General features: G+C 34.1%; 5 protein-coding genes and 1 non-coding gene across 10 annotated transcripts; 5 read left to right on the plus strand and 1 right to left on the minus strand.

Moving 5' to 3' along the window:
* Window positions 1-26,541: 26,541 nt before the first annotated feature.
* Window positions 26,542-29,844, plus strand: LOC139893327 (uncharacterized). Of its 3 annotated transcripts, none has more exons than XR_011774475.1 (5): window positions 26,542-26,781; window positions 27,673-27,749; window positions 28,008-28,104; window positions 28,653-29,084; window positions 29,700-29,844. XR_011774475.1 is itself a non-coding variant. In XM_071876483.1 (4 exons), exons 1-4 carry the CDS (start codon window positions 26,668-26,670, stop codon window positions 28,992-28,994), a joined length of 630 nt encoding a protein of 209 aa, XP_071732584.1. In that variant the 5' UTR covers window positions 26,542-26,667; the 3' UTR covers window positions 28,995-29,189. The 3 variants fall into 3 exon arrangements, 1 of the variants encoding a protein (XP_071732584.1); XR_011774474.1 differs by having other exon boundaries at window positions 29,697-29,720; XM_071876483.1 differs by lacking the exon at window positions 29,700-29,844 and having other exon boundaries at window positions 28,653-29,189.
* Window positions 29,845-32,796: 2,952 nt separating this feature from the next.
* LOC139893326 (CDPK-related kinase 4-like) lies at window positions 32,797-37,559 on the plus strand. Its single transcript, XM_071876482.1, has 11 exons — window positions 32,797-33,527; window positions 33,674-33,804; window positions 33,983-34,024; window positions 34,123-34,231; window positions 34,317-34,395; window positions 35,139-35,435; window positions 35,548-35,657; window positions 35,915-36,019; window positions 36,096-36,158; window positions 36,261-36,428; window positions 37,157-37,559. The coding sequence occupies exons 1-11, from the start codon at window positions 32,970-32,972 to the stop codon at window positions 37,292-37,294; spliced, it is 1,800 nt and encodes a 599-aa protein (XP_071732583.1). The 5' UTR covers window positions 32,797-32,969; the 3' UTR covers window positions 37,295-37,559.
* Window positions 37,560-40,155: 2,596 nt separating this feature from the next.
* LOC139893328 (6-phosphogluconolactonase 3, chloroplastic-like) lies at window positions 40,156-43,222 on the plus strand. The gene is made up of 3 exons (XM_071876485.1): window positions 40,156-40,529; window positions 41,492-41,627; window positions 42,511-43,222. Exons 1-3 carry the CDS (start codon window positions 40,186-40,188, stop codon window positions 42,973-42,975), a joined length of 945 nt encoding a protein of 314 aa, XP_071732586.1. The 5' UTR covers window positions 40,156-40,185; the 3' UTR covers window positions 42,976-43,222.
* LOC139889905 (probable 6-phosphogluconolactonase 2) lies at window positions 43,211-45,142 on the plus strand. Its single transcript, XM_071872816.1, has 4 exons — window positions 43,211-43,350; window positions 43,658-43,846; window positions 44,330-44,465; window positions 44,551-45,142. The coding sequence occupies exons 1-4, from the start codon at window positions 43,211-43,213 to the stop codon at window positions 45,019-45,021; spliced, it is 936 nt and encodes a 311-aa protein (XP_071728917.1). The 3' UTR covers window positions 45,022-45,142.
* A 615-nt stretch (window positions 45,143-45,757) lies between these two features.
* On the minus strand, window positions 45,758-47,730 carry LOC139893329 (cytochrome b5-like). Of its 3 annotated transcripts, none has more exons than XM_071876486.1 (4): window positions 47,628-47,730; window positions 47,370-47,468; window positions 46,218-46,284; window positions 45,758-46,146 (listed from the first exon to the last, which is right to left on the minus strand). In XM_071876486.1, exons 2-4 carry the CDS (start codon window positions 47,454-47,456, stop codon window positions 45,890-45,892), a joined length of 411 nt encoding a protein of 136 aa, XP_071732587.1. In that variant the 5' UTR covers window positions 47,457-47,468; window positions 47,628-47,730; the 3' UTR covers window positions 45,758-45,889. The 3 variants fall into 3 exon arrangements, with proteins under 3 accessions (XP_071732587.1, XP_071732588.1, XP_071732589.1); XM_071876487.1 differs by having other exon boundaries at window positions 47,370-47,462; window positions 47,628-47,700; XM_071876488.1 differs by having other exon boundaries at window positions 47,370-47,465; window positions 47,628-47,680.
* A 9,922-nt stretch (window positions 47,731-57,652) lies between these two features.
* Window positions 57,653-57,759, plus strand: LOC139895353 (small nucleolar RNA R71). Its single transcript, XR_011775809.1, has one exon. It is a non-coding gene; the product is annotated as a small nucleolar RNA R71 (small nucleolar RNA).
* Window positions 57,760-72,089: the final 14,330 nt, after the last annotated feature.

The raw sequence follows: 72,089 nt of genomic DNA on the forward strand, positions 1-72,089 counted from the left end.
CGTTGGTGAACTTATATTTCGTTGTTGTATCTTAGCTCGTGCTTAGTGTTTGTACGGTACGCCTAGACTAGCTTGCCTTTATGCTTGGTTGTTCGGTATGCGGTATTTGATATTTGTGTGGCGATCTCATTTTATACATATATATGTATGTAGTATATTATCATTCACTAAGCGTTAGCTTACCCTCTCGTTGTTGACTTTTTTTATAGATTGCATGGATGCGGAGGTTCGGGTAAGCGGGGACTAGTGGACTCGCGTAGTTGCTTTAGAAGGCTTGCTTTTGGATTGATTAGGATGGGGTAGCGTATCCCCAATCGCCATGCTCGGCTTTATTTTGTGTTAATAGTCATGTGGTTGAAAACTTGTATTTTCGTACGAAAGTCGTAAAACGGCCAATGTGGGCCCGGTCTTCGTAAAACTAATTTTATTAATGGAACGTGTTAGTTCTACATATATTAATGTATGGTTAAAAGCGTTTTGTCTAAATACGTCGGGAAGTGGTCAAACATTTTCGCATTTCATGACTTTTTGGACAGGCCACTTTGGCGCGCCGCGCGGCCATATGGCGCGCCGCGCCATGTGCCGTACCAGCAAAAAAAAAATTTCTTTTTCTGCGTTATTGGTTGGTTAACGGGTTGGGTTGTTACAAATAAGTTCATATTACGCTACGAAATACTATTGACTACTCTTGATATTCTATATGATTAACTCGTTTCATTTGACTATTTTGAAGGAAATGGCACCGACTACTCGACACACCTTGAATATGAGCGAAGAGGAATTTCGTGTCTTTCTTGCTTCAAACATAGCCGCAGTACAGGTCGCGCTACATACCAACAATAACTCTGAATCTAGCAATACAGCTAACGGCGCAAGAAATCGTGTAGGATGCTCCTACAAGGAATTCACTACCTACAAACCTTCAGAATTTGATGGGACCGAAGGACCAATCGGATTGAAACGGTGGACCGAGAAAGTTGAATCGGTCTTTGCCATAAGTAAGTGTGCTGAAGGAGACAAAGTGAAGTACGCTACGCATACCTTCACAGGTATTGCGTTAACATGGTGGAATACCTATCTAGAGCAAGTGGGACAAGATGCTGCTTACGCGCTACCGTGGTCAGCATTCAAGCACTTGATGAACGAGAAGTACCGTCCTAGAACCGAGGTCAATAAGCTCAAGTCAGAACTTAGAGGGTTACGAACACAGGGATTAGATATTACTTTGTACGAAAGACGATTCACAGAATTGTGCCTATTGTGTCCTAGAGCGTTTGAAGATGAGGAAGAGAAGATCGACGCGTTTGTGAAAGGGTTACCGGAGAGAATCCAAGAAGATATAAGTTCACACGAGCCTGCCTCCATACAAAAGGCATGTAGAATGGCTCACAAACTAGTGAACCAGATTGAGGGAAGAATTAAAGAACAGGCGGCCGAAGAGGCCAACGTGAAGCTAGTCAAAAGAAAGTGGGAGGAAACGGTGATAAGAGTCACCAAAACAACAACAACAATCCCAACAATCGTAACATCAATCGCAACTACAACAAACGGCAAAACAACAACAACAAAAACTACAACAATCATTCCAACAACAATAACAACCGCAACAGCAACAACAATCAGAAGCAGCTATGCCAAAGGTGTGAAAAGTATCACTCGGGGTTCTGCACCAAATTTTGCAACAAGTGTAAAAGAAATGGTCATAGCGCGGCGAAGTGTGAGGTCTACGGACCAGGGGTTAACAGAACGAAAGGAACAAATGGTGTCGGAACGAGTAATGGTGGAGCAAGTAGTGTCGGAGCAAGTTATGCCAATGTAGTTTGTTATAAATGTGGAAAACCGGGCCACATTATTAGAAATTGCCCGAACCAGGAGAACACGAATGGACAAGGCCGCGGAAGAGTTTTCAATATTAATGCGGCAGAGGCACAGGAAGACCCGGAGCTTGTTAAGGGTACGTTTCTTATTGACAATAAATCTGCTTACGTTTTATTTGATTCGGGTGCGGATAGAATCTATATTAGTAGAGATTTTTGTGCTAAATTAAGTTGTCCATTGACGCCTTTGGATAGTAAATTTTTACTCGAATTAGCAAATGGTAAATTAATTTCAGCATATAATATATGTCGGAATCGAGAAATTAAACTGGTTAGCGAAACATTTAAGATTGACTTGATACCAGTAGAGTTAGGGAGTTTTGATGTGATAATCGGTATGCACTGGTTGAAAGAAGTGAAAGCAGAGATCGTTTGTTAAAAAAATGCAATTCGCATTATACGAGAAAAAGGAAAACCCTTAATGGTGTACGGAGAAAAGGGCAACACGAAGCTACATCTTATTAGTAATTTGAAGGCACAAAAACTAATAAGAAAAGGTTGCTATGCTGTTCTAGTACACGTCAAGAAAGTACAAACTGAAGAAAAGAGCATCAATGATGTTCCCGTCGCAAAAGAATTTCCCGATGTATTTCCGAAAGAATTACCGGGATTACCCCCACATCGATCCGTTGAATTTCAAATAGATCTTGTACCAGGAGCTGCACCAATAGCTCGTGCTCCTTACAGACTCGCACCCAGCGAGATGAAATAACTGCAAAGCCAATTACAAGAACTTTAGAGCATGGTTTCATTCGACCAAGCACATCACCGTGAGGAGCTCCTGTTTTATTTGTCAAGAAGAAAGATGGTACATTCAGGTTGTGTATCGACTACCGAGAGTTGAACAAACTTACCATCAAGAACCGCTACCTACTACCGAGAATCGACGACTTATTTGATCAACTACAAGGCTCGTCTGTTTATTCAAAGATTGACTTACGTTCTGGGTATCATCAAATGCGGGTGAAAGAAGATGATATTCCAAAGACTGCTTTCAGAACACGTTACGGTCATTACGAGTTTATGGTCATGCCGTTTGGTTTAACTAATGCACCAGCTGTGTTCATGGATCTTATGAACCGAGTGTGTGGACCATACCTTGACAAGTTTGTCATTGTTTTCATTGATGACATACTTATTTACTCAAAGAATGACCAAGAACACAGTGAACATTTGAGAAAGGTGTTAGAAGTATTGAGGAAGGAAGAATTGTACGCTAAGTTTTCAAAGTGTGCATTTTGGTTGGAAGAAGTTCAATTCCTCGGTCACATAGTGAACAAAGAAGGTATTAAGGTGGATCTGGCAAAGATAGAAACTGTTGAAAAGTGGGAAACCCCGAAAACTCCGAAACACATACGCCAATTTTTAGGAATAGCTGGTTACTACAGAAGGTTCATCCAAGACTTTTCCAGAATAGCAAAACCCGTGACTGCATTAACGCATAAAGGGAAGAAATTTGAATGGAAGAATGAACAAGAGAAAGCGTTTCAGTTATTGAAGAAAAAGCTAACTACGGCACCTATATTGTCATTGCCTGAAGGGAATGATGATTTTGTGATTTATTGTGACGCATCAAAGCAAGGTCTTGGTTGTGTATTAATGCAACGAACGAAGGTGATTGCTTATGCGTCTAGACAATTGAAGATTCACGAACAAAATTATACGACGCATGATTTGGAATTAGGCACGGTTGTTTTTGCATTAAAGACTTGGAGGCACTACTTATATGGGGTCAAAAGTATTATATATACCGACCACAAAAGTCTTCAACACATATTTAATCAGAAACAACTGAATATGAGGCAGCGTAGGTGGATTGAATTGTTGAATGATTATGACTTTGAAATTCGTTACCACCCGGGGAAGGCAAATGTGGTAGCCGACGCCTTGAGCAGGAAGGACAGAGAATCCATTCGAGTAAAATCTATGAATATAATGATTCACAATAACCTTACTACTCAAATAAAGGAGGCGCAACAAGGAGTTTTAAAAGAGGGAAATTTAAAGGATGAAATACCCAAAGGATCGGAGAAGCATCTTAATATTCGGGAAGACGGAACCCGGTATAGGGCTGAAAGGATTTGGGTACCAAAATTTGGAGATATGAGAGAAATGGTACTTAGAGAAGCTCATAAAACCAGATACTCAATACATCCTGGAACGGGGAAGATGTACAAGGATCTCAAGAAACATTTTTGGTGGTCGGGTATGAAAGCCAATGTTGCTAAATACGTAGGAGAATGTTTGACGTGTTCTAAGGTCAAAGCTGAGCATCAGAAACCATCAGGTCTACTTCAACAACCCGTAATCCCGGAATGGAAATGGAAAAACATTACCATGGATTTCATCACTAAATTGCCAAGGACTGCAAGTGGTTTTGATACAATTTGGGTAATAGTTGATCGTCTCACCAAATCAGCACACTTCCTGCCAATAAGAGAAGATGACAAGATGGAGAAGTTAGCATGACTGTATTTGAAGGAAGTCGTCTCTAGACATGGAATACCAATCTCTATTATCTCTGATATGGATGACAGATTTATTTCAAGATTCTGGCAGACATTACAGCAAGCATTAGGAACTCGTCTAGACATGAGCACTGCTTATCATCCACAAACTGATGGGCAGAGCGAAAGGACGATACAAACGCTTGAGGACATGCTACGAGCATGTGTTATTGATTTCGGAAATAGTTGGGATCGACATCTACCGTTAGCAGAATTTTCCTACAACAACAGCTACCATTCAAGCATTGAGATGACGCCGTTTGAAGCACTTTATGGTAGAAATTCCAGGTCTCCGATTTGTTGGAGTGAAGTGGGGGATAGACAGATTACGAGTTCGGAGATAATACAAGAAACTACCGAGAAGATCATCCAAATTCAACAACGGTTGAAAATCGCCCAAAGTCGACAAAAGAGCTACGCTGACATTAAAAGAAAAGATACAGAATTTGAAATTGGAGAGATGGTCATGCTTAAAGTTGCACCTTGGAAAGGCGTTGTTCGATTTGGTAAACGAGGGAAATTAAATCCAAGGTATATCGGACCATTCAAGATTATTGATCGTGTCGGACCAGTAGCTTACCGACTTGAGTTACCTCAACAACTCGCGGCTGTACATAACACTTTCCACGTCTCGAATTTGAAGAAATGTTTTGCTAAAGAATATCTCACTATTCCGTTAGATGAAATCCAAATCAACGAAAAACTTCAATTCATCGAAGAACCCATCGAAATAATGGATCGTGAGGTTAAAAGACTTAAGCAAAACAAGATACCAATTGTTAAGGTTTGATGGAATGCTCGTAGAGGACCCGAGTTCACCTGGGAATGAGAAGATCAGATGAAGAAGAAATACCCGCATTTATTTCCAGAAGATACGTCAACACCTCCAACTGCTTAAAATTTCGGGACGAAATTTATTTAACGGGTAGGTACTGTAGTGACCCGAACTTTTCCATGTTTATATATATATTAAATGAAATTGTTATTTACATGATTAAGTGTTTCCAACATGTTAAGCAATCAAACTTGTTAAGACTTGATTAATTGAAATAGGTTTCATGTAGACAATTGACCACCCAAGTTGACCGGTGATTCACGAATGTTAAAACTTGTAAAAACTATATGATGACATATATATGATTATATATATAGTTAACATGATATTATGATAAGTAAACATATCATTAAGTATATTAACAATGAACTACATATGTAAAAACAAGACTACTAACTTAATGATTTTGAAACGAGACATATATGTAACGATTATCGTTGTAACGACATTTAATGTATATATATCATATTAAGAGATATTCGTACATCATAATATCATGATAATATAATAATTTAAAATCTCATTTGATATTATAAACATTGGGTTAACAACATTTAACAAGATCGTTAACCTAAAGGTTTCAAAACAACACTTACGTGTAACGACTAACGATGACTTAACGCCTCAGTTAAAATGTATATACATGTAGTGTTTTAATATGTATTCATACACTTTTGAAAGACTTCAAGACACTTATCAAAATACTTCTACTTAAAAAAAATGCTTACAATTACATCCTCGTTCAGTTTCATCAACAATTCTACTCGTATGCACCCGTATTCGTACTCGCACAATACACAGCTTTTAGATGTATGTATTATTGGTATATTGATAATGCTAAAAACAAACATATATTTCATAGCATTATTCCTCAAGAAAGACAAGCTTTTAGTTGCAATTGTTCTATTTACAAGTGATATTCGTTTAAATAATAAAAGGTGAAGACAAAAGACAGATTCGACGATTTGAAGACGCAAACGACCAAAAAGCTCAAAAGAACAAAAGACAATCAAAAAGGTTCCAATTATTGATAAGAAACGTCTCGAAATCACAAGAGTACAAGATTCAAAACGCAAAGTACAAGATATTAAATTGTACGCGAGGACGTTCGAAAATCCGGAACCGGGACTAGAGTCAACTCTTAACGCTCGACGCAACGGACTAAAAATTACAAGTTAACTATGTATATAAATATAATATAATATATAATTAATTATATTAATTATATATATATTATATATATATATTAAAAACTGTCGGCAGCCAGAAACTCCAAGGGTGTGAATTGAAAATACCTCTCCGCGACTCGCGGAGTTTGAAGGGCTTTTTGCCGCGAGTCGCGGAGCCCCAAATTTCACTTCTGGCTATAAAGCCAACCGAATTCTGATCGAATTTATCATCATTTTTTTCTTCTCATTCATACGAAGTAATATATATTTATATTTATAATTTATATTTTAATTTTAATTATAATTCTAATAATAAGGGTATGTTAGCGAATGTTGTAAGGGTGTAAGTCGAAATTCTGTCCGTGTAACGCTACGCTATTTTTAATCATTGTAAGTTATGTTCAACCTTTTTATATTAATGCCTCGTAGCTAAGTTATTATTATGCTTATTTAAAACGAAGTAATCATGATGTTGGGCTAATTACTAAAATTGGGTAATTGGGCTTTGTACCATAATTGGGGTTTGGATAAAAGAACGACACTTGTGGAAACTAGGCTATGGGCTATTAATGGGCTTTATATTTGTTTAACTAAATGAAAGTTTGTTAATGTTAATATAAAGATTTACAATTGGGCGTCCCTATAAATTACCATATACACTCGATCGGACACGATGGGCGGGGTATTTATATGTACGAATAATCGTTCATTTAACCGGACACGGGAATGGATTAATAGCCACTAGAATAATTAAAACAGGGGTGAAATTACATTCAAGGGTAATTGGTGTAATTGTTAACAAAGTAGTAAAACCTTGGTTTACACGCAGTCGATAACCTGGTGTATTCATTAAACAAAGTATTAAAACCTTGTTACAATTCGAATCCCCAATTAGTTGGAATATTTATCTTCGGGTATAATAATAATTTGACAAGGACACTTGCAATTTATATTTATGACTGATGGACTGTTATGGACAAAAACCAGACGGACATATTGAATAATCCAGGACAAAGGACAATTAACCCATGGGCATAAAACTAAAATCAACACGTCAAACATCATGATTACGGAAGTTTAAATAAGCATAATTCTTTTATATCATATTTTATTTCCTTTATTTTATATTTAATTGCACTTCTAATTATCGCACTTTTATTTATTGTTATTTTATTTTATCGCACTTTTAATTATCGTACTTTTTAATTTTATCGCATTTTTATTATTCACAATTTCATTATCGTTATTTACTTTACGCTTTAATTTAAGTCTTGTATTTATTTTATATTTTACATTAGGTTTTAACTGCGACTAAAGTCTTAAAATCGACAAACCGGTCATTAAACGGTAAAACCCCCCTTTATAATAATAATATTACTTATATATATATTTGTATTTTTATAAAAGTAAACTAATATAGCGTTGAGCTTTGTTTAAAGATTTCCCTGTGGAACGAACCGGACTTATTAAAAACTACACTACTGTACGATTAGGTACACTGCCTATAAGTGTTGTAGCAAGGTTTAAGTATATCCATTCTATAAATAAATAAATATCTTGTGTAAAATTGTATCGTATTTAATAGTATTTTCTGCTAAAATTTAATAGTATTTTATACCCCTCTGCTTTAACATCAAGTATTTTTGGCGCCGCTGCCGGGGAAATAACTCTTAAAAGCCGGAAGCGCAACGCTAATAAAAAAAAAAAAAGATTTTTATTTACTTTTATTAAAAGTCGTTTTTGTAAAAATTACGTTTTAATCATTCAAAAATATAAAAAGAAAAACAAAAATATAAGTATTTTTAGGATTTTGTTAAATATTTAAGTTTTATAAGTTTCTTTATCTTTATTTTAATTTATAAAAATATAAATTTTATTAAAAATCGTTTATTTAAATTAAAAACAGAAAACAGAAAATAATAAAAAAAAAATAAATAAAGAAAACGCGTAAAAATTAGTACCTGTCAACTGAATTACTGAACCCCGCGACTCGCGGGGTTTTCCTCATTTATCACCGCAACTCGCGGAGGCCCTCTGACACACGGACAAAAAAAAACCCTAATCACGGGTTATTTTTAATTATTATTATTATTAAAACCTAATTACTATTATTATTATTATTAGTTTTAATTTTACTTATACTTTTTATTTATTTTAGTTAAATTAGTTTTAATAAAATTGTATTATTTGTAGTTTTATTAAATAATAATATAAAAATAATATTTTTATAAAAATTGTAATTTTTACAACTTTTTGTATATTTTTATATTTTGTACCTTTTTAATCGTTGTAGCGTAATATTTGTATTTTTTTTGCTCATATTTAATTTTAAACTTAGTTTTTGCTATAGTTATTTTTACTCCTATATTTTTAGGCTTTGCCGTAGAATTCCTTAAGTGCTTTTTCTTTAGACTAAGATTTAGGTGCTTTAGAATTTTGCGACGCCTTTTTAAGTTTTAGTTTCTTTTTAAGTTATTTCCATTTGGGATTTAGTTTTTCCTGTAAGCTTTAATATTTTTAGACACCTTTTACTATGTACCAATTATCATTCCAATTAGTAATTTCAATTTGCGATTATAATTTTAAGTTAGTTGTAGTAATAAGGTTAAATTAGTTAAGTATTTTTAAGTTTCTTTTATTTTTCCGTCACCTTTTATTTTTCAACCATTTTTTCTTTTTCGACCTTTTGCGACGAACTCTTTGTCTCTCTTATTTCTCGCCATTCTAGTTTTTAGGACTTAGAATTTTTTCTACTTCTTCTCTAAATTTCTTAAAATTACGGAAATTTATTTTAAGTGGTTAAATTAATAGACATCAAAATTTTCTGGTTCGTAGTAATAGTTGGATTTGTACGTGGACCGGGTTATTGGAGCCAAACAGTCCTCAATTATATTGAGACCAAACGAATCCTGCCCCTCTGCTGCATCTTTTGGCTATTCGAAACGTGGGCAAAATCAGAAAAGTCTATTAATTGGATAACTTATTATAATTTTTCTTTCCTTTTTAAAACTAATAGGATATTCAGTGAATGCACCGAGCAAGACGTTCATCACCTTTTGTACGTTCACCACCTTTAACTCGATCAAGACATCGTTTAACAAATATAACCGCCGTTGATTTTTCTTTAGAATCGTCATCCAGTCGACCAAGTACTTCAGTTCAAATTTCCGATAATCCAGTTTTTGAAACAAACCTCACAATTGAGAATCCAGAAAATATTCAGGAACGGTTCGTAGATCCTGAACCATTAAACTTTCCTCCGGAACCACCAATCATTCAAACAGAGATTGTTGAGGAACGAACTATTAAATCAGAACCATCTAGTGATACCGATTCAACAAATTCAATTATGGAGAATCTGGAACCTTTAAGTATGGAAGACCGAATGAGAGCTAAACGCACTGGCCAAGGTCACGCAATTACCCATCCAGACATTAATGCGCCAGACTATGAAATCAAAGGACAAATTCTACACATGGTGACTAATCAATGCCAATTTAGTGGTGCACCGAAGGAAGATCCAAATGAACATCTACGTACCTTTAATAGGATCTGCACACTATTTAAAATCCGAGAAGTGGAGGATGAACAGATATATCTCATGTTATTTCCCTGGACTTTAAAGGGAGAAGCCAAAGATTGGTTGGAATCGTTACCTGAAGGGGCGATTGATACATGGGACGTTTTAATTGATAAATTTCTTAAACAATTTTTTCCTGCATCTAAAGCCGTAAGACTTCAAGCAGAAATTGTTACGTTCACACAGAAGCCAAATGAAACTCTATATGAGGCGTGGACAAGATATGGAAAGTTGTTAAGAGGATGTCCGCAACATGGTTTAGACACTTGTCAAATAGTACAAATATTCTACCGAGGATGCGACATCACTACAAGGAAAGACATAGATATAGCAGCTGGTGGTTCTATTATGAAGAAAACCGAAACTGATGCTTACAAAATTATTGATAATACTGCTTCCCACTCACATGAGTGGCACCAAGAAAAAGATATCATTAGATCATCTAAAGCAGCTAGAGCCGATTCTAGCCATGACTTAGATTCCATTTCGGCAAAGATAGATGCTTTCGAAAGACGAATGGAAAAGATGACTAAAGATATTCATGCTATACGAATTAGTTGTGAGCAGTGTGGAGGACCACATTTGACAAAAGATTGTCTCAGTATTGAATTAACAATGGAACAAAGAGAGAATATTTCATACATAAACCAAAGGCCTGGAAATAATTATCAGAATAATTATCAACCGCCAAGACCGATTTACAATCAAAACCAGAATTATAACCGAAATATTCCATACAACAACCAACAAGGTCCTAGCAATCAACAAGTATCCAATAACACTTATAATCAGCAAAGACCGAATTTTCAAAACAAACCACCACAACAAACCGATGATAAAAAGCCGAATTTAGAAGATATGATGACAAAGCTAGTTAAAACTCAAACACAGTTTTTCACATCTCAAAAACAAACCAATGAACAAAATGCTCAAGCATTTAGAAATCAACAAGCTTCTATTCAAAATCTGGAACAAGAAGTAAGTAACCTAGCAAGGTTAATAGGTGAAAGAAAACCGGGAAGTTTACCTAGTGATACAAATGCTAACCCCCGGAATGAAACAGCTAAAGCTATTACCACAAGAAGTGGTACAACACTTAAATCACCTGAAATACCTGTAACTTCTGATGAAACTATTCCTACTACACAAGAACCACAACCTGATCAAGATAAGGAAAAAGAACCGGTAGTTGAAAAGGTTAATGAAGATAACACAGCTAAGGATAAACCTTATGTTAAACCATACCAACCACCACTTCCTTATCCGAGTAAAATGAAGAAGGAAAAACTTGAAGCCGAACAATCCAAATTCTTGGATATGTTTAAACAGATAAATGTAAATCTTCCTTTCATTGATGTAATTTCAGGAATGCCAAGATATGCTAAATTCTTGAAAGATCTAATCACGAATAGAAAGAAAATGGAAGAACTCTCGGCTGTTACTATGAATGCAAATTGTTCAGCAGTGCTGTTGAATAAGATACCAGAAAAACTATCTGATCCAGGAAGTTTCACAATTCCATGTTTTCTGGGTAGCCTTAGTTCAATAGAAGCATTGGCAGATTTAGGTGCTAGTATAAATCTAATGCCGTATTCACTATACGCTAAACTAGACCTTGGAGAATTGAAACCAACCAGAATAAGCATACAACTAGCCGATAGATCAATAAAATATCCTAGAGGGATAATGGAAAACATGCTAGTTAAAGTTGGTACTTTAGTATTTCCAGTAGATTTTGTTGTTTTGGACATGGAAGAAGATTCTCAAGTTCCTCTCATATTAGGAAGACCATTCTTAAACACGGCTAAAGCAATGATAGACGTGTTCGGTAAGAAACTGACCCTAAGTATAGAGGATGAGAGTGTTACCTTTTCAGTTGATAGAGCAATGCAACAACCACAATCTGCAGATGATACATGTTATTATATTAAAACTATAGATGCACATGCAGAATTATTAGAAGAATTTCCAGAATTACAAGGAACAGGAGAATGTTCTTTAGGAGAAGGAAATGAACCAATTGATGAATCTGAAATGTTAGCTACACTTATAGCTAATGGATATGAACCAACAACAGAAGAAATTCAAATGCTAAAAGAAGAAGACAGATATCGATATAAATCATCAAGAGAAGAACCTCCGAAATTAGAGTTAAAGCCACTTCCAAACCATTTGGAATACGCTTATTTACATGGTGAATCTGAATTACCTGTAATAATATCGTCTTCTCTTACTGAAAATGAGAAATCACAACTCATTTCTGTGTTGAAAGCTCATAAACCAGCCATTGCATGGAAGATTCATGATATTAAAGGAATAAGTCCTTCGTATTGCACACATAAAATCCTTATGGAAGAAGGTCATAAAACGTATGTGCAACGCCAACGAAGACTAAATCCTAATATGCAAGATGTAGTTAAGAAAGAGATTATTAAACTGCTAGATGCAGGTTTGATATATCCAATTTCTGATAGTCCATGGGTAAGCCCAGTTCAATGCGTGCCTAAGAAGGGTGGCATGACTGTCATTACAAATGAGAAAAATGAGCTTATTCCTACTAGGACTGTAACAGGATGGCGTGTATGTATTGATTATAGAAAATTAAATGACGCCACCAGAAAAGATCACTTTCCCTTACCTTTCATAGATCAAATGTTGGAAAGATTAGCCGGAAATAGTTACTATTGTTTTCTAGATGGATTTTCCGGATATTTTCAAATTCCAATAGCACCCGAAGACCAAGAGAAAACCACATTCACGTGCCCTTATGGTACTTTTGCTTACAAACGCATGCCATTTGGACTTTGTAACGCCCCTGCAACCTTTCAAAGGTGTATGATGGCGATTTTTCACGACATGATAGAAGAATGCATGGAAGTATTCATGGATGACTTTTCAGTCTTCGGTGATACATTTAAATCATGTCTAATTAATCTGGAACGAATGCTAATTAGATGCGAAAAATCAAATCTAGTACTTAATTGGGAGAAATGCCATTTCATGGTTAAAGAAGGCATCGTTCTTGGACATAAAATTTCAAAAGAAGGAATTGAAGTGGATAGAGCTAAAGTAGATGTAATTGCTAAACTTCCACATCCCACAAATGTTAGAGGAGTTAGGAGTTTTCTAGGGCATGCCGGTTTTTACCGACGTTTCATAAAAGATTTTTCTAAAATTGCCACTCCTATGAATAAACTCCTAGAAAAGGATGCGCCATTCATCTTTTCAGATGAATGTATCAAATCTTTTAATATTCTTAAAGAAAAACTCACTAATGCGCCGATCATGATAACACCAAATTGGAATCTACCATTTGAACTAATGTGCGATGCAAGTGATTTTGCAATGGGAGCCGTTTTAGGACAAAGGATTGAAAAACGATTTCAACCTATATATTATGCTAGTAAGACATTACAAGGAGCACAAACGAACTATACAACTACTGAAAAAGAACTCCTTGCTATTGTCTTTGCTTTTGACAAATTTCGATCATATCTCGTTCTAGCAAAAACGGTGGTCTATACCGACCATTCTGCTCTTAGATACCTATTTTCAAAACAAGATGCTAAACCAAGATTAATCCGTTGGATCTTACTCTTACAAGAGTTTGATATTGAAATCCGAGATAAAAAAGGAGCAGAAAATCTCGCCGCTGATCATCTTTCTCGTCTTGAAAATCCCGAATTAGAAGTTCTGAATGAATCGGCCATACAAGACAACTTTCCTGATGAATATCTATTGAAGATAGATTATAAAGAAATCCCATGGTTTGCAGACTATGCAAACTACTTAGTTTGTGGATTCCTTGAAAAAGGATTATCGTACCAAAGACGAAAGAAATTCTTCAGTGATATAAAACACTATTTCTGGGAAGATCCACATCTGTTTAAAAGTTGTCCCGATGGAATAATACGCCGATGTGTATTTGGAGATGAAGCTAGTAAAATTTTAAACCATTGTCACACAGGACCAACAGGAGGGCATTATGGGCCTCAACTAACAGCAAGAAAAGTTTATGAAGCTGGATTCTATTGGCCTACAATTTACAAAGACGCACACCTTCTTTGCAAATCCTGTGATGCATGTCAAAGGGCCGGAAAAATAAGTCAACGTGATGAAATGCCACAAAATGTCATCCAAGTATGTGAAATATTTGACATTTGGGGTATTGACTTTATGGGTCCATTTCCAAAATCTCATAATAATCTATATATACTCGTAGCCATTGATTATGTATCTAAATGGGCGGAAGCACAAGCTCTCCCAACTAACGATGCACGAGTTGTAGTAAACTTTTTAAAACATCTTTTTGCAAGGTTTGGAACACCGAAAGCTTTAATAAGTGATCGGGGTACTCATTTTTGTAATAATCAACTTGAAAAAGTTCTTAAAAGATATGGAGTAACTCATAAAATCTCCACCGCATATCATCCACAAACAAGTGGACAAGTTGAAAATACCAACCGAGCTTTAAAACGTATTCTAGAGAAAACCGTAGGATCAAATCCAAAGGAATGGTCCATTAAATTGGAGGATGCACTCTGGGCTTTTAGAACAGCCTACAAAACTCCAATTGGAACCACACCTTTTAGACTTGTTTATGGAAAAGCATGTCATCTTCCAGTAGAAATTGAACACAAAGCATTTTGGGCTTTGAAGACATGTAATCTTGATTTACATGAAGCCGGACGTCTACGATTAAGTCAACTAAACGAATTAGAAGAATTAAGACATGAAGCATACGAAAATTCGTTAATATATAAAGAAAGAACGAAGAAATGGCATGATAAAAGAATCAGAAGTTCAAAAGAATTTAAAGAAGGAGACAAAGTTCTTCTTTTCAATTCACGATTCAAGCTATTTCCTGGAAAATTGAAATCAAGATGGTCTGGACCATTCATAGTCAAAAGAGTTTTCCCATACGGAACGATAGAATTGATGAATTCAAATGGGATTGAATTTAAAGTTAATGGTCACAGAGTTAAACATTACATACATGGTCCGATGGAAGTCGACAACGAAGTTAATCACAATTTCGACACCAACAGCTAACTAAGTGTGGGGAGAATCAAGTCTTTAAAGGATAATATGTATTTCTGTTAGAGTTAGATTGTCTGTTTTCGTGTAGTTCTCGAAAATGGAACACGTATGGTCTTTCCCTAGCAGACCCTAAAGAACTAGTCTTCTCCCCCCATTCTGAATTTTTATTTTTTTTAGGTTTTTACAAAATGAAGACTGCCTGTGAACTAAACCATGGTCTAATGCTACACGCTTTGATCACTAAACGTAATAATGACATACTCCCGAGTGAAATAGTATCAGTAATCAGAGAAAGAATGGACGGAGTTAGAAAAGGATCCAGATGCGAAGATAATAAGTTACAATTTGGTAAAGGAAAATCAAAATCCGCAGCGAAAAGAAGAGCACGACACCTAGAAAAATGTCACAAATGCGGAAAATGGTCACATGGAGGTAAATGTTCAAATAATCAAACCTATTCAAATACCGAATTTGTTACTTTATGCAGAGACGGACCGTTCATATGTTTAGAAGAAAAGACAATGAATGCTCGAGGTTACGCCTATGCAGCCATGGAAAACCAATTAAACCGACTATCTTATGAATATAATAGATCATATAACTAAGAAATCTATTTCACAGGTATGTCTGTATAGTTTTTATTTTTATTTATTTTTTAACCTTTTGATAATAAACGCTAATTTGTTCGCTAAAAAGTATTAAATTGGTATTGAATAAAATTAGGTTTGGCGACCGAAATTATTGATATCATTCAAAAATTTATTACATCACTGCGAAATTTAACGTTTATTCTTAAGGTATAAATATCTTTAATCAATCAAACCAAAATATTTCAAAAATTCGTCATGAGTTAAATTAGGTCTTTGAACCGAAATTACTTTACCGAAAAGAGGGGCGCATATTTTTGATAATATTTGACTGATTAAAGTGGGATAAAAAGACAAAAAGATTTTTAATTTTATTTTTACCATGTTTTTAATCTTAATATTTAAATCTTAAATTAATATTGTAAACTTTGTAAAAACAATATATTTAAAATTTGAATTTTTAAAATAAGTTTGGTGTAAATTTATAATATGAATTTTTAAATTACGTTTGGTGTGAATTTTTAATTTTTAAAATATGAAATTTTAATTTTATGCATTTTAAATTTTGAGTTTGGTGTGAATTTTTAATTTTAATTTTGAATTTTATATTTAAGTTGTGTGAATTTAAAAACAAAAATTTACTTTATCTCATTAAGTTAAAAATATGATTTTTAAAATTCGTCGTAAGTTGAAGACTAGGTCTTTGAACCGAAATTGCTTTACCCGAGGGAGGGACGAGAACTTTTATTATCATTATTTTTAATCTTATTGATTTAAAGTATGCCAAAAACATTAAAAAACCCAAAAATCTTAGCTTTTAAAACAATCGCTACAAAAAGACAAATTTTAAAATTTTGTCGAGGGACGGACTAGGACATCAATCCGAAACGACCTCGTCCTAAATAACAAGGGAAACAAAATTTTAAAATTAATTTCTTAATTGTTTTTTAAGTTAAAGATTATAAAAAAAAAAAAAAAAAAAAAAAAAAAAAAAAAGGGTAAACTCCGCGACTCGCGGAGTTTGCAGTGCAAACCTCCGCGACTCGCGGAGGGACCAAATTACAGAAAAAAAATAAAACAGCTGCACACGATCAGTTCACTCCCACCAACACATAAACACCCAAAATACTGCGAAAAAGAACTCGAAAAAACCCGAAAATCACCCCCAAAAATCTCAATTTTTAACCGTTAATCACCAAATTTTTTGCTAAAATCATGTTGAGAAGGATGATATCTAGGAACTACTCAAGAAAAACGGTAAATTTCTACACCTAAACACCATTTAATTCGAATTTTAGTGTTCTTGAGCTAATTTTTACCCAATTTGATTTTGATGCTTTTTAGTGTAATTAGACTTAAATTGTTTATGTATTATGCTTGTATAACCTAGATTGATGCTGTTTAACATGATTAGAAGCCTTAAACTTCAAATTTTGAATAATCTAGGGTTTGTGTTCTTGAGCAATTTGGGGCTTTTTGATATAAACAGGTTATGGCCGATTTTTGTCATGAATTGTTGCTAAATTGAGTAGTGTAACATGTCTAGGTAGTTAAATGATCCAAACTTTGAGCCTAAACATGATTTTGAGAATTAAAGTGGACTTTTTCAAGTCCAAAATTCATGAACTTGATTTTTGAAAGATAATGCCATTTGAGACTTGTTTATTTGCTAGTAATGATTATTTTGACATGTTATTTGAGTTGAATGCTTATGAACTTGGCGAAAATTTTCGTATATGCTTATTTGAAAAAGTGTAGATTTGATAAAAATGTGAAAATGAGCTTAAGTTTGATATAAATTGATAATGTCATTGTAATTATTTTGATTGATGATTTTGCTGACACTAATGCATATTTGGATGCACAAAATTTGTGTTTGATGTGTTTTGCAGAATGAAAGGGGTGAATCTTCATCCCAAGCCCGCCATGCTCCTGCTGAGAACTTGGAACAACAGGAGGTAGATAACTACTACAAGCAGGATGTACCTCATCCAGTCATGACCTTTTCAGATATGCACTTGGAACAGTTGCACCCGAACCTGCGATTTGACAGACTTTGGATAGATTATCCAAAATATCAACGGGGTTTGCATACTCTTCATTCCAAGGTTGTTGAGGTACCAAGGGTCATAGAATGGGGACCGTTGGAAGCTGTAGAATTGGCCGGGCCAATTAGGGAATTACTGGTACAGAGGTATGGTAATTCTTATTTTAATGACTGGATATGTTTATTCACCATACGCAGACCTGTATATAAAGTATGGTGTGAAGAGTTGTTATGTAGTATAGAGTTGAATGATCGGGTAGCTAGTTTAACCGATCGTTCTTTTATTAGATTTTTGTTAGGCGGTTCGATGCGCCACATGTCTTTACTGGACATGGCTCAGGCTTTACGTATATATACGCCTGAGGAGTTAGCGTCTGCCGATTGTAGAGGATTGATACTAAACGGTAGGAAAATAGATGAGAATTTTGATACACACGGTGTGTGGAGTCAAATGACAAGCCACCACCGTTTCAAAGGGGGAAACTACTCTTATTTGGATATAGATAGAGCCGAATTAAGAGTAATACATAGGTTTTTAGCTAATTCGATTACACAAAGGGGTAAAAACAAAGAAAAGGTAAATGAACAAGATTTGTTTTACCATATGTGTATTCGAGACCCACACAGCGCTGTAAGTATACCATATTGTGTGGGTTATTATTTATCAGCTATGGTTCGAGGGATGCGTCCACATAGCATAATAGGAGGTGGTATTTTTATTACTTTGATTGGTGAATATCTCGGTGTGGATATAAGTCGGGGGGGATTATTAGTAGAAGAGCCGGAACCCCGCGACACTATAGGTTTAAATGTATACCATGGTGCGAAAGTGTTGAAGCGGCGAAATAACGCCGCAGTACGATACAATGGTAGACATCCACAGGTAGAGAGAAACCAGGAACAAGGTAATGTAGGAGGGGGGAATGAGATGCAAGAAATGCATAGGTTTATAGCTTCTCAGGAATACGAAAATGCTAGACAGAGAGCATTTGAAGATTGGCAAGTTCATCAGAACCAGATCATAGCGCATTGCCAACATATAGGTAGAAACTATATTCCTACTCCGAAACCCGTCTTCCCTCCTTGGTCGATAGAGATGCAGCCACCATATCCTACGTATGACCCTGCCGAAGCATTCTATAGCACTTATGGTTATGCGTGGAACCCCTATTGGTACCAATATCATCCTTAGTTTACTTATTTTGTTTTATTATTTTGTAATTTGTAATTATTGATATGTTTAATACTTTTGTTAATATTGTAATCATTTTTATAATTATCTAACTTTTATTCTTAGATTTTAATAATTTTTGAATGTGGGGTAATAAACCAAACTTCAAAAATATGTATATATGTTTGCAGTTTATCTTATGTACACAACAGGGTAAAACAACGCATTTTCAAAGACTGGCATTAAGTTCAGCAAAAGCAACAAATTTTGACGACAATGATGCTAAATATATGTGAAATAACAACAAGACGGAATGAACAAATGATGTGCACCATTTATCATTCAGCAAACAAACGCCAATATATTTGGAAACTTTGGTAAAAATTTACTCATTTTCACACAAATCACCCTCAATAATTTAAATTGTTACTGATTTCTTGCAAATGAGGGCATTGCAAGATCTTAAGTGTGGGAAGGGGTTAAATTCTTTCGGATTTTTTAAAAATTTTTATAAACACTTGGTTACCATTAAGAAAAAATACTAGTAAAGCAGTAGTTGTATTAGAATCTAGTGCTCTCTGATAAAAAAGAACAGCCCTAGTCTTATATACTGACTACCCAATTCTAGTAAAATTTTTCAAAATTTTCAATTAAATGAATTCAAATCATGTTTATACATATTTATGAACGATAAAACTAGGTTTTAACACCGAAATTATTGTTACCTAGGAAAGGACATAAATTGAGAAACAAACTAAAATGTTAAAATTCATTTAAAATGGAATAGAGGACGATAAAAAGAAAAATAAAAAGCCAAGTGTGGGAAAATTTACCAAGTTATTTTAAACATATGCCACATATATTTGTAACAAATAACTGAAAATACTTTTGCTTTGAACTAAACTAAACTGTTTTACCCAATGAAAGAAAAGAAGAGATGGATCTACACGATGAATCAATTCCATCATTAAAAGGAAGTAAAGTCTTCCGAAAAAGACACGCGCTTCTTGATTTAGGTCATGAAGTTGTCGTTCAGACCAGCTGTAGGTTGACGAAAAATCTAGAAAAATCATCACTAAAATCAGCAGGAAATCCACGGACCTCAGCATTAAACAGGGTCGCCAAGTGGTCAGATTTATCCTAACCATGAGAAGGATTTATCTCGTACAATGGGGGGCACTATGCAAATTAGCTGGATAAGACTAATGAATCAGATCCCCAGAAAGGATAATCTCCTTAAAGATTAAAAATCAGCTTTTAAGACTGATATTACTCAATCCTAGAGATTGACCTTAAAGATTGAGAATTCAAACTCATGGAATTCAATGATATCTAAACTCGAGCTTAAACGAAAAAATATTTTGATCAAAATTATAAACCGATTTGTTTTCTGAAAACCCTATTTTCAATGCGTTCATTACCATTGAACGTAAAATCCTAGGAATTCACCTGGAATTCATTAGGTCACCTGAATCAAATCGGGTGTCAACCGTAAGAACGGTGGTTGCATAGCATGGTCAAAGACAGGACCTTGTGCCAGACCGACAAATTATAAGGGTGAGCTTTACTATTGCTCCTACCAAGGATAGTAATTGCGTCCGACACGTTATAGACCATAATCAAAAGCATGTCACGGGACATTGCCTTAAACAGTTGCTTGTTCAACGCTTTCCTTTACAACCGGACGGTAGTTTGCCGAAAGGTAATATACGGAACAAGTAAACTGGACGTGTTGCTTTCCAAATACAAGGTTAGCAAGTGGGTGACACAAAACCGCAAGTTTTGAGCTAAAATTTTCAAATCTGAAACCCACCAAACCCACAAAAATATTTTGCAAACACCGGTAAAGGGTTATTCCGGAAAACTTATCTAGGGTAAAAACTAGATTTCAAAAGATCAAATGTTTTCATAAAGATCCAATTTCCTTAATGGATCTAAATTTTTATAGTCATGTGGGACCGTAAACCATATCGTTACTACCATTGTTTATACCGCCGTATAGAAATCACTGATGTACAAAGTGTGAAGAATAAAGAAGTGATTCTAGTATTTCAAGACAATATTGCTTGAGGACAAGCAACGCTCAAGTGTGGGAATATTTGATAATGCTAAAAACAAACATATATTTCATAGCATTATTCCTCAAGAAAGACAAGCTTTTAGTTGCAATTGTTCTATTTACAAGTGATATTCGTTTAAATAATAAAAGGTGAAGACAAAAGACAGATTCGACGATTTGAAGACGCAAACGACCAAAAAGCTCAAAAGAACAAAAGACAATCAAAAAGGTTCCAATTATTGATAAGAAACGTCTCGAAATCACAAGAGTACAAGATTCAAAACGCAAAGTACAAGATATTAAATTGTACGCGAGGACGTTCGAAAATCCGGAACCGGGACTAGAGTCAACTCTTAACGCTCGACGCAACGGACTAAAAATTACAAGTTAACTATGTATATAAATATAATATAATATATAATTAATTATATTAATTATATATATATTATATATATATATTAAAAACTGTCGGCAGCCAGAAACTCCAAGGGTGTGAATTGAAAATACCTCTCCGCGACTCGCGGAGTTTGAAGGGCTTTTTGCCGCGAGTCGCGGAGCCCCAAATTTCACTTCTGGCTATAAAGCCAACCGAATTCTGATCGAATTTATCATCATTTTTTTCTTCTCATTCATACGAAGTAATATATATTTATATTTATAATTTATATTTTAATTTTAATTATAATTCTAATAATAAGGGTATGTTAGCGAATGTTGTAAGGGTGTAAGTCGAAATTCTGTCCGTGTAACGCTACGCTATTTTTAATCATTGTAAGTTATGTTCAACCTTTTTATATTAATGCCTCGTAGCTAAGTTATTATTATGCTTATTTAAAACGAAGTAATCATGATGTTGGGCTAATTACTAAAATTGGGTAATTGGGCTTTGTACCATAATTGGGGTTTGGATAAAAGAACGACACTTGTGGAAACTAGGCTATGGGCTATTAATGGGCTTTATATTTGTTTAACTAAATGAAAGTTTGTTAATGTTAATATAAAGATTTACAATTGGGCGTCCCTATAAATTACCATATACACTCGATCGGACACGATGGGCGGGGTATTTATATGTACGAATAATCGTTCATTTAACCGGACACGGGAATGGATTAATAGCCACTAGAATAATTAAAACAGGGGTGAAATTACATTCAAGGGTAATTGGTGTAATTGTTAACAAAGTAGTAAAACCTTGGTTTACACGCAGTCGATAACCTGGTGTATTCATTAAACAAAGTATTAAAACCTTGTTACAATTCGAATCCCCAATTAGTTGGAATATTTATCTTCGGGTATAATAATAATTTGACAAGGACACTTGCAATTTATATTTATGACTGATGGACTGTTATGGACAAAAACCAGACGGACATATTGAATAATCCAGGACAAAGGACAATTAACCCATGGGCATAAAACTAAAATCAACACGTCAAACATCATGATTACGGAAGTTTAAATAAGCATAATTCTTTTATATCATATTTTATTTCCTTTATTTTATATTTAATTGCACTTCTAATTATCGCACTTTTATTTGTTGTTATTTTATTTTATCGCACTTTTAATTATCGTACTTTTTAATTTTATCGCATTTTTATTATTCGCAATTTCATTATCGTTATTTACTTTACGCTTTAATTTAAGTCTTGTATTTATTTTATATTTTACATTAGGTTTTAACTGCGACTAAAGTCTTAAAATCGACAAACCGGTCATTAAACGGTAAAACCCCCCTTTATAATAATAATATTACTTATATATATATTTGTATTTTTATAAAAGTAAACTAATATAGCGTTGAGCTTTGTTTAAAGATTTCCCTGTGGAACGAACCGGACTTACTAAAAACTACACTACTGTACGATTAGGTACACTGCCTATAAGTGTTGTAGCAAGGTTTAAGTATATCCATTCTATAAATAAATAAATATCTTGTGTAAAATTGTATCGTATTTAATAGTATTTTCTGCTAAAATTTAATAGTATTTTATACCCCTCTGCTTTAACATCATATATACACTCCAATGATCAGCTCTTAGCAGCCCATGTGAGTCACCTAACACATGTGGGAACCATAATTTGACAACTAGCATGAAATATCTCATAAAATTACAAAAATATGAGTAATCATTCATGACTTATTTACATGAAAACAAAATTACATATCCTTTATATCTAATCCATACATCAACGACCAAAAACACCTACAAATACTTTCATTCTTCAATTTTCTTCATCTAATTGATCTCTCTCAAGTTCTATCTTCAAGTTCTAAGTGTTCTTCATAAATTCTACAAGTTCTAGTTTCATAAAATCAAGAATACTTCCAAGTTTGCTAGCTTACTTCCAATCTTGTAGAGTGATCATCCAACCTCAAGAAATCTTTCTTATTTACAGTAATATATCTTTCTAATATAAGGTAATACTCATATTCAAACTTTGATTCAATTTCTATAACTATAACAATCTTATTTCGAGTGAAAATCTTACCTGAACTTGTTTTCGTGTCATGATTCTACTTCAAGAACTTTCAAGCCATCCAAGATCCTTTGAAGCTAGATCCATTTGTCTCTTTTCCAGTAGGTTTATCCACAAAAATTGAGGTAGTAATGATGTTCATAACATCATTCGATTCATACATATAAAGCTATCTTATTCGAAGGTTTAAACTTGAAATCACTAGAACATAGTTTAGTTAATTCTAAACTTGTTCGCAAACAAAAGTTAATCCTTCTAACTTGACTTTTAAAATCAACTAAACACATGTTATATATCTATATGATATGCTAACTTAATGATTTAAAACCTGGAAACACGAAAAACACCGTAAAACTGGACATACGCCGTCGTAGTAACACCGCGGGCTGTTTTGGGTTTGATAATTAAAAACTATGATAAACTTTGATTTAAAGTTGTTCTTCTGGGAAAATGATTTTTCTTATGAACATGAAACTATATCCAAAAATCATGGTTAAACTCAAAGTGGAAGTATGTTTTTCAAAATGGTCATCAAGACGTCGTTCTTTAGACTGAAATGACTACCTCTTACAAAAACGAATTGTAACTTATATTTCCGACTATAAACCTATACTTTTTCTGTTTAGATTCATAAAATAGAGTTCAATATGAAACCATAGCAATTTGATTCACTCAAAACGGATTTAAAAATGAAGAAGTTATGGGTAAAACAAGATTGGATATTTTGTATTTTTGTAGCTACGGGAAATATTAACAATTCTATACAAATCATATCCTAGCTAACTTATATTGTATTATACATGTATTCTAATATATTATGTAATCTTGGGATACCATAGACACGTATGCAAATGTTTTGACATATCATATCGACCCATGTATATATATTATTTGGAACAACCATAGACACTCTATATGCAGTAATGTTGGAGTTAGCTATACAGGGTTGAGGTTGATTCCAAAAATATATATACTTTGAGTTGTGATCTAGCTTGAGACGTGTATACACTGGGTCGTGGATTGATTCAAGATAATATATATCGATTTATTTCTATACATCTAACTGTGGACAACTAGTTGTAGGTTACTAACGAGGACAGCTGACTTAATAAACTTAAAATATCAAAATGTATTAAAAGTGTTGTAAATATATTTTGAACATACTTTGATATATATTTACATATTTGTTATAGCTTCGTGAATCGACCAGTGGCCAAGTCTTACTTCCCGACGAAGTAAAAATCTGTGAAAGTGAGTTATAGTCTCACTTTTAAAATCTAATATTTTTGGGATGAGAATACATGCAGGTTTTATAAATGATTTACAAAATAGACACAAGTACGTGAAACTACATTCTATGGTTGAATTATCGAAATCGAATATGCCCCTTTTTATTAAGTCTGGTAATCTAAGAATTAGGGAACAGACACCCTAATTTACGCGAATCCTAAAGATAGATCTATTGGGCCTAACAAACCCCATCCAAAGTACCGGATGCTTTAGTACTTCGAAATTTATATCATATCCGAAGGGTGTCCCGGAATGATGGGGATATTCTTATATATGCATCTTGTTAATGTCGGTTACCAGGTGTTCACCATATGAATGATTTTTATCTCTATGTATGGGATGTATATTGAAATATGAAATCTTGTGGTCTATTGTTACGATTTGATATATATAGGTTAAACCTATAACTCACCAACATTTTTTGTTGACGTTTTAAGCATGTTTATTCTCAGGTGATTATTAAGAGCTTCCGCTGTCGCATACTTAAATAAGGACAAGATTTGGAGTCCATGCTTGTATGATATTGTGTAAAAACTGCATTCAAGAAACTTATTTCGTTGTAACATATTTGTACTGTAAACCATTATGTAATAGTCGTGTGTAAACAGGATATTTTAGATTATCATTATTTGATAATCTACGTAAAGCTTTTTAAACCTTTATTGATGAAATAAAGGTTATGGTTTGTTTTAAAATGAATGCAGTCTTTGAAAAACGTCTCATATAGAGGTCAAAACCCCGCAACGAAATCAATTAATATGGAACGTTTTTAATCAATAAGAACGGGACATTTCAGACACCCCATTGCCCCTACATAAAACCGCCCCTGAACACAAGTATACAACAACAACAAAACCCAATACCACATGAGTGGTGTATGAGGGAGGTGAGATGTAGACAATCCTTCTCCTATCCGAGAATAAAAACAAGTCATTTCTCCACCCAGAGTGAAAACACTCACAAAAGTAGAGAAAGTCATCCCTCTTTATTCGACGGATAAAGAGATTGCTTCCGAGTGGATCTCCGGCCCATAAGTAAGAATTTGTTTTCTAAAAACAATAGTAAAATAAAATTGAGACGCCATGAAAATGGCACAATCAAATTTTCATGAGTTTTAAATCCTGTCTAGAATTCAATTTAGAGATTAATTCGATCATTTGATGGGTATTTGATCACTTTTTTTAGTTAGAAAAATATTGACTAAAATCGATTTGTTTAGGTCGATTCTTTGCGTGTTTTAGAAAAACTAAAAACATAGAGGTGTTAACGCATATTTCTGCATAGTTCCGTGTTAGATTTTGTGTTTTTGGTCACTTACGCCATTCCTCCGTGTGAACCACCATAAACCCCACCGGAATCTGGAAAAGCTGCTCACCACCACTCGTCGCCACTGTAAATCCGTTGGTGTCTGATTATAACCACCACCACCACAACTTGTTAGATTCGATCGTATCTTCATAATTGGATCCCAGATTCGCGATTGTTACTCGTCAGATTCAAACCCTTCGGCCACTCAAGCTTTGTTTTATAGCAATAGGGGAAGATGGGAATTTAGCAGTAGGGGTTAAAGTAATGGAGGTGGTTCAAGGTAAAACAGACAAGTTGAATACACTAAAAAGGTTAAACCGCCCAAATAAAGGTGCAAACAGACCTCCAAACAACACCAATAATCTAATCTACAAACGTTAGTGCAATTTTTTTCTAAAAAACCAAACTATAAACATAAACAACCACAACCTAATAACAAAAACTTGATTGGGTTTAATTAGCAACGTGGGCTTTAACTAACCTGGGTTTAACTAGAAACGTGGGTGTGTCGGATTTTGTGGTAACAACAATTTCAAACCAAATCGAATCTTATGTGACTTAACCAGTTTCAAACTCTTAATCCCCCTTCTATTTTTTCCCTTCATCTCAAACACAAATAATTTGATCTAGGGTTTAGTTTAGGGTTCTTCTGTTCTCATCTTTCAAACAAACACTTTTTTGTCTTCTGGAAATCAATTAAACCCCTCAACAAGATGCAGCAGCAGCAGCAACAACAGCAACCACTGCAATCACAACCCCAACCGCCGACATTAAATTCCGGTGCTCCTTTTCCTCCCAATGCAATCACCACCGAACAGATTCAAAAGGTTTCATTTTTTTTTTTAATTAACTACAGTCTTTATTATCATTTCCGTTTATCATATGTATGATTTTTGTTATTTTTCAATCTTTAGGTTGAGTCTTTCATATTTTATTTATGCACCCAAAGTAAAAGAAACGAACTTTATCATTCAAATGATGTTTTTTTTAGTCTCTTAAGCAAATTTTTTTATTAAATTTGGTTAAGATTAATGTACAAAAAACCACCTATGTGATTAAAGAAACGAGCTTTATCATTCAATGATTAAAGAAACGAACTTTATCATTCAATTTCCCTAAATCTGATTCAGATTAATGTACATAAACCACCTATGTCAGTTCAGTACAAAAAGGTGGGGGCTTTATGGTTAATTTGTGATTCAACTATGATTCAAGATACACTATTATATTCACTTACATTAATCAAGTGAAAAGGAGCATTGTTTTTCTTTCAACTGTATGAGTTTTGAAAATTCACAAAAAAAAAGAAGACAAAAATAGACATTCTTATGGGGCAAGATTTCAAGAGTAGATATTTTCTTTACACACATGCATGTATAGTGTATGTGATTTATCATTAATCTGGTCTCACTTTTGCGAGAAGATAAAATACATTTACCCTTCATTAGTTAAGGGAAAATCAGATTTTCATGAACATTACGTCTCAAGGTTAATTTTTCAACTTTATGATTGATATAACTTAGAGACTTTGACGAATATTAAGCTCCAATGATATCTATTACAATTGCAAATTTCAGAAAATAAATCCAACACTTTTGGTTAGAATTTTATCCCAACTTAGTTTCCGCAGATATTCATTACTAAATACTCGTAAAGGTAACATTGGTTTTGGTCCAATGAGTGCACATTTTATATAATGATGGTCATCTTTTTTGCAGTGTCTTGATGACAACAAAAATTTAATTATGGCTATAATGGAAAATCAAAATCTTGGCAAGTATCAGGAGTGTGCTCAGTAAGTTATTTATTGATCCAAATTTTGAAAACATGCACCTTTCTTTCGCGTGCTATCTTGATGTGTATGATCTTATGTTAACGTGTCTATGATAAAGGATTTCTGTTAATTATATATTTATATTCCTTTCAAACTACTCATTAAGTTACAACGTATTTGTTGTATTGTCCCTGTTAATATTGATTTTAATGTTCATCATTATACTAAACTGCAGCATGCTTATAACTTGATCAATTGTGTTCAATTGAAACTACGCAGGTACCAAAATATTCTACAAAGGAACCTAATGTACTTGGCCGCAATTGCGGATGCTCAACCACCAACACCAACGCCACAGACGTCTACTCCTTCTCAAGTGAGTTTTACCTTAAATGTGTTATTACCTGAATATCTGATGTGGTAACTTCCACCTATTTACTTTTCCATGGGTCATTTTGGGTGTTTCATACTTAAAATGGTCAAATAGCTTTAGTTGCTTAATGTATATATCAATCATATACATATACATATAACATTATAAGTCGTTGTATACGAAATTGAATTATTGTAATCTAATAAATTTTGTGATCATATTTAATACACATAACATATCTTCGATGAATCACTAGCAAAGCAATATACCATTCATTATTACCTATATACGCAGCCTTTTCCTACCATTGTAAATTTTTTTTTTGAAACTTTTAACCGTTTAGTTCTGTATAATTACTCTTTTTTACCCATTCATATATAAATACTTTCCAATGGGTAACAAAAGGTGCAATTTTTGGCCATTTGTTGCAGTAACCCAAATATTTGTTGATATTTCGATGCGGCCTTGTTTTACACATCTCCCAACCTACCGGCCCTCATATTTTACTACATTTTATCCTTTTAATTCGACTATTAATGTGCATGATGCAGATGCCACCAAATTTGATTCCTCAGCAGGCAAACAATTACATGCAGCAACAACAGCAACAGGGTGCGGCAGTTGCATCTCAGCAATCGCAACAAGGTGCTGTTCCAAAAATTCCGTTTCAACTTAATGCTCTGCGAACCCAAGATCAGCAGCAGCAGTTACTCCAATTTCAACAGCAGCAACAGCTTCAAGCACAAATGGATATGAGGGCTGGTGCCCAAAATGGGATGATGGGCATGCATCAAGCAATGCAGTCCGCACTGGCAACAAACCCTATGGACGGGCGGTCGGGTTCTGACGCGTCAGCTTCTGGCGGTGACGGACAAGGCAAATCGAGGTCGTAAGATCTGGCTACTTATGCTTTTCTGTTTCATTTTGGTGGATTAGGGAGAAAGTTGGATAACAAACAAGGGGCATCTTTTTGTTCGTTTCAGGTATCTTTAGCAAAAATTTGTAAGGTTTTCCCCGTTCGGGTTACCCGGGAAGGGCGAGTACTCCGACCCCATACTCTATTGTACGCAGCCCATCAGGAATACTCCTTGGCTGTTTTCAACCCTTCACTGGCCATCCCAAGAGTCGAACCTGAGGCCTCTTGCAAGGATGTTAGGGGCCCCAACCACTGGGCTACCTTGGGATGGTTTTTAGGTATCTTTAGCGTTTTTGAAATTTTATCATTTACATTTTCTGTCAGTATTGGAAATAAAACCAAGTGACGATCATCTTTGTTGTTATGGATCATTTGTACTAGGTGATGATCTATATGATTATAAAATATGTAGATGATTTATCATTTTGTTGCTGCATGCAATTAAAAAAATCATTAAATCTCAATTTTAACAATCTTTAACCCTGAATTAAAGAAAGATATGCATGCAGAACCACTATGACATTAGGAATAAGGACACAAAATATTGTTGTGAACAAATTTAATATTTTTAAACTGCATATATAAGTTCTAATGCTTGCCTATTTTACAATTTTTTTTAGTCTAAAATGCACCGACAATTATGTTTTTTTTTCTCCAAATGTTGCAAATAATCACATAGAAGATGTGATATCAATGAAGTACAGTTTGTGAAATCAGAAGAATCTTTGCAATTCGTAAAAGTAAAATGTCAATCCTAGTACAGAAATCAAATTCTTCGAAGAAATGTATTCGCGAAATCACCCTTTATACTATAAGGTAGTTCTATACTTAAAAGATATACCATTAATTTTCATTAGCCTTAGGTGTGGTTTTATTGTTGGGATTCTACTGCAGACCTTAATGATCCAAAACATTATGAAGCCATGTGAAAACTGAAAAGTTCAATGAATGTTTTGTAAAGTTATTGGGTCAAAGACGTTTTAACTCTTAATGATTCAATTAAGCGTAGTTAGGTTACATAATACTGCTTACTTTTTGACTTTTATGTTCATATCTTATGCATTGTTTTGGATTCAAAATTCAAAATAACTTGTTTAAATTCTGGAACATGGTTTATGACTGAAAAAACTTGTAATTGATTTTCAAGATGAGTAATCTGAAAAAGGTGTAGATAAATATGAGTTACTAGTAGTTGCTAAAGCACAAGCTGATTAAAGATGTTTATTCACAGGCTGTTTAATGCCCTAAAAATGTTCATATGATAGTGTGGCTAGCAAGAGATTTTTTTGTTTGGTCTACTTTAAGTTGTTAGTGAATATTTTTTATTTACTACTAGTATATTTTATATAAAAATCAAGAACAAGGATTTTCAAATGGTTGATAAGGCAATTTTACATCATTCACGTAGTTCATTCATAATGATTATCAAACATGTTATTATCATTTAACACTAACTTCATTCAGAACCTTTGAATCATTCAGATTATAAATTATTCAGCGCGTAATCATTAAGTTGTATAGTTTTAGAATATATTAGTGTTTTAGGTGGTTGAAGGAAAATGAGATTCACTCGCGTCCTTGTTATTGGACCACCAGATATTTATATATAAAATAGGATGTGTGTTCTACTCTTTACGTTACTTCGTATAGTAATATATTCGGACTCAAACACACTCTCTCAAACACATTTTCTCTCTTTACAATTAAGTGACATACACAAACTTCCAACCCAGATGCATATACTCGATTTATCGTTTAGCCACCATCGCAGATTCCAAATCGCGATTAGGATTCAGACGATCTTTAGAGAGCAAACTGTCAATCATCCTAATTTTTCTCTCTCGACGCAAGTTGTAAACTCTTCTATACGGAATACGTACGCTTGATGTTGATCACCTACAATATTGAATGACTACAAGTTAATAATGTTGGTTTCATGAGATAGTGAGCTTTTGATTACGAGTATCTTCTAAAATATACTTGGATGTTCCAACGCATCAGGCTAGATTAGAAAACTTTCCCTGGGGATCATTGTGTTACAAATGATGAGTTACTAACCTAATCTAACATATACGTCGATTATAAATCTTTGATATCAGTGAGTTGCTTAATGAGTAAGGTAGTAGGATCTATATACCAAACCTTCTAATATTAGACGTTTAACAACTACAAGTTGAAGAACAACTTACACATTTTGTGTCTAGAAGACAAAAACTCTCCCTCAAACTCATTCAACATATTAAATGCAACATTTGACCACCATTGGCGTTCTTGATTGTTGTCGCGGTCTGCCCCTTTTAGACGATTTATAATAAATACGATAGAAGAAATGTAGATAACCTTACATATCTATATTTGGAATTTACGATGTTGATGTCTAACATATGGGAAGACATGATACTAGTAGTTGTGGGGAACTTACTTGACAACAACGAGACTAAATAAATGTCTAAAGATGAAGGAGGCTCGTATTTGCAACTTGATTGATAGCAAACCAATATTATTTTGTTAAAAGTAAGCATGAAATACAAAGGAAAAACTTAAGTTTCACATATTAGAACCAATATTTTGTTAAAACCAATATTCGTTTTTTTTTTTAAATATGTTTGCCTTATAAATAACAGCTCGATGATCAAGCTCTGTAAAAGTTCCCAACCTTAATTCTTAGCAAATTACAATTATTAAATCGAGCTCGATTCTATAGGAGTACCAACGGTGGGTTCCTTCCCTCCGCCCAGAAGTCCGCCCAAAAGGACACAATTGGCAGCAAATAGTCCTGGGCTAGTCCAGGTCCGCCCTCCTTCCCTTCGCCGCCCTTCTTGTCTTTCTTTGAAATGTTTGTGGACATGTATATGTATATGATATTTGTGTTATTAGCATTAAAACTTGTAAACTCTTTAATCAAATAATTTAAGTGAGTTCTAATTTATTTGAGAAAGTATGTCACTGTTGATAGTATTTAGTTCAGAGTAATTAGTTTTGAGAAGGAAGTACTGATGTGATAGCTAATGACTCATAAAAGGTTGTTCTAGACTTCTAGTACTTAATAATATTTAATAATACTAATATTTATACTCTTGTTTAATAGTATCACTTTTTTAAGGGACACCCGTAAGAGTTTTGTTGACGTGAATAAAAAACTTGTAAACATTAATAATAATCACACTCGCAGAAGTCATATGTAACCGCTATACACAACCCATTTAAGAATAATAATGACAGTCCTAAAACATGTAGTTAGAAAAATAATACATTTAATATTTACATACCGGTGATACGTAAGAATTAATTCTACGAAAGTACTAGCAGTGGGGACGTGTCCAAAAGGTTGATCCAGAAACAAGGAAATGAAATAATATAATCAAAATCCATTATTTAATTATAATCAGATTAGATTAAATTAATACAATCGAACTGTTATCGGACGGTGTTGATTTAAGTTGGTTGTAAGAAATGTAAACGTTTGCCTGTTCAAAGTTTACGGCATGTTTTTTCTTTGTAATATCTAATCTGTATTTGACTCCATACTTTTACAAAATAATAAAGTTTACTTTGGCTACATTATTATATTATTTAATTCTTTATTAATTATTTAAGTATTAATTATTTATATTTTTATTAAATTTAAATTATATTATATTATAATATTATACTATTTACTCTATTATAGGTTTACACTTAATTAAGTAACAATAATTCCACAATCAAATCAAACCCAAATTGAATATTTCCTAGTTATCATCTACATTTACACACAAGAATTTCAAATTTTCAATCTAAACACAAATATAAAGAAATGAAAAATAGTTTATCTCATTACTGGTATAATTATAATTATAATTATAATAATTTGTTTTCTATTGTATTCTACAACAAACAATAACCTAACAACAGTGAGTGGACTTTTATTAGTTCACCGGAAAACATAAAAAATACTTTGAATCGCTGGTTAATGGGGCATTGCTGCAGCAAAGGCTCCGTTGTAAAAGACGAAAATACCCCTGGATCCACCGTCCAAAACCACCATCATCCACCACCACCGCCACCTCGTAGTCCTAAACCAAGAACCCCATCTACCTCCGTTAACGGTAACGGCAGGTCAAGTAGTAACAGTAATACCCCAAATCATTCCTTCACCGGAAGCCCATGGGGACAATCGTATCCTGCCGGAGTTCCGCCTACGCCGTCGCCGGCGAGGACTCCGAGACGGATGTTCAAGTGGCCCTTTCCGCCGCCGTCTCCGGCGAAGCCGATCATGTCTGCGATTTTGAAACGGCACGGTGGTGCGAAGGGGAATACGACGGCGGCTGGGACGGCGATACCGGAAGATGACGGCACCGGAGAGAGGGCGTTAGATAAAACTTTTGGTTATGGCAGAAATTTTGGGTCAAAATATGAATTAGGGAAAGAAATTGGAAGAGGGCATTTTGGTCATACTTGTTGGGCTAAATGTAAAAAAGGTGTTTTCAAGAATCAGTCTGTTGCTGTTAAGATCATTTCAAAAGCTAAGGTAATGTTTATTTTATTTACTTTTTGATTATTATTATTGATCATGCATACATTGTTGTTTACAAGAATATAGTTGATTAAGATTGGGATGATAAAAATGTAAACTTTAGTATTTTTTTGTTAAAAGATCTGATTTTGATATGGTAGATGACGACGGCTATATCGATTGAGGATGTGCGTAGAGAGGTTAAGTTATTGAAGGGTTTATCAGGACATGAACATATGGTTCAGTTTCATGAGGCGTTTGAGGATGATCAGAATGTGTATATAGTTATGGAGTACGTATTTCGTCTTATCTTGTTATCGGTTATCTATTTGTAAAGCCATTTATTAGAATTACACGTATATATACCCATGATTTTATTTCTATAACTCGAAATTGCACGTACTTGATGGAATTTATCGGTTTTAGGCAATATTTGGTTTTTGATATCTAATAAATTATGTAATTGGCAGATTATGTGAAGGGGGAGAACTTCTTGACCGTATTTTAGCGAGGTGATTATGAAGGGCCATAATATTTATTTGTTGTGTACTTGCACTTGATATTTGTTATGTTATGTTTTAACATAGGGATTGCCATTTTAATATTGCAGAGGGGGAAGATATACAGAAAATGATGCAAAATCAATCGTTGTTCAAATATTGAGTGTAGCTTCTTTTTGCCATCTTCAGGGTGTTGTGCACCGTGATTTAAAGCCAGAGGTATATATTTATTATATTTAGGTTTAACTGGATCTTGTTACGAGTGCGTTTAGTTACTAATTTTAACGACCTGATTTTGGTGCAGAACTTTTTATTTAGCACAAGAGATGAAGAATCTCCATTGAAGGTTATAGATTTTGGTTTATCCGATTTTGCAAGACCAGGCAAGTCGTAGTCTATTTATGTAAATTTTTTTCCTTTTTAATAACTTGACTTCTTCTGGTCCCCATTTATATTGTTGCGTCGTTATGGAAATTATATCGTTACCGAGATGTCTATATTAATGTCGGAATACTATTAATGCCCTTTTTGCCAATGAAACAAATCAACCCTAAAAATACTATTAATTTTGGAAATTATATCGTTACCGAGATGCCTATGTTAATGTTGCAATGATAATTGAAGAGTTACAGGTGGCAAACTTTAAGATTGCTTTCTTGACCCATTTATTTATAAATGGGTTGATCTGTGTTGTGCTCTATCTCAAGCGTTTGAAATAGGTCAAATCAAACAATTTAGTTAAAAGTATGTTGTTGTTGCACACATGACACACCCTATTGGATCTTTAAATCAAAGATTTAAATACTATTGTAATTGTAATAATCCTGTATTTGTAATCATAAATGTTGCATTCTTGCATTAATTATCTTCAAGGAAAAAAAAAAGTCAAAAGTGGAACAAAGGTCTTGACAGGTCAGCCCAAAACAACCTGGTCTGTTTTGAACAATTTGACCCGTTTCAACAAGAACTCGTTTATACTTGTTATCGAACCCTTCCGGACTGTCTATCATGTCACATAAGCCAATAAATCATCTATTAGAAAATATATTGAGATCGTTGTTCTGCTGTTGATTATGAATTTATCAAAAAAAAAAAAAAAAAAAAAAAATCTTTTGTGCATTTGCAGACGTTCGGCTCAATGATATTGTGGGCAGTGCATACTATGTTGCACCAGAAGTACTCCATAGATCATACAACGTGGAGGCCGACATTTGGAGTATCGGTGTTATAACATATATATTATTATGTGGAAGTCGACCCTTTTTCGCACGGACCGAATCCGGAATATTCCGTTCTGTACTGAGGGCCGATCCAAATCTTAGCGACTCACCTTGGCCTTCAGTAACTCCCGAAGCCAAAGATTTTGTCAAAAGACTTCTTAACAAGGATCACAGGAAACGAATTACCGCTTCTCAAGCCTTGAGTAAGAATTTATTTATTTATTTTTGAATTTGCGTTGACTTTATAGTTGTTCTATTTAAAATTGAGTTCGGACATTATAATAATTCAATACTGGTAAATAACTTTATCTGTAGCGCACCCATGGTTGCGAGATGAAAACCGTGCCGTTCCGTTGGATATTTTGATCTACAAGTTAGTCAAGTCATATCTTCGATCCTCACCTTTAAAACGTGCAGCATTGAAGGTATGGTTATTTTACTAGAGGTTTTTTGTATGGGTGTTCAATATTTGGTTTCAAACTGATTAACCCGAAAACGGAAAAACCGAGAAAAAACCAAACCGAATGTTAATTCGGTTTTCGGTTAAGTTTTCAAATTTGAATTTGGTTTTCGGTTTTATTTTTTCGAATTCGGTACCGAAATCAACTAATAATGCTTGTTTATTGATTTGTACATACATCCAAACAACCCTTAATGTTTGTTTATTGATTTGTGTTGCAAGGCTCTCTCGAAAGCTTTGACGGAGGATGAGGTCATATACTTAAGAGCTCAGTTTAATCTTTTGGAACCAAAAGATGGATACGTTTCTTTAGAAAATTTTAGAACGGTCAGTTAGACTAACGCCTTTTTTAATCTATTTAAAGATTTCGAACATTCGTATCTCACGTACGTGTAATTTGCAGGCTCTTGTGAAACATTCCACCGCTGCCATGAAAGAATCAAGGGTCCTTGACATTTTGGACTCGGTAAGAAAGATTTTTTTATTTATAAGTTTTATGTCAACATGTTCAAGTGATGTAACAATTAATGATTTATAATATTTTTTTTTATAATAATTATAATTGAAGATGAGGCCTCTTACTTATACTCGGATGGCGTTTGAAGAGTTCTGTGCGGCTGCGATCAGCCCGCATCAACTCGAGGCTCTTGAAAATTGGGAGATGATTGCGAGTACAGCTTTTGAATATTTTGAACTAGAAGGAAACAGAGTTATTTCTGTAGATGCATTAGCCCAGGTATTTGTTCATCTCTTCAGTTTTGGCAAATTTATAGTTATTTTGCTTTCATTATAACCAATATTGTAAAAACCCCAATTACTCCCAATTACTTTTTTTAAGAACATACCGATTCGATTTTCAATTTCTGTTTAGTTAATCGGTCAACGTCGGTTAATGGGTCAACATTGGAAGTGTTGGTCAAAATCGGTCAAAGTCAAAATCGGTAACATTTAATTTTAATTTGAATATGAATTGAAACTAGAATTTCAGTGTTTTTGAATCAATGAACAATTATGTTTATGTTTTTATACAATTATGTTTATGTTTTTAGACAATTATGTTAAAGGTTATGTTTATGTTTATGTAATGGTTTTCTTCTATGTTTAAACATTTAATTTTAAATTTATTATGTATAAAAAGTCAATCCGATTAATCCTCGAGTTTCCGCTTAATCCCGTCCTGAGTAGCGAGTTTTGAAACCTTGATTATAACTAGGAAACTGATTACTAAATAAGTAGTCTAACTTTGTATAATGTTATTCAGTAGGCGTTTTGTGCGACTTTCAAGCTTTTCAGCTTATTTGATCAGTATGTGTTTACTTTTTTTTTTTTTTTTTACCGGTTACCTTTTAGAAATAAAACATTCACTAAATTTGCCTGTTTATAAGTAATAAATGAGTTGAAATTTCCGCCACTATATATCTTTCAAACAATTTGTTTTTTCATAAATCTAAACCATCGGTGCAGGAAATGAACGTTGGGCCAACAGCGCATTCAATATTGAAGGATTGGATAAGAAGTACAGACGGAAAACTCAACTTTCTTGGATACGCTAAGCTTTTACATGGTTTGACTATTCGTAGCTCTACCACAAGGCATCATTAATTAAGTAAAATCGAGATTAAATAGGTGATTATTGTTGATTGTTTATTCTTGGATGCATAAACAAAAAAGATAGGGCGATATATGCCCATGAGATGACGATAGCGTGTTGGTATTTTTTTACATTTTTTTTTTCTTTTTTGTCTAAATGGATTCGTTGTGTATCTTAAGAAATTGTAAAGGTCAGTTTATTCTTTTCCAGATTTTACTTTGAGCTTGTTTGTAATGTTTTTTTCTAATATAAACAGATTAATTTAAGTCATGTTTACCCCAGTCTTAATCTTTACAAATTATATTTAAAGAAATTGTGAAAGTCAGTTTTTTTTTTTTTTTTTTTTTTTTTTTTTTTTTAACAGATTATACAAGTGGGCAGTGACTGGTGTTTAATATGGTCAAACCAAAGTTTGCCGGCTTAGGCCTACAAACGTTAAAACAATATGTTTTAGATAAAAACAACTACTGTAAGTATCAACATGAGCCACCTTGTTTACAAATTTAACATATGACTGAGACTTTCTAACACCTTTTCTCAAGTCCCTATGACATCCATATAGATCCAACTTTATGCTACGCGATAACATCAATTTTTTGTAGTTCTATAGAGCGTGCAATATTGACCCGTTACTAAATGGGTTGAATTGGCTTGTGTTTAATCTCAAACAGGTCAAATAAACAAAACAGATGGTCAAATGCGTTGAAAGTGCCGAAGTCTTCTTCACACCGTACAATTCTCATGATCCTTTTTTACTCAAATAGATTATTATTTGTAACAAGTTTTTTAATAAAGATGGGTTATGGTTGTTCACTGTTTATGACTCTTATCTAGACACTAAAAAATCTGCTACATGAGTACTCGTGAGAAAATCATTCTCCAACCAGTTATCTAAATTGCAAATAATTGCAAATAGGGATCAGAAATGTGGTCAATATCACGAAGAATAAAGAGATACCGTATATACTCAAATAAAAATGGATATTTTCATAAGGAAGCCATTGAAGACTTTCGACAAATTGGGCCCGAATCTACCCGAATTTTGGTGGAGTTTTTCATTGTCGGCCTGAAACTCATGTTAGAGACAAAGATTTTCATTCGACGTTCCGGGCAGGGCCCGACTGATTTGACCGACTTTTGCTTTTGGATAACAAGAAGGCGAGGCGATTTCCGACAAGTCTTTCCTCATTTTCAGAGCAAGAAGCGGTACTACAAGAAAGCTTTCGTGATCGTTTATTGTTTTTAGAGCTTCCATTTTGAGCTTAATCACCAAACAACTACCGAACAAACCGCCACACTCACAAACACCCCAAACGACACCCCACCACCAAAACCATTCTCATCCGGCGACATCCATAACGGTTCCACCCTTAGGAACAACGTCTGAACCAAGAGCTAATATACTATGGTTATCTCCTAAATAAGCTATCTCCTAAATACTATGGTCCATTTCAAGTAATAGCAAAGATTGGCTCAGTTACTTACAAGTTGCAGTTACCTACTTCAGCTCTAATTCATCGAGTGTTCCATGTTTCACAATTGAAGTTGCATAAGGGGGAAGTACCAGTTGGGAATCCAATTTTACCTAATTTGGATCCAAATGGCTGTATTGCCACAGTTCCATTGATGGTGTTGGCAAGGAAAATGGTGAAGTGTGATAATGGAGTTGGAATTTATGTTTTGATTCAATGGGCAAATGGAACAGAAGATGATGCCACGTGGGAGCTTGCAGATGATCTTCTTCAACGTTTTCCAGATTTTGATTTTGCCAGATGACATCCTTGAGGACAAGGATGTTTTTGAGACAGAGGTATTGATATGTACTATCCAGGTCACATGCAGTTCATGTGACATGTTAGCAATCAAAGGGGTCACGTGGGAAGAACATGGTAGCTCAAACTGGAATAATGAAGATAAGTGAACAAAGGGCAAGGTGGATTGGGCGCCAATGTCTTGTAATAGAAGCAGTTAGGGATTTGTTGGATTTAGCCACAACTGATCATTGTATAAATAGCGTAACACTAGTCTATTAGGGAATTAGCTTTTAATTTACGATTGTATTCAAACTCTTTCTCTCTCAAGTTCCGTAATTTTGACTTTAATCAATAAAAGTCGTTGGCATCTCAATTTCAGAATCTATTTTTGTTCATTGAATTCTTGATTGTTTGCTAAGTTGTTCTCTAATTCAATTTGAGTTCGGAACAACATATCACATCTCTAGAAGAAAAAGTTCATTAGGTAAGTTGAATACGATAAATATTATTACTCCCTCCGTCCCATAATAAATGTCATGTTTGACTTTTCAAAGTCTTACTTTTATAATTTTCGACTTCCAATATTTTTGTTTGTGTTATATAATATTTGATGATACTTATATCAATGAAAACACATTTTAAAACCGAATCCATTCATATGAGTTTTATCAAATACTCCCTCCGTCTCATTCTAATAGTCCACAGATAAAAAGCACGCAGTTTTAGGATATCCCACTAACTTCATTTTTCCACCAATGAAATATCTTCTCTCTCCAGATCCACCAATGAAATATCTTCTTTCCTTTCTAATTATGGAAGTGGACTATCAGAATGGGACAGTCCAAAATGGAATACTGCGAATGAGACGGAGGTAGTACTACATAGTATAAATAAAAATATTTAAAGTCAAAATTTTGAAAGTAAGAATCCTGAAAAGTCAAACAGAATACTTATTATGGTACGGATTACCTAAGGAATTTTCATTCGGTCAATATGTAAACCGATCTAACGGCTTAGATCAAATGCGTTAAATGACTCACTAATTGCATTGTAATTTACGCCTAACAGATTGCACTCCGGGCCGACCAAACTAAACTAATCAATCAAAAACACACGTGAACGTTTTAGGTTTACACACATCATAGTATATGGCATCTTCAGTTCAACCACTTTCAGCTACTCTGCGCACTCACACCTACACTCACAACTCACGTATTCCGATTTATTCACGATCTCCGTTATCGTGGTGTCCGTTAACCAACCGATCTTTTCGTGCTACAATTTCACTCAAACAAACCAGCCGTTTAAAGATAAAAACGACAATCTCTGCAAACATGGCTGCAACTGATAAAAAGGTACAAGTCTTTGATTCTGAAGAAGCCCTTTCTGTGTCTTTGGCTAAATACACGGCCGATTTGTCGGAACAATTCGTCAAACAAAAGGGTTCTTTCACGGTTGTTGTCTCCGGTGGATCTTTGATTAAATCGCTCAGGTATAAATTCATTTTATTGTTGATGGATATGAGTTACTATATTAATTGGGTGGAAAAAAGATTTATTTTTTAATTTAATATAGTTTTCTTGATTCTCTGCTTTTCAATCTGGGTTAGATGTGTAAGTGCTTAACGTATCTGGTTTGATTTATTGCCGATGTACAAATTGTAGTTCTTGTCTTATCCCATTATCGATTTCGTTAACCCAGGGTAGTAATAGGGTCGAAATACGTTATTGAAAAGTGTTTCACGATTCAAGAATAATCTAAAATTATCGATCTCAAGCCCACTCATTAACATAAATTGGTCTCATTTTACTTTAGTGAGAAAAGATTCAGCTTTAAACTTAGTATTGTTACCTTGTTAGTTTATTCCTATATGGGTGTTAAAAAGAACATATAACTCTTTTTATTTTTATTTTTTCTGGCGAAAAAAACGAGAACTTTATAAAAACAGAAAACGCTTTCGAAGAAGTACAATAGAGGACCTTGGCGAGGCTCGTACCTAGAAAGTGACTATCAACCAACTATCTATACCGAGCCTCGCCTAACCTAAACCGGAACTAAACTAAACAAAACAAGAGAAAAGGACACGACATAAAGCATATTCAAACAATTACAACATGAAATGAATCAAGAAAGCAATAAAGGAACCAAAAAGAACTCAGATGTCCTTGATAAACACGCCGAATTTAGCCATCTCCGCACCAAAAAGAACATATACTATTAACTAAATTCCATTAGTAATAATGAACTTGGTGAAAGAAAAAATGACTGTTTGAAATAATTTTTTTATTTATTTTTCTGTTAATACCCTCACTGTCTAGTTTTGTTAAGTTGTCTTTTACACCTCAAATTTTGTTTCCTGATAGGTGGTTGTAATATGTAATTAGCATTTGTAATTGTGTACTTTGAAACTGATTAAAATATTGATGGTATTTTTTTTGTTATTGTAATTATAAGGAAGCTAGTGGAAGCACCTTATATTGATTCTATAGATTGGTCGAAATGGCATATGTTTTGGGTCGACGAAAGAGTGGTTCCTAAAGATCATCCGGATAGCAATTATCTGCTCGCTTATGATGGTTTTCTCTCCAAGGTACTTATGAAGAGAGTTATTATACTTGTCGTTTTTTCCCTTTCTGTGAGGAGTAATGATATTTGTAGTTAAATTTGTGCACATTTTATACAAAGAAACCATTGTATCTTTACCTATTTTATTGACAAAGGCAACTATTTTGGAGTTTATTAGAATAGGAACATACTTATTACTTATTAGTGATAGATAATAGAGGAAAGATGTTGCTATGATTGGTAAATTGAATAAAGTAGAAGTATGTTACTGGGATTAGTAACAATGAGCATGTAGGATACTGATAATGACATGGTTGCAAAAAAACGTCTAATTAGTCGGTCAACGCTGATAAGTCAGGTCAAATTAAAGAAAAAGTCAGGTCAACGTCAGACAAAAGTTGATTTTCTGTCTGGCCTTGTTCTAATGTAAATGAAAATTCCAAGCACATTTAAAAATTAGCTGGGAAAAACACTAACTTACATAGTATCTCATAAAGATAAATTAATGAATACACTATATAGAAACATTATAAAAAACTATATACTCGTATTAGTTAAACTAACACCACATCATCTTATTTGTAAATCATTTATAATTAAAATATTTATCTTTTTGAAATATTTTCTTATATTAAAGTCGACGTTTGTCTTGACTTCGTCTCGACCGACTCAACCTTTCAAGGTCCTGACCACTCGTCTCTGTCTCACGTCTTTTTTCAATCTTGGATACCGATAAGTTTTGTATCTTGTAACATAAACTTTTCTCATAACTTAATCCTCAATAGGAATGAAAGTTATGATTCCTTAGTTTACGAAATAATCAGTTTGAATTTGATTCAGTTTGTACTTGTATGATTTGAGAATTAATTATGTAATACTTTAGTCTTGAATGTCTTTAATTTTTACAGGTGCCGATTCCTGCTGGAAATGTTTATGCCATTAACGACGCCTTGTCAGCAGAAGCTGCAGCAGACGACTACGAGACTTGCATCAAGCATCTGGTTCATAACAGGATAATCAACACGTCGGTGGCAACCGGGATGCCAAAATTTGATGTTATGCTATTGGGTATGGGCCCAGATGGACATGTAGCATCTTTATTTCCTAAACACCCGTTACTTGAAGAAAAAAACAAGTGGGTTACATTCATCACCGAATCACCAAAACCGCCACCCGAAAGGATTACATTTACGTTACCAGTAATAAATTCGTCTGCAAATATCGCACTTGTGGTAGCTGGATCTGCTAAAGCTCACCCGGTTCATGTAACTTTGGGTAATGGTCAAGATTCTCATGTGTTGCCGGTTCAATTGGTGAAACCCGAAGGGGAGCTCACATGGTTTTTGGACAAAGATGCAGCTTCAAAGCTCTAAAAAACTCGAATCGTTCGTAGTTGGTTTAGGATAAGTTTCAGGTTTAAGATTGTAATGTACTTTAAGCAAAGAATAATAAGATTTGTTTGCTCTAATTTCAAGTGAGAATATGAAAAGAATAAAGATACCAAAGTGAGATTCTCAAGCGTTTGTTGGTTCGATTTTGTCTTATAAAGTGCGACTATTTTTGGGTGTTGTTTGTATTTTATCGAGTGCAATAAAGCCGACATTAGTAATGTCGTTCCTCGACTCAAGCTATGTTGACATGTACATGTCTAGTTATGCATTTTGGGCGAATACAGTTTCTTCGAATAGTGCTTTAATATTAACTATCATTGCGTTGGCTGTTGTTGCTTTGACCCGTCTAACTGTAAGGTATGTTAACGTATATGGGGGGTGTTTTAGACGTATATTTTGTGGCTGTATCATGTATTATATATTGTCTCGTACATCTGACAAAAAAAACTCGCCAACCTGAACTGAAAAACTTTTATCTTTATCTGTTTACCCGTTTTAGATGAACTGAGATAAAACAAAGACAGTATTGCGAAAATGATATAAATACTATTAAGCCTTTCAAATTTGGTTAAGAATTTGTGGATAAACATACCACTTCAAAGTAATAGGAGTTCATTCCTATTAATTGTGTTGTATTATCTTTTATTACATTGCCTGTTTTTAGGACTATAACATCCCTCCAAAGAGGGAAAAAACACCGAGAGGGTAAAGTTCGAGTTCTTAAATTGAGTTCTGAGGAAGATGTAGCTGCAGCTCTGGCCGAATACGTTGCTGATCTATCTGCCAAGTTTATAAAAGAAAATGGGTCTTTTTCGGTTGTGTTATCCGGAGGTACACTCATTGATTCTCTCAGGTAACATCTACTTTAGATGAGATATCATGTTACAAGTTGAAAGAGTCGCGGGACTGGGACGAGTCGGTCGGGACCTTGAAGGTCGAGTTAGTCGAGATGAACGTTGACCAACGTTGACCTTCAAACGTTGACACATTTGAAACATATACATTTCAAACCTAGATATATTATACAAGAATAACAGCAACTGAAAAGAGCTATGGTAAAAAACTTTTACTAGAGATTAAATGATTAACATGTACAAAAGTACATCATCAATAAACAAACTTAATTTTTCACAGCCGAAAATAATATTAAATTTTTTGAATAAAACTAATATTGACCTACTTTGACCGTCTCGACCCGTCTCAACCCCGTCTCGACCGACTTTGACCACGTTGACCGACCTTGGCTGAATTGAGGCGGTAAGTCTCCTAGCAGTTGTGGCGGCAGCCGACTTTTGCAACACTGTCATGTTATGACGACATATTGTGTGTATATCAGAAAATTACTAGAGCCTCCTTACATAAATTCGATAGACTGGTCGAAATGGCTGATATTCTTTTTGGATGAAAGGGTGGTACCTCTAAATCACCCTTTTAGCAACTATAAACTTGCATCAGATGGTTTCCTCTCCAAGGTATATATACACAAACATATTTTCATATTTGTAATATTTACGTTTCGATGTATAATTTCGCATCACCTTTAACCTGTAACGGTAGGTGCCTATACCTGAGAGTAATGTATTCGCCATCAATCCCAAATTATCACCAGAGCAAGCAGCTAACGACTATGAAAAACGTCTAAAACAGTTGGTTGATAACGGAAAATTAAAAAAATCAGGCGAGTTTGCAAACTTTGATCTGATGCTGTTAGGAATGGGTCCAGATGGGCACGTGGCGTCACTATTTTGCTGGCATTATCAGCGGTTTGAGAAAACAAAATGGGTCACTTTTGTTATGGACTCGCCCAAACCGCCTTCTCGGAGGATCACGTTTACGTTTCCACTTATTAACGCGGCGTCCGAAATTGCGATGGTGGTGACAGGAGACGAAGTAGCAGATGCCGTGAAAACAGCGTTAATGAAAACGTCTGATTCGTGTTGTTTTCCACTTCCCGTTGAGAAGGTTTCACCCGTCGGGAAACTCACTTGGTTTCTGGACAATGCTGCAGCTTCGGGATTATCTCGTTAATTACAAGTTGTTAAGTGTTAACCACACGAGCCATAACCAAAGTTATTCTGGAAGAATAATATGTGAATGAAATTACAGTATAAGTAGTTTCATATATTTGATCTGTAAATGCATAAATATTACCATGACATATGGTTCATGGTGTTTATAACACGGATTATTGTCACATCATGTGAATAAAGAATTTGTTAATAATAATAATGACACTAATAATGAAGTTTTATGTATAAAAAAAATGTAATACCTAACAAGTACACGGATTATTGTCACATCATGTGACCAGTAGTAACAACCTTACCATCACAACAACAACAATACCCAATACCACATGAGTGGTGTATGGGGGAGGTAATATGTAGACAATCCTTCCCCTATCCGAGAATAAAGATAAATCATTTTTTCACCCAGAGTGAAACACTCTCAAGAGTAGAGAAACTTATCTCTCTCTTTATTCGACGGAAGTAACAACCTTACCATCATTAGTGATAAATTAGAGCCATTTTAAGCATGAAGATCATCTTAAAGTTGTCTTTATCAAAAACATCCACGCTAACCAACATACATTGAACTAATAACTAAACCAAACACAAAGCAAACAAGCGACAAATAACCATTGAAACTGTCTTGGCGCATTTTGAGACGCACTCTCACATTACGAAATTAGAGAAACCAAAAACTCTATAAGCTGACACATAAACCAAAAACGATACGATGAAAATAGATCTTAACATAACAGTGACAACAAACTAATCATGTATAATAATATATGGTAGCCAACAAAGTCACAGACACCACAAACCAACACAAACATTACCAATAACTTAACATCCAACACGATAAATAAACAATCTAAACCTCGAATAAGTGCTCAAGCAGACTTCTCCTTTGTGTACGATCTAACTGCAAAGGCCAACCCCAAGATGACAAGAGGCACGAGAAACTGTAAAATCTTAATAACAAAATCTTGAGTCTTGTCTTGATTGTAGACCCTGTCAGCAGGTGCAACGTATTGACGTTTAGTTGGAACGGTTGCCTTGTCTACGTTGCCAATCAAATATTTGTGCATCATCGCTCGTGCATCATCACTGTGGCCCACATCCTCAAAATCATCCGTTGCGTCCTTCCCTGAAATCATTTTAAGCATAAATCAACATTCACCATTATACACATTCATTGGTTATTAGAAGAAAACTTACCAGTTGCTGCTAGCAAGACTTCATCGCCACCAGGGTGATCCTCCATAAATGGTGTTACATCATAAACCTGGTGCAACTCAATTTAGTCAATAAATAATTTTATGCAGTGATTCAATAATAAGGAGATAGTTAAGGGTTAATTTATTAGTGTAACAACCATATATCACTTATTCACTTTGATGTTAATTTGATTGAGCAAATATTATTTTAAGGCAAACTTAAGGCAACCAACTTATTCCCTTATTTACTAATTCACTACATAACTATACTTTTATTTTTATCCACATAAAAAGATAAAGCTAGATATGTATGATATGGGAAAATGATAAACGTAGCCCGTAATACCAAAAATAATTTTATTCCTTATTTATAACTTAACCCTACCATGAATAATATTAATACCAAAATTTTATAAGGAAAGCCGATACTAAAAGAGGAATAATCATACTTTGTAATTAATTCAACAAACTTATATATGGTATGCTTAAACGTAGCCCTATATCCTAAAAAAGAAAAGGATAGTAAGTTACACTTAGCAATAAAGTACTCCGTAATAGTTTGTTGCTATACAAATGAATTCAAATGCAATTAAGCCAAATAATAAACATGTTCAAATTTTATTATTGAATATAAATATTAATATTCGCAACAAAGAAACAAAATTTGTTTGTCATCGTGTTTGTTTAAATTGCGAAGCCGAAACTACTTTCCGAAGGTAGTGGAAATGAAAACACATCCATTTTGTGTTTGTTTTAAAGTCTGTTAGGTAAAGAACTTTACCACTTCAAGAGATCCATCAATTTAATCTAGATAAAAAAAAATCAACCATTTGTTCGAATCAAATATTGTAATTGTAAATATCAAATTAAAACTAAATCATATTATGTGAATTTCAATCAATTAGTTAGGTCAAATGCATACTTTATTTCCTTATTAAATTAGCTTCAATCCTCTAGTAAAATTCATAACAACCACCTTATTCATTACTAATTCTTCAAAACACACCATAACCCTAACTAAAATCACCTCAAAACCAAATCACCATAATCACTGTACCATCACAGAATCGTGCAATTAAGATCAGGACATATTGAACTACTAAATCAAAATCGCTTAATTTTACAAAAGAGCATAAAATTTAATATAACATACCTTTCCATCAATAATAAGCCAGCAGTCCTTAGTTTTGTTGTGTTTGCTGACATCATCAAATACGAATTGTTTCAGATCTGATGCCATTGTTATCTGCTACTGCAACAAATTATATGAAAGTATAATTCATTCAATTCAATATATTAATTAATTGAACCAAAAAGTAAAAAGGTATACCGTAAAGTAAACAAAAGATAATAATAATAAAAAAAATAATTTTAAATGAGTGATTGATTAATTGATTGATCGGAGACTTACGAAGAAATTCAGATTTAACGCCGGCCGGTTGGAAATTTTATTGAATTATGTTCAATGAATTATTATTACGATGGATGGATTCAGTGTTTATACACTTTTTACGTGTGTGGATCTTGACTTCGTAGTACACTTATCTTGACATCGTGGAGTCAAAATTACAAAAATGCCCTTTTACTTGACACGTGTGACAAATGTTACGTTAGATGTTAAGCTCGAACTCGGTTTGATTGTTTCAATATGATATCGACGTTTAGGGCCCTTATAAGTATATTTGAGACATTAAATTCAAAATGAGGTGAGATTAGTAGATTGAGAATATAAGATATCTAGGTACTTGATTAAGCTTACAAATATCGGATGTAAGTTGAAGGTTTGACTTGTTATAAGTTTGGACTTTATTTTTTCTAGTGATTTCATCCCATTAAGTTCGAATTGGAATTCCATCATAATGGTTGACTTGGTTTGTGGTTCAACTTCAATTCGCTGTTTCCGTGCTATGAATTCATTTCACTTCCTTTTTTTAATAACCATTAGGATTTATTTGAAAGGACCCGTTCATATACATTATAAACGATTCACAATAGTTGATTACATCATGAGGTATTTGACCTATATATGATACATTTTATAAACATTGCATTCTTTTTAAAAGACAAACTTTCTTTACATCGACAGTTGACGGCATGAATACCATTTCATAGTCTATCCAACTATAATTGACTTAATAATAATCTTGATGAACTCAACGACTCGAATGCAACGTCTTTTGAAATATGTCATGAATGACTCCAAGTAAGATCTCTAAAATAAGCTAATGCATAGCGGAAGATTTCTTTCATACCTGAGAATAAACATGCTTTAAAGTGTCAATCAAAAGGTTGGTGAGTTCATTAGTTTATCATAATCATTCATTTCCATCATTTTAATAGACCACAAGATTTTCATTTTCATTTCTCATAAATATACGTCCCATGCATAGAGACAAAAATAATCATTCATATGGATTGAACCCTGATAATCGACATTAACAAGATGTGTGACGCCCCGTACAAAACCATCGTGTACGATTCGTCAACAACAGGATCTTTACACGGTCAAGTACTACATGCAGTTTGAAAACCAGATTGCATTCATAAAAAGATAGCGTTTTACAAAAGATAACATGCATCCTACGAATAGGAGCATAAACATAAGTACTTGACCCTAAGGTCGTTACAAAGCCATTGTTTGAAATTAACATAAACTATGAATGCAACAGAAAAGTTCCATGAATGAGACATCTCTAGTAATGGAGCGGATAACTAATACAGTTGGTCCTTAACGGCAATTCAATAACAGCATGACAGCAAATCTAACAACGGAAGTAATAAACCTCTAGGCACCTGAGAAATACACGCTTAAAAGTCAACACGAATGTTGGTGAGCTATAGTTTAAGTTGTAACAGTAACGTAAGGTAGGCCACGAGATTTCAGTGTAACAAACAGTATGAAAAGTATATGTATAACCGTGGGCACCCGTTAACTAGACTTAACGTTTATAACCCCCTGAAAGTACACTTGGCGAGTGCGTATGTTCACGAAGTATTAAACACCCGTTAAATGCTAGCGCGACTAGCCCGAGTGGGGATGTCAAACCCTATGGATCCATATCTAAGATTCGCGTTCACCGGTTCAAAAACCAATGACTAAACGTTACCGTGCTAAGGGGAATGTTTATGCCGTTGTATAACCCACACACATATAAAGTTTAAGTACTCGTGCCTAGTATGTAAAACGTAAAAAGCGCATGTATTCGCAGTCCCAAAATAGTTAAAGTAAAAATGGATGCTATAACTCATAGTGATAAAAGCGGTAAAGTCGGTAATGAAAGTACGCAAGTAGTAAGTCGGTCCGAAAGGTCGTCAACCTAAATCAAGGGTTACTAGGTCAGTAGGTTATCTTTATAAATTCTAATAGTACATAAAATAAGTTTAAGTGTCATCATCATCATCATTCATCATCATAAAAGCTAAGTAAGTTCGACAAGAATAGAGATCGAAACAATAGGCTGACTTCGGTCAGCTGCTACGACCTCTACGTAAATCTAAAAGACGCATAGTCAGTGGCTATGGCTCTGTATGTGAGTCCCCTAACCACTGACCAATTTACAGAACCTAACTCGTCTTCGTTTGACCGTGGCGACGGTTTAAGTGCGAGTAGGTCAGAAATTTCAGCACAACGTTAATAGGGTGTAGTGACTCTCGGAGGGCCATAAATCCTAAACCGTAACTCGGATTAAGACGAGGCCTAAATGGAAAATCATCTAATCGAACCGAACTAACTGAAAATCAGCTTTCCAGTAGCCCAGGTGGTCTGATCAGATATGAAAATCAGTGGACAAGTGCTCCGGTGGGGTTCTTGGTGCTTGATGCTCATCACGGTTCTCATCCTTGATGCTTGTAGCTTCAAGTGTACAACTTGTTGATGGTTTAGCATCACTTTTGACCAAGATTCTACCATCAATACACAATATCTTAAGACCAAGTGGTAACACAACTCATTTAAGAGTCTTAGATGGATGATGAACCAAGGTTACATCATATCCTTAGTCTTAACACAAGTACAAGTCCTATTTACAAACAAAGTTACAAACTTTACATCAATCAAACAAGTATGAACATGATCTAAGTCAAATGAAGTGATGGAACCCTAAGCTAGAGAGCTTGGATCCCTTTCACACAATTTATAAGGTCACAAAGCTAGAAAGCTTGAACCTTTAGTGTTCTTGAAGATCTTGAAGCATAAAGCTTGGATCTTTAAGTTTCATGAAGACTATAAACACAAGTTTTGATCTTTATAACAAAACAACAAGATCATAAGCTAGAAAACTTAGATCCAACAACAAGATATGAAGATTCAAGCTAGAAAGCTTGAATCTTGATTGTTCTTGAAGATCTTGAAGCATAAAGCTTGGATCTTGAAGATGCATGAAGATTACAAACAAAAGTTTGAATCTTTATCATAAAATAACAAGATTAAAGCATAAAAGAAGTAGATCTACAAAGTTGGTGAAGATTCAAAGCTAAAAAGCTTGAATCTTCAATGTTCTTGAAGGATTCATGCCTGAATCAACAAGATATAAGCAAGATCAAAGCTAAAAGGAACTTTGATCTCCATAATATGATGATGATGGCCACGAAAATGAAAGGAAAGGAAGAAGAAAAAGAAGACTTACAAGTAATGCTAGAAAGGAAAGAAAGAAAGAACAAGTGTGTGTGAAAACTAAATGAGCAAGTGATTTGAATGAGAGGTGAATGGCTAGTATTTATAAGCAAGAAAATTGACATGGATTGATGACATGGACAAGGCCATATGGCCGTGATTTTGAGGGAGGGGAGGGGGAGACAAAACTTTGCTTTATGGATAATGGTTGTCTAAAGTGTGTACTAATGCTAGAATCCCATGTGACAAATAGATAATCCTTATCCATTATGCTAGTATGACTCATTAATTATTTATTTATTTATTATTATGGATCACTAGTAATAATACTTGGGCTAATTAATTGGGTCACTAGCTAGAGTAGGGTGGGCTTGAGCCCAACAAGGTAGAAAGTCCAACAAGACTAACTATTGGGCTTTAGCAATTAAATAAATAAAATTAAGCATCCAAGGGCCCAAGTAATTATTATTATAAAATAATAATTAATATTTCGCTGCCCAAATATTCCGGTTACGACAAAAGTCAAACGTGCGCGCAGTTCGCGGTTTATTCGAAACTGATGTGTGTCGCGAGGGGTATGAAATAGTGTTTATTTTTAATACGAAATTCGACGAAATTTTACACAAGTTTTTATTTATTTATAGAATGGATATACTTAAACCTTGCTACAACACTTATAGGCAGTGTACCTAATCGTACAGTAGTGTAGTTTTTAGTAAGTCCGGTTCGTTCCACAGGGAAATCTTTAAACAAAGCTCAACGCTATATTAGTTTACTTTTATTAAAAATACAAATATATATATAAGTAATATTATTATTATAAAGGGGGGTTTTTACCGTTTAATGACCGGTTTGTCGATTTTAAGACTTTAGTCGCAGTTAAAACCTAATGTAAAATATAAAATAAATACAAGACTTAAATTAAAGCGTAAAGTAAATAACGATAATGAAATTGCGAATAATAAAAGTGCGATAAAATAAACTTACGATAATTAAAAAGTACGATAATTAAAAGTGCGATTAAATAACAATAAATAAAAGTGCGATAATTAGAAGTGCAATTAAATATAAAATAAAGGAAATTAAATATGAAATAAAAGAATTATGCTTATTTAAACTTCCGTAATCATGATGTTTGACTTTTAGATTTTAGTTTAGTTCAATGGGTTAATTGTCCTTTGTCCTGGTTTATTTGATACCCAAATGGTTTTTATCCATAATAGTTCATCGGTTATAATTATAAAATGCTCGACAAATTATCCTTATACCCGAAGTCAAATATTCCAATTAATTAGGAATCCGAACTGTAACAAGGTCTTAATACTTTGTTTGATAATTACACCAGGTTATCGACTGCGTGTAATCCAAGGTTTTAATTCTTTGTTAACAATTACCCCAAGTTCCTTTGAAAGTAATCCACCCCTATTTTATTGGTTTATGAATATTAATTCATCCACTTGATCAGAATGAATAATCAATTACCCAACCCAATTAATTAATTAAATGATTATAACAGATTCCATATGAACGTCACTAAATAGGACAACCATAATCATTATTAATTATTAGGTTAATTAATTTGAAGATAGGTTCGACAGACTCCAATGAGTTGTCACTCAATTAGACAATACCCCCCATCTATTAATAGTCAATAGTCCAATTTCCACAAGTGTCGGTCTTTTGCCCAAACCTTAATTATGGTCCAAAGTTCAATAACCCCTTCTTAATATTTTAGCCCAACATCACGATTACTTCGGTATTAAATAAGCATAATAACGATTTAGCTACTAGACATTAAATTAAAAAGGAAAGACATAACTTACAGTGGGTATTAATATCGTAGTATTACACGGGCAGAGTCTTGACTTAAAACCCGTAAATCATTTGTTACAATACTAAACTAAATCATAATTATTAAAATTATAATTATTTATTTATGTTATATGTTTACAGAGAAGGAAAAGAAAAAGATGTGTTTGAGTTCGTGCATAAACTGCCTTTTTATAGGCATTTGGCCAGATTTTTACTGCCATGCGACTCGCATGGGTTTATGCCTATTTGCCATGCGACTCGCATGGCCACGCTGGACAGCTCACATATCTTTTGTCTTCTTGTTCGTCGACATATTTATTAAATATATATAAAATATAAATAATTTTAATAATTATTTATATATTATATTATATTTATGTGCATAGTAGACTAGATATTTTTGGTCCATTGCGTCGGGCGTTTCTTCTTGGCTCGGGTCCCGGTTCCGGATTTTCGGACGTCCTTTCGTACTATTTTATATCGTGTACTTTGCGTTCCGCAACTTGTACTCTTGTTATTTTTAGACGTTCTTCATCAATAATTTGAACCTTTTTATTTGTATCTTGTATATTTGAGCATTTTGGACCTTTCCGTCTTCAAATCTTCATTTTCGCCTTTTGTCTTCGCACTTATTTAATATAAACGAATATTACTTGAATATGGAACAATTGCAACTAAAATCTTGTCGTTCTTGGGGGATAATGTTATAAAATATATGTTCCTTTTTAGCCTTATCAATATCCCCACACTTGAGCGTTGCTTGTCCTCAAGCAATACAGTCTTGAAATAATATAATACATCACACAAATCACTTCTTTATTCTTCACACTTTATACATTAGTGATTTTGATATGGCGGTATAAACAATGATAGTAACGATGTGGTTTAAAGGTGGGTGTGTCATCCACAGTTGCCTCGGGTTTAGGTCAACGACACTTGCAATCAAATAGCCGATTTACTTTCGGTTTCCAAAGCAAAGTGCACATTTGAAAGGCGGTTTACAGTCCCACATGACTATAAAAATGTAGATCCTTAAGGAAATTGGATCTTTATGAAAACATTTGATCTTTTGAAAATTCAAGCTAGATTTTACCCTAGACAAGTTTTCTGATTTGACCCACCATTGGTGTTGCAAAATATATTTGTGGATCAATATTTTGGCTAAAAACATTTAGGCTCGTGTAATCCACTGCTATCCCGGTATTGGAAAGCACACATCCAGTTTACTTGTTCCGTATATTACCTTTCGGTAAACTACCGTCCGGTTGTAAAGGAAAGCGATGAACAAGAAACTGTTAAGGCAATGTCTAATGACATGCATTTGATTATGGTCTTTTAACGTGTCGGATGCTAGTATTATCCTTGGTAGGAGCAATAGTAAAGATCATCCTATAATTTTTCGGTCTGGCACAAGGTCCTGTCTCCGACCATGCTATGCAACCACCGTTCTTACGGTTGACACCCGATTTGGTTCAGGTGACCTAATGAATTCTAGGTGAATTCCTAGGATTTTACGTTCAATGGTAATGAACGCATTGAAAATGGGTTTTCAGAAAACAAATCGGTTTGTAATTTGATCAAAATATTTTCTCGTTCAAGCTCGAGTTTAGATATCATCGAATTCCATGAGTTTGAATTCTCAATCTTTAAGGTCAATCTCAAGGATTGAGTAATATCAGGCTTAAAAGCTGATTTTTAATCTTTAAGGAGATTATCCTTTCTGGGGATCTGATTCATTAGTCTTATCAAGCTAATTTGCACGGTGCCTCCCCATTGTACGAGATAAATCCTTCTCATGGTTAGGATAAATCTGACCACTTGGCGACCCTGTTTGATGCTGAGGTCCGTGGATTTCCTGCTGATTTTAGAGATGACTTTTCTAGATTTTTCGTCAACCTACAGCTGGTCTGGACGACAACTTCATGACCTAAATCAAGAAGGGCGTGTCTTTTTCGGAAGACTTTACTTCCTTTTAATGATGGAATTGATTCATCGTGTAGATCCATCTTTCTTTCAAATGTATTACAGTAAACCGGGTAAAACTGATTAGTATCGTCCAAAGCAAAAGTACCTGCAATAATCTTGTACAAAAATATGTGATATATGTTTTAAATTGAATAACTTGGTACATTCTTCCCACACATAGTTTCTTTCTTTGCCTTTTTATTTTCTTCTATTTCATTTTAAATGAATTCAAGCGTTTTAGGGTGTTTCTCAATTTATGTCCTTTTCGAGGTAACGATAATTTCGGTATTATCACCTAGTTTTCATCGTTCATAAATATGTATAAACATGATTTTGAGTTCATTTAATTGAAAATTTTTCAAATTTTCACAAAATTTGGCAAATAAACTAAGTGTAAACCCGAGAGAATTTATAACCCTTCCCCACACTTGAGATCATGCAATGCCCTCATTTGCATGAAATCAGACTATAATTATAAATTCATGAGGGTGATTAGTGTAGAAAAGTGATTAAAAATACCCAGTTTGTAAGCATATTATTTTACATCACATTTGATATTTTGCGCCTTGTCATCAAAATTAGTAGCTTTTTGTTGAACTTAATGACAGTCTTTGAAAGTGCGCTGTTTTACCCTGTTGTGTACATAACATAAAATACAAACATATATACATATTTTTGAAGTTGGGTATATTTCCCCACGTTCAAAAATTTATAAAATATAATATTTTTTTTTTTTGGCATACTTTAGATCAATAAAATTAAAAATAATGATAACAAAATTTTTCGCCCCGCTCTCGGGTAAAGCAATTTCGGCTCAACGACCTAGTCTTCAACTCACGACGAATTTTAGAAATCATTTTTTTTTTTTTTTAACTTAATGAAATAAAGTAAATTTTGTATTTAAAATCACACAAAACTTAAAAAGCATATTAATTTTATATAAAACCTACAAAATAAAAAAAAATCAGAATGGAGGGAGAAAACTAGTTCTTTAGTGTCTGCTAGCGGAAAAGACCAATCGGATTCCATTCTCGGAACTACACGAGAACAGAACAACTAATTCCAGATATCATTTTCTTTTTAGAACATTTGAATCTCCCCACACTTAGGTAGATGTGGTGTCGAAATTGTGATTAACTTCATCGTCAATTTCTCTTGGTCCATAATCAACTTGCCTATCTGTGACTTTTGCTTTAAACCAGTGCCTGGCTTCTTCCGTTAAATCCCATAATTCAACTAGATTCCTCTTTTCTTTAGGCGACAGATTGGATACTAACCGGTTACATAACTTAAAGTTCCCCTTACTTCTAGCATCGATAGCCCGTTTAAAAAGTTTCTTCATTGAACTGTTAATAACGGGGTCATCTAATTTCGTATCAACAACGGGGTTCTTTGTTATCAGGTCATCACTAGGTGTTATTTCATTTTCCCCACACTTAGGCGTTTCATTATTGCTAAGCACTATCATTGGAGTTGGTAAAACCACACGGTTATTACCAATCGTTTTTACCGGTTCAACGGTTTTGGTTGGTGGAGATTTAGACTTTCGAATCATAAAGGTGATCGATTTGTCACCACTTTTAAGTGTCATTCTTCCATTTCCTACATCAAATAACGCCCCGGTGGACGCTAAGAATGGTCAACCTAAAATTAGAGGAATGTTTGGATCCTCTTCTATGTCAATGACAATGAATTCGACTAGAAAGGTTAAATTGCCTACTTGAATGGGTAGGTTGTCAGCAATTCCAACTGGGTGTTTAATAGTTTGATCAAAGAATCGAACACTCATATCCGTTGGAATTAACTTACCTATACCTAATCTCTTATATAAGGAAAGAGGCATAACACTTACACTTGCACCTAAATCTGCTAGTGCATCATACATGACACAATCACTAAGAAGACAAGGAACAATAAATTCACCCGGATCACCTACCCTAGGTGGAGGTTTTGGTGGAATTGTCTTCACCGGGTTTACTTCTACGGCTTTTGTTTCTTGTACTTTCTTCTTCTTTTTCTTCTTCTTCTTTCCAGAGGTATCACAATCTTTATTACCTATTACTTGCTCATACTCAACTCCTTTTCTTGGGAATGGGATAGGTGGTTTGTATGGTGCTACCACTGGCTTTACATACTCGAGTGGTGGTGGTGGTGTAACTTCTTCATTTTTACTCTCATCTAAAACCTTCCCATCTTCTGGAGCTGGTTTTTCAGAATTTGTTGACACCATATTAACATTCTCATTTCGAGGATTTACTTCAGTATTACTCGGTAGCTTTCCTTGTTCTCTTTCACTTATTAATCTAACAACAATACCTACTTGTTTTTCTAGATTCAAAATGGAAGCTTGTTGAGTTCTAAGTGACTGATCAAACCTCTCATTCGTTTGGGTTTGAGATGTAATAAATTGTGTTTGAGATTCAACTAGCTTTGCTATCATTTCTTCTAGATTTGACTTTTTCTCTTCGGGTTGTTGTGGTGGTTTATACAAGCTAGGTCTTTGTTGATTGAAAGTGTTGTTTTGAGTTGGTTGGTTATTCGGACCTTGTTGGTTATACGAATTATTTTCGGGTCCTTTTGGATTGTAAAGAATGTATTGATTTCGATTGAAGTTCGGCCTTGGCGGTTGATAATTATTTTGATAATCATTTCCCGGCCTTTGGTTCATATAGGAAACATTCTCTCGTTGTTCCATCGTTGGTTCAACATTACAATCTTTCAATAAGTGTGGTCCACCGCATTGCTCACAACTGATTCGTATTGCATGAATATCTTTATTCATCTTTTCCATTCGTCTTTCGAAAGCATCTATTTTTGTGGAAACGGAATCTAAGTCATGGCTAGAATCGGCTCTAGCCATTTTAGATGATCTAACGATATCTTTTTCTTGGTGCCACTTATGTGAGTGAGATGCTGTGTTATCAATGATTTTGTAAGCTTCAGTCGCGGTTTTCTTCATAATGGAACCACCAGCTGTTATGTCGATGTCTTTTCGTGTAGCAACGTTGACACCTTGGTAGAATATTTGTACTATTTGATAAGTGTCTAAACCGTGTTGAGGACATCCTCTCAACATCCTTCCGAATCTTGTCCATGCCTCATATAATGTTTCATTTGGCTTTTGCGCGAACGTAACAATTTCTCCTTGAAGTCTCACGGCTTTGGATGCCGGAAAGAATTGTTTAAGAAATTTTTCAACTAAAACATCCCATGTGTCAATCGCCCCTTCAGGTAACGATTCTAACCAATCTTTGGCTTCTCCCTTTAAAGTCCAGGGAAATAACATGAGATAGATTTGTTCATCTACCACTTCTCGGATTTTGAATAGTGTACAAATTCTATTAAATGTACGAAGGTGTTCGTTTGGGTCTTCATTCGGCGCACCACTGAATTGGCATTGGTTAGTGACCATGTGTAAGATTTGTCCTTTGATTTCATAATCTGACGCATTAACTTCTGGCTTAATAATGGCGTGACCTTGGCCAGTGCGTTTAGCTCTCATTCGATCTTCCATACTTAGAGGTTCTAGATTTTCCATGATTGGATTTGTTGTATCCGAATCACTAGAGGATTCTGATTTAATGGTTTGGAGTTCAGGAGGATTGATTAGTGGTTCAGGAATATCCTATAAGTTATAAAAATAAGAAAAACTTATATAAGTTGTCCAATTAATAGACTTTTCTGATTTTGCCCACGTTTCGAATAGCCAAAAGATGCAGCAGGTAGCCAGGACCCTTTAAATCGGAAGCCCACAACTAGCCACTAACAAATCCAACTATTACTACGAACCAGAAAAATGTCAACGTCCATTAATTTAACCACTTAGATAATTTCTCTTTCCGTTTGAGAATTAGATAAAAAGTAGATAAAATTCTATGTCCTAAAAACTAGAGTATCGAGAAATAAGAAAGAAATAGATTGCGCGTCGAAAAGTGTCAAAAAAAAAAAAAAAAAAAAAAAACTAGACTAAAAACTAAGTACGAATGAAGAAAATACAAAAATTACGCTTAAAATGACAAAAAAGATATAAAATATAAAATAAATAAAAAGTTATATAAAAATATTAGATTTTATAAAAATATTATATTTATATTTTATAATTTAAAGTATTAAGTATTATATAATTAAAACTAGTTAAAAGTAATAATTAATTTAAATAACTAAAACTTAATTAATAATAATAAATAAAACTAGGGTTTAAATAATAATAATAAATTAATACGTATTAAATGCGTTTTTAGGGCGAAGATGTGACCTTGTCAGATTAACCATGCGACTCGCATGGGTCAAAGGGAGAGGTCATGCGACTCGCATGACCTGCTTTGCAGGTTCAAAACAGACAGGTTCAAATGACAAGTCACGTAATTAATTTATATTTATTTTTATATTTTCTGTTTTATGTTTAAATAAAAAATATATATATATATATAATTAAAATAAAAACTTAATTTTAAAAACTAAAATAAAATAAAAATACTTTATAACTTTATAAATAAAAGAAAAACTTAAAAATAGATTTTAAAATATATATATATATATATATATATATATATTTTTTTTATATTTTTTAAAATTAAACAAAAATATATATATTTATGCAACAACTAATTAAAACTTAAAAATTTAAAAATATGGCGTTTCGCTTCGGCGAGTTCCCCGGCAGCGGCGCCAAAAACTTGATGTGTGTCGCGAGGGGTATGAAATAGTGTTTATTTTTAATACGAAATTCGACGAAATTTTACACAAGTTTTTATTTATTTATAGAATGGATATACTTAAACCTTGCTACAACACTTATAGGCAGTGTACCTAATCGTACAGTAGTGTAGTTTTTAGTAAGTCCGGTTCGTTCCACAGGGAAATCTTTAAACAAAGCTCAACGCTATATTAGTTTACTTTTATTAAAAATACAAATATATATATAAGTAATATTATTATTATAAAGGGGGTTTTTACCATTTAATGACCGGTTTGTCGATTTTAAGACTTTAGTCGCAGTTAAAACCTAATGTAAAATATAAAATAAATACAAGACTTAAATTAAAGCGTAAAGTAAATAACGATAATGAAATTGCGAATAATAAAAGTGCGATAAAATAAACTTACGATAATTAAAAAGTACAATAATTAAAAGTGCGATTAAATAACAATAAATAAAAGTGCGATAATTAGAAGTACAATTAAATATAAAATAAAGGAAATTAAATATGAAATAAAAGAATTATGCTTATTTAAACTTCCGTAATCATGATGTTTGACTTTTAGATTTTAGTTTAGTTCAATGGGTTAATTGTCCTTTGTCCTGGTTTATTTGATACCCAAATGGTTTTTATCCATAATAGTTCATCGGTTATAATTATAAAATGCTCGACAAATTATCCTTATACCCGAAGTCAAATATTCCAATTAATTAGGAATCCGAACTGTAACAAGGTCTTAATACTTTGTTTGATAATTACACCAGGTTATCGACTGCGTGTAATCCAAGGTTTTAATTCTTTGTTAACAATTACCCCAAGTTCCTTTGAAAGTAATCAACCCCTATTTTATTGGTTTATGAATATTAATTCATCCACTTGATCAGAATGAATAATCAATTACCCAACCCAATTGATTAATTAAATGATTATAACAGATTCCATATGAACGTCACTAAATAGGACAACCATAATCATTATTAATTATTAGGTTAATTAATTTGAAGATAGGTTCGACAGACTCCAATGAGTTGTCACTCAATTAGACAATACCCCCATCTATTAATAGTCAATAGTCCAATTTCCACAAGTGTCGGTCTTTTGCCCAAACCTTAATTATGGTCCAAAGTTCAATAACCCCTTCTTAATATTTTAGCCCAACATCACGATTACTTCGGTATTAAATAAGCATAATAACGATTTAGCTACTAGACATTAAATTAAAAAGGAAAGACATAACTTACAGTGGGTATTAATATCGTAGTATTACACGGGCAGAGTCTTGACTTAAAACCCGTAAATCATTTGTTACAATACTAAACTAAATCATAATTATTAAAATTATAATTAAAATTATAATTATTTATTTATGTTATATGTTTACAGAGAAGGAAAAGAAAAAGATGTGTTTGAGTTCGTGCATAAACTGCCTTTTTATAGGCATTTGGCCAGATTTTTACTGCCATGCGACTCGCATGGGTTTATGCCTATTTGCCATGCGACTCGCATGGCCACGCTGGACAGCTCACATATTTTTTGTCTTCTTGTTCGTCGACATATTTATTAAATATATATAAAATATAAATAATTTTAATAATTATTTATATATTATATTATATTTATGTGCATAGTAGACTAGATATTTTTGGTCCATTGCGTCGGGCGTTTCTTCTTGGCTCGGGTCCCGATTCCGGATTTTCGGACGTCCTTTCGTACTATTTTATATCATGTACTTTGCGTTCCGTAACTTGTACTCTTGTTATTTTTAGACGTTCTTCATCAATAATTTGAACCTTTTTATTTGTATCTTGTATATTTGAGCATTTTGGACCTTTCCGTCTTCAAATCTTCATTTTCGCCTTTTGTCTTCGCACTTATTTAATATAAACGAATATTACTTGAATATGGAACAATTGCAACTAAAATCTTGTCTTTCTTGGGGGATAATGTTATGAAATATATGTTCTTTTTTTGCCTTATCAGAAACGTTAAATAACACTAACGGTTATAAAAGCATCCGCTGAACAAGTTAAGTATCCTACGTACTCTAAGGCACGTTTTAACATATAATTGGAAGTAAACCACGTATATCAAGTTTCCAAAGTATAAAGTAATGCAGTACGCACAAATACGCAGTTTCGCTAAAATACAAGGCACAAAAGTAAGTCGAAAAAGTCGGGTCGTTACATTACCCACCTGTTATTGGAAATTTCGTCCCGAAATTTAAGCTGAGGCTGGTGTTGGAGTCGGGAAAAGGTGAGGATACTTATGCATCATTTGATCCTCTCGTTCCCAGATAAACTCAGGTCCACGCTTGGCATTCCATCGAACTCGGACAATTGGAATCTTATTGCGTTTCAAGGTTTTGACCTCACGGTTCATAATTTCGACAGGTTCTTCCATGAAGTGGAGTTTGTCATCAATCGTAAGTTCTTCCAATGGTATGATAAGTTCCGGTGGAGCAAGACACTTCTTCAAATTTGATACATGGAAGGTTGGATGAACAACACTCAACTGAGTCGGAAGATCCAGCCGATAAGCAACGGGTCCAACACGTTCCAAAATTTCAAACGGACCAATATATCGCGGGTTTAACTTTCCATGCTTTCCAAAGCGGATTACACCCTTCCAAGGTGCGACTTTCAACATCACACGGTCACCTACGTTGAATTCGAAGTCTTTACGTTTAAGATCAGCATAACTCTTTTAGCGATCGCGGGCCGTCTTAAGTCTCGCTTGAATCTGAGAAATCTTCTCCGTCGTTTCATGGACTATCTCGGGTCCGGTGATTTGCACTTCGCCTAACTCGGCCCAACAAATAGGAGAACGGAACTTGCGACCATACAATGCTTCAAAAGGCGCGGCTTTAGTACTCGAATGATAACTGTTGTTGTAAGAGAATTCGGCTAGAGGCAGATGCCTTTCCCAAGACTTTCCAAAGTTAATAACACAGGCACGCAACATGTCCTCCAATGTCTGAATCATTCATTCACTCTGACCGTCGGTCTGTGGGTGATAAGCGGTGCTCATGTCAAGACGAGTTCCCAAGGCTTCTTGCAAGGAACGCCAGAATCTGGAAGCAAAACGGGGATCGTGATCTGAGATAATTGATAGTGGCACGCCATGACGAGATACAACCTCTTTGATGTACAGTTGAGCAAGTCTCTCCATTGTATCTGTTTCTTTCATCGCTAGAAAATGAGCAGATTTGGTAAGATGGTCAACGATAACCCAGATTGTATCGTATCCGCCCACCGTCTTTGGTAGCTTCGTGATGAAATCCATCGTAATTGCTTCCCATTTCCTTTGTGGGATTTCCGGTTGTTGAATTAATCCAGATGGCCTCTGGTGTTCAGCCTTAACCTTCGAACAAGTCAAACACCTCCCAACATAAGTTGCAACATCCTTCTTAAGATTTGGCCACCAATACTATTCCTTAAGATCGTGGTACATTTTTCCGTCTCCTGGATAAATCGAATATCTCGACTTGTGGGCTTCATCAAGTAAAAGGCTTCGTAAATCTCCATAACGAGGTACCCAAATTCTTCCGGCATAATATTGGAGTCCAGACTCCTTAACCTCGAATTTAGAGATGAGGATGTTTAGGTATTCACGAGATATGTTCTCCTCCTTGAGAGCCTCTTCTTGGGCTACCCGGATCTGACTGTGGAGGTTCAAATGAATGGTGATGTTCAGTGCCCGAACACGAAGAGGTACCATTCTCTCCTTTCGACTCAGAGCGTCGGCTACAACATTGGCCTTACCAGGATGGTAACGAAGTTCACAATTATAGTCGTTCAGCATCTCAATCCATCGTCGTTGTCTCATGTTCAGCTGCTTCTGATCAAAGATGTGCTGGAGGCTTTTGTGATCGGTGAATATGGTACTCTTTGTTCCATAGAGATAGTGTCTCCACAGCTTCAATGCGAAGACAACGGCTCCAAGTTCGAGATCGTGAGTAGTGTAGTTTCGCTCATGAATCTTCAGCTGACGAGATGCATAAGCAATGACCTTCGTTCTTTGCATCAATACACAACCAAAACCATTCTTCGAAGCATCGCAGTACACAACGAAGTCGTCACTGCCTTCGGGAAGAGATAAGATAGGTGCGGTGGTTAACTTCTGTTTCAGGGTTTGAAATGCTGCTTCTTGTTCAGTTTCCCAAACGAACTTCTTTCCTTTGTGAGTCAGTGCGGTCAAAGGACGCGAAATCAACGAAAAACCTTTATTAAACCTTCTGTAGTAACCGGCAAGACCTAGAAATTGGCGGATGTGAGTCGGAGTAGTGGGTGTGTCCCACTTACTGATAGCTTCAATCTTGGCGGGGTCAACTTTGATACCTTGATCACTCACGATATGACCCAGAAATTGGACTTCCTTCAGCCAAAATTCACACTTGGAGAATTTGGCATAAAGCTGCTCTCGTCTCAAGAGTTCAAGCACTAACCGAAGATGTTGCTCATGTTCTTCTTCGCTCTTGGAGTAGATGAGGATATCATCTATGAAGACGATAACGAACTTATCCAGATAAGGCTTGCAGACACGATTCATGAGGTCCATGAACACGGCTGGTGCGTTGGTTAATCCGAACGGCATCACGAGAAACTCGTAATGACCATAGCGGGTTCTAAACGCAGTCTTCATCACATCACTCTCTTTCACCCTCATTTGCAAGAAATCAGTAACAATTTAAATTATTGAGGGTGATTAGCGTAGAAAAATGATTAAATTTTACCAAAGTTTCCAAACATATTGGCGTTTTTTTTTTATTTTTTTTATTTTTTATGTTTTTTGTATTATAAAAACCTTATAACTTTTAAAACATATGTTAATAAAATTTTAAAAATTTGTTTCTTTTTAGGATGAGGGCGTTTCGGAACGTTGTCCTAGTCCGTCCCTCGACAAAATTTTAAAATTTGTCAATTTAAAGCGTGGCTTTAAAAGTAAAGATTTTTGAGTTTTTTTTTTAATTGTTTTTGGCATACTTTAATTCAACAAGATTAAAAATAATGATAATAAAAATTCTCGTCCCTCCCTTGGGTAAAACAATTTCGGTTCAATGACCTATTCTTCAACTTACGACGAATTTTTAGAAATCAATTTTTAACTTAGCGAAATAAAGTAAATTTTTGTTTTTAAATTCACACCAAACTTAAATTTAAAATGCATAAAATTAAAAATTCATATTATTATTAAAAATTCACACCAAACTTATATTATATTTTTGTTTTTATAAATACAAACTTATATTAAAAATATTAATTTTTCAAATATTTACAAACTTAAATATATTGATTTTAAAAAGATTACAATAATAATTTAATATTAATTTTAAAAATAAAGTAAAAATAGAATTAAAAATCTTTTTGGTCTTTTATCCCACTTTAATCAATCAAATATTATCAAAAATATACGCCCCTCTTTTCCGTAAAGTAATTTCGGTTCCATAACCTAGTTTAACTCATGACGAATTTTTGAAATATTTTGGGTTGAATGATTAAAGATATTTATACCTTAAGAATAAACGGTAAATTTCGCAGTGATGTAATAAATTTTTTGTATGATATCAATAATTTCGGTCGCAAAACCTAATTTTATTGAATATCAATTTAATACTTTATAGCGAACGATTTAGCGTTTATTATCAAAAGGTTAAAAGCAATAAAATAAAAACTGTACATACTTACCTGTGAAATAGAATTCTCAGTGACCTGTTTTAGCCCACTCATAAGATAGTCGGACTAATTGGTTTTCCATAGCTACATAGGCGTAACCTCGAGCATTCAACGTTTTTTTTTTTGAAACATATGAACGGTCCATCTCTGCATAAAGTAACAAATTCGGTATTTGAATATGTTTGATTATTTGAACATTTACCTTCGTGTGACCATTTTCCGCATTTGTGACATCTTTCAAGGTGTCGTGCTCTTTTTTTCGCTGCGGATTTTGATTTTCCTTTACCAAAATGTAACTTATTATTTTCCTTCCTGGATTCTTTTCTTACTCCGTCCAATTTGCCTCTGAGTAATGATACCAATTCACTTGGAAGGGTGTCATTATTACATTTATTGATCAAAGCGTGTAGCATTAGACCATGGTTTAATTCACAGGAAGTCTTCATCTCGTAAAACCTAAAAAAAATAAAAATTCAGAATGGGGGGGGGGGGAGAAGACTAGTTCTTTAGGGTCTGCTAGGGAAAGACCATTCGGATTCCATTCTCGAGAACTACACGAAAACAGAATATCTAACTCTAACAGAAATACATATTATCCTTAAAAGACTTGATTCTCCCCACACTTAGTTAGCTGTGGTGTTGAAATTGTGACTAACTTCGTTGTCAACTTCCATCGGATCATGTATGTAATGTTTAACTCTGTGACCGTTAACTTTAAATTCAATCCCATTTGAATATATTAATTCTACTGTTCCGTACGGAAAAACTCTTTTGACTATAAATGGTCCAGACCATCTTGATTTCAATTTTCCAGGAAATAGTTTGAATTGTGAATTGAAAAGAAGAACTCTGTCTCCTTCTTTAAATTCTTTTGAACTTCTGATTCTTTTATCATGCCATTTCTCCGTTCTTTCTTTGTAGATTAACGAATTTTCGTATGCTTCATGTCTCAATTCTTCTAATTCGTTTAGTTGACTTAATCGTAGACGTCCGGCTTCATGTAAATCAAGATTACATGTCTTCAAAGCCCAAAATGCTTTGTGTTCAATTTCTACTGGAAGATGACATGCTTTTCCGTAAACGAGTTTAAAAGGTGTGGTTCCAATTGGAGTTTTGTAGGCTGTTCTAAAAGCCCAGAGTGCATCCTCCAATTTCATGGACCATTCCTTCAAATTTGATCCTACGGTTTTCTCTAGAATACGTTTTAAAGCTCGGTTGGTATTTTCAACTTGTCCACTTGTCTGTGGATGATAAGCAGTGGAGATTTTATGAGTTACTCCATATCTTTTAAGAACTTTCTCAAGTTGATTATTACAAAAATGAGTACCCCGATCACTTATTAAAGCTTTCTGTGTTCCAAACCTTGCAAAAAGACGTTTTAAAAAGTTGACTATAATTCGTGCATCGTTAGTTGGGAGAGCTTGCGCTTCCGCCCATTTAGATACATAATCAATGGCAACGAGAATGTAAAGATTATTATGAGATTTTGGAAATGGGCCCATAAAGTCAATACCCCAAACGTCAAATACTTCACATACTTGAATGACATTTTGTGGCATTTCATCACGTTGACTTATTTTTCCGGCCCTTTAACAAGCATAACAGGATTTGCAAAGAAGGTGTGCGTCTTTGAAAATTGTAGGCCAATAGAATCCAGCATCGTAAACTTTTCTTGCTGTAAGTTGAGGCCCATAATGCCCTCCTGTTGGTCCTGTGTGACAATGGTTTAATATTTAACTAGATTCATCTCCAAATATGCATCGGCATATTATTCCATCGGGACAACTTTTAAACAAATGTGGATCTTCCCAGAAATAGTGTTTTATATCACTGAAGAATTTCTTTCGTTTTTGGTACGACAATCCTTTTTCAAGGAATCCACATACTAAATAGTTTGCATAGTCTGCAAACCATGGAATTTCATTATAATCTATCTTCAATATATATTCATCAGGAAAGTTGTCTTGTATGGCCGATTCATTCAGAACTTCTAATTTGGGATTTTCAAGACGAGAAAGATGATCAGCTGCGAGATTTTCTGCTCCCTTTTTATCTCGGATTTCAATATCGAACTCTTGTAAGAGTAAGATCCAACGCATTAATCTTGGTTTAGCATCTTGTTTCGAGAAAAGGTATCTAAGAGCAGAATGGTCGGTATAGACCACCGTTTTAGCTAGAACGAGATATGAACGAAATTTGTCAAAAGCAAAGACAATAGCAAGGAGTTCTTTTTCAGTAGTTGTGTAATTCGTTTGTGCTCCTTGTAACGTCTTACTAGCATAATATATAGGTTGAAATCGTTTTTCAATCCTTTGTCCTAAAACGGCTCCCATTGCATAATCACTTGCATCGCACATAAGTTCAAACGGTAGATTTCAATTTGGAGTTATCATGTTCGGCGCATTAGTGAGTTTTTCTTTAAGAATATTAAAAGATTTGATGCATTCATCTGAAAAGATGTGTGATGACCCGGAAAATTCTGATCAAATTTAAACTTAATCTTGTATGATTAACGTTTCCAACACGATAAGCAAAGTCTATGAAGTTGAATGTCAAAATTTTGAACTATTCAATTGTTCTCAACGATTCGCGAACAATTATATGTAAATAGATACAAATACTATAACTTGAAAACGTAAAAAAGTGTTGAGTATACGATACTGTGCATTAAACTTATTGGTTTGATTATCTGATTGATATATTTAACTACGGAGTTAAAAGATAATGCCAAACGATTGAATTAAAATATATTTATTAAGTCTCTTAATGATTATGATATTGTTACGGGTCTCTGTTGTGAGGACTACACTGATTTGAGAAATTATTCCTTTTTAACGGTATACGGAATAAATGATAAAGTGTTTGTTTAAATAACGTAATTTGAACACATACAATAATTAGAATATTAATTGTTAAGAATTAATTATATAAATAACTTGCGATATGTATTTTAAAACATGTTTATAAATATTGAGAATAGATATTAACTTGGTTATGAAACGTTTGATAAATATTATTATATTAATAAATAACGAGACAATGATTTATAGAAGTAAATGACCAAAACACTCGAAAGATTAAGATAAACTTTGAGTGGTATAGTTTATGGATAATTTAAGGTTATATTTTAACAAAGGTACGAGTCACAAAACGTAAATTGCGAGTTTTCTAAACTTACGAAAGTGCGCTCGAAAAACCGAAAGTGCTACAAGAGTCGAGCGACAACGTACGAGTCATTTTTGTAAAAATTATATTTTTACCATGACCGTAAATATAATATAATATTTAATTAATTCTAAAGATTTAATATATTATATATTAATTACTATTATTTACGTTAACTAAATGAAAATGAAGGAGAATGAGTGTCGGCAGCATTTTTGTAGTGCGCATGAGCTGGTTTCTTTGTTCATGCGAACGCATGACTTGAAGCCTTAGACCCCATGCGATCGCATGGGGGTCGATGGCTGGCCACATTATAAATCGAGTCAGTTTGGTACACTGGTTACACACACATATCTCTCCATCTCAATTGCTCCGTATTATATATATTATTAATTATATTATTATTATTATTATTATTATTATTATTATTAAGATTAATATTATTATTAATCTTATGGTTAAGTGTGTTATTAGTAGTATTATATAAAATACTACGACGAGGTTCTGCTCGCGTGTTTTCAAAACTAGTTTTATGAGTGTGTCAAAGCTAAGGAAATTATGGGTTATAGCTATGAAGGTTATGGGTATGGATCAGGGGTATAGCTCATGAGGTCAACCTAGTGTTTATCATCTCCGTTACGTCTACATACTTTTCTACAATATTGAATCTCAATATTAATACGTAAGCATTTATATTTTATATTTTATAAATTAATAGTGTATACATACTAGTGCTCGAGTGTATATATTTATACATGCTTGTATGCTAAATTTCGCCGTTAAACAGTTTATAATAAATCACGAATTAAATACATATATTACGGGTAAAAGGTATATGATATACATGTTTTCAGAAAGCTGGCGAAAAATCAATAACTTTTCATTTAGATATCGAATAGTTTCGAGGAACGAATCAAAAGATATGGTCAACTGAATTATAATTGACATTAATTGGAATTGCTTTTTGAATCTACAATTAATACTTAAACAACTTGTTTACGAGATTGATAAAATGGATTTTTGAATATTACCAACCGAGTAAATGAATCCTTATATAAGGTACATCTCGTTTGTTGAACTATTGTCAAAATTGACTTTTTGAAACAAATTTGGATAACTTTTGTATGTCAATTTCGAGCATTAGGATTGTGATACACTATGACCTGACCTAGCTTGATAGACATTTATTGACCAACATATGTTCTCTAGGTTGAGATCTACGATTATTTGATATACCGAGTTTCGGTCACATTACGATGAACAACTTTATGTGCTGCTAAGGTGAGTTTCATTTGCTCCTTTTTTAAATGCTTTTGCAATATATATTTTTGGGCTGAGAATACATGCAATTTATTTTAAACGCAATGGATACAAGTACATACTTAATTCTACACTGAGTTTGAACCGAAAATCCCTTAGCTTTGGTAACTAGTAACTGCCAGTTATAAGAACTGGTGGGCGCGAGTAGTAGTATATGGATCCATAGGGCTTGATATCCCCGTCCGAGCTAGAGCGCTAGCCTTTTAACGGACGTATGCTATTTGAGAAGCGTACACGTTAGTTTGCGTGTATTATTAAGATGATTATACAAAGGGTATAAATTATATATTCGTTAAGTTTAGTTACTAGGGTGCTCAATTTTGTAGAATATTTTGATAAACGTTTCGGATGAAACAATTGAAATCTTGTGATCCACCTTTATATACAGATTATACGATACATTAAAACTATGAACTCACCAACCTTTGTGTTGACACTTGTTAGCATGTTTATTCTCAGGTTTCCTAGAAGTCTTCCGCTGTTTGCTTATATGTTAGACAAGCTATGTGCATGGAGTCTTACATGGCATATTTTTCAAGGAAACGTTGCATTCACCAAATTATCACCATGTATCTTATTTTGACTGCATTGTCAACGGAAGTACTATTGTAAACTATTATTTACGGTGATTATCTATATGTAGAAATCATCAGATGTCGAAAACCTTTGATTTAAATATTCATTTATGGCGTGCCTTTTCAAAAGAATGCAATGTTTACAAAACGTATCATATAGAGGTCAAATACCTCGCAATGAAATCGATGAATGACGTGTTCGTCCATATAGATTTGGAGTGATCGTCACAGTTGGTATCAGAGCGTTGGTCCTAGTGAACCAGGTCTTGCATGAATGTGTCTAACTGATAGTTGTTAAGATGCATTAGTAAGTCTGGACTTCGACCGTGTCTGCATGTTAAAAGTTTTGCTTATCATTTCTTGTCATAAATTACATGCTTATCATTCCTAAGTCTATATACGTTTTCCTGCATTTATTGCATAAATAGTGTATAGACAAAAATTCATATCTTAGCGTATCTGTTACTGTAAACTTTTCCTGATATCTTTCGAAAATTTCTCCGTGATTTATGGAATTTGGTATTATATATACATATGTAAATTATGTATTGAAGAATACCAAACTAAATTCTATAATCTAATTCATATCAAAAATCATCTCCCTAATTATACAAGATGGATCCCGTATCTAGTTCAAATTCCTTAAACTCCGACAGCTATTTCGATATGGATATTCACCTAAACTCCGAAGACAGTGTAACCGGAATGGATCAACCAATCAGCCATCATCTATTCTGGATGAATTAGGGATGGGTTCGTAGCCTCCTCAATCATTGGAGACAGGAAGAAGGTGATCCCTTTCATCTACCACATTGCCCTCTTGGCGAAGAACCTGAAGCACTTACCGACGAACCTGTTCGAGACACCATTTTCTCTCTCATTTCCAGAGTATCTCGTCACGATAATATAATATCTCAAATTCTGGATCTTATTCTTCCGCTCGTCCGAACCGCCAATCATACCGGTGTAGTAGAAGAACTCAACGAGCTTCGTGCTCGGGTAGTGGCTTTGGAAAACATGGTGCAAAGGTTACAAGCACCAGCAGCATCACCGACATCAACAGTACCACCGACAACAACACCAACTGTACCATTACCACCACCAACAACATCCGCATCGCAAACCTCAACTTCACAATCTGGTCCACGAGCATCAACGTCATACGCACCGTAGTTACCAAGAAATACCAGCAACAATAACCGATGAAGTATTAACTCATTTTCCCTGAAGAAATTTTATGTATATTTAATATATATGAATTTTGAAATCAAAATAAATATTTTCGTACTAAGCTATTACGTGCGAATCTTAACTGGTAGGTACTACTCGGTTAGTTCATATTACTAATATGCAATGATGTACATCCTTCCTTAACAACTTAACCATTGTTAACTACAATCTCCGTTTCAACTCCATGAATTCCATTTCATAATAAACCAAGTGTATTATTCAATTACATAATTGATTTTACATTTTCATTTTCAATATACTCGAAACTTTCCAGAAAACATCATCTGTGCCTTGTAAGATTCACAAAAAATTCCATGAGCACCAACATCCTTCACCGAGGAATATCAATGAGAATAAATAATGAAGTATTGATTTCATTAGTGAAATACTCCGCGAAGATTATGTAAACTCTAATGTTTTAGAGATTAATCATTTCTAAGTCAAGCCAAAAATCAAATGAGCTTAATAAGATATTAACTCATTAAATCTGTATTACATTTGAAAAAAAAATATATACATACATATATTTTCATAAAGATTGTAATGAAAATTCTTTTATACAAAAATATTACTTGTGAAATCTTTAACGGGTAGGTAATACTCGGGAAGTATATAAATTCACAATTAATATGTTACACTGTACATTCTTCGACTTTGATTCAAAAATTATTAACTATGCTCACAGCGATATACAATCGTTTCCATACAAATTCAATTACATATTCTGATATTGACGGAACATAATCCAAGTCAAAATTTAACAAGTGACGTCATTCTTAGATCTCTACATCTTTCAAAACTATACTTTGAATTCAAAACTGT

The sequence above is a fragment of the Rutidosis leptorrhynchoides genome, chromosome 2 (genome assembly GCF_046630445.1).
Source record: "Rutidosis leptorrhynchoides isolate AG116_Rl617_1_P2 chromosome 2, CSIRO_AGI_Rlap_v1, whole genome shotgun sequence".
NCBI classification, from domain to species: Eukaryota; Viridiplantae; Streptophyta; class Magnoliopsida; order Asterales; family Asteraceae; genus Rutidosis; species Rutidosis leptorrhynchoides.

Bases quoted from the DNA above. Each gene is read 5' to 3' on its own strand.
- LOC139893327 (XM_071876483.1), top strand. From the start codon at position 26,668: ATGCAGCAGCAGCAGCAACAACAGCAACCACTGCAATCACAACCCCAA. The intron at 26,782-27,672 runs GTTTCATTTTTT...TCTTTTTTGCAG, and splicing joins CCACCGAACAGATTCAAAAG to TGTCTTGATGACAACAAAAA. The intron at 27,750-28,007 runs GTAAGTTATTTA...GAAACTACGCAG, and splicing joins AAGTATCAGGAGTGTGCTCA to GTACCAAAATATTCTACAAA.
- LOC139893326 (XM_071876482.1), top strand. From the start codon at position 32,970: ATGGGGCATTGCTGCAGCAAAGGCTCCGTTGTAAAAGACGAAAATACC. The intron at 33,528-33,673 runs GTAATGTTTATT...TTGATATGGTAG, and splicing joins AGATCATTTCAAAAGCTAAG to ATGACGACGGCTATATCGAT. The intron at 36,020-36,095 runs GTCAGTTAGACT...TGTAATTTGCAG, and splicing joins CTTTAGAAAATTTTAGAACG to GCTCTTGTGAAACATTCCAC.
- LOC139893328 (XM_071876485.1), top strand. From the start codon at position 40,186: ATGGCATCTTCAGTTCAACCACTTTCAGCTACTCTGCGCACTCACACC. The intron at 40,530-41,491 runs GTATAAATTCAT...TGTAATTATAAG, and splicing joins TCTTTGATTAAATCGCTCAG to GAAGCTAGTGGAAGCACCTT. The intron at 41,628-42,510 runs GTACTTATGAAG...TAATTTTTACAG, and splicing joins ATGATGGTTTTCTCTCCAAG to GTGCCGATTCCTGCTGGAAA.
- LOC139889905 (XM_071872816.1), top strand. From the start codon at position 43,211: ATGTCGTTCCTCGACTCAAGCTATGTTGACATGTACATGTCTAGTTAT. The intron at 43,847-44,329 runs GTAACATCTACT...TGTGTATATCAG, and splicing joins ACACTCATTGATTCTCTCAG to AAAATTACTAGAGCCTCCTT. The intron at 44,466-44,550 runs GTATATATACAC...CTGTAACGGTAG, and splicing joins CAGATGGTTTCCTCTCCAAG to GTGCCTATACCTGAGAGTAA.
- LOC139893329 (XM_071876486.1), bottom strand. From the start codon at position 47,456: ATGGCATCAGATCTGAAACAATTCGTATTTGATGATGTCAGCAAACAC. The intron at 46,285-47,369 runs GTATGTTATATT...GAGTTGCACCAG, and splicing joins GGCTTATTATTGATGGAAAG to GTTTATGATGTAACACCATT. The intron at 46,147-46,217 runs GTAAGTTTTCTT...AAATGATTTCAG, and splicing joins AGTCTTGCTAGCAGCAACTG to GGAAGGACGCAACGGATGAT.